This window comes from Gossypium hirsutum, chromosome A09 (assembly GCF_007990345.1).
Source record: "Gossypium hirsutum isolate 1008001.06 chromosome A09, Gossypium_hirsutum_v2.1, whole genome shotgun sequence".
In the NCBI taxonomy this organism is placed as follows: domain Eukaryota; kingdom Viridiplantae; phylum Streptophyta; class Magnoliopsida; order Malvales; family Malvaceae; genus Gossypium; species Gossypium hirsutum.
In genome coordinates, this window is record NC_053432.1 from 6117700 (window position 1) to 6180417 (window position 62718).

Genomic DNA, 62718 nt, shown 5'->3' on the forward strand with positions numbered 1-62718 from the left:
TAACCATATTTAAAGCATAAGAAACTAAATCAGCCTTAACGAACCTCTTTAGAGGTTTAATTTCTCTTCTAGGCCTGTTCTTACCAATAGAATATTATGGTGCTAGCTATGGTGAAGAAATAACTCTACTATGAGATTTTGTACTAATATGAGGAGTAGAATCTGTTGTAGATCCTAAATCAATCTAAAGCTCCACCTACTCCACATGTATGTTTGATCTCTACTGGTCTTTATCGGAAGAGTTTTTAAGAGGTAAGTTATGCAACATAGCAATCTCATAAAAAAATAACATCTTACTAATTACAATTTTCCTAGTTTTAGGAAACCATAACTTATACCCTTTAATTCCAACCTTATATCCAAGAAAAACACACCTAATAGATCTAAGCTCCAATTTACCGTTATCAACATGAGCATACATAGGATAGAAAAAAATCTTCAAATCAGAATAATTAGCAGGAATACCATACCACACCTCTTGTGGAGTCATTTTCTCAATAGTAATGGACAAAGACCGGTTAATCAGTAAACATGTTATAGAGGCCGCTTCAGCCCAAAATGACTTCGGTAAACGAGCATTCGACAACATGTATCAGACCTTGTCCATTATTGGTCTATTCATTTGTTCTACAATGTCGTTTTGCTGTGGAGGACGACTTAATTATCATGTAACACCTTATATCCGACCTGAATTATTAGATCCAGATATTGGATGTTACTGAACCTAAACACTTAGCAAAATTTTTATGACAGGTGTAAAGCCATTCTAAACATACTTCTTATTCCTTTATTTACTGTTCTTAAAACAAAGATTTATAAAAGAAAATGTTTAATAATTACACTAGATTTTCAAAAGCAGCATGTGACATTACAATTTAAAACTTTGTTAATGATAGACTTCAACATGGTGTAGAATACAATTTGCATATCTCTATAGTGTCCTCTGTATGCATAATAATGCCACTCGTGCAGCCTTCTTGGCGCATTTCTAGCTTGGTCTCTCCGGAACAACTGACCTATATCTTGAAAAAACTGATCTATATCTCTGAATCTTTAACCAAGATTACCTTGAAAATTTGTTGTTGAAACTTCTCAACTTGAAGAGTTTTGAATTTATTTTTTGATATTGGCGGATACTTTTCCTTTTTCTCGATGAATGCAAATACGCTCATTTAAAAACTTATCGATCATACATTTATTCCACTAGTATGACGGACTATAATATTCATTTCTCATTGCGGATCTATTTCACAACATCTTCGGAGATAGAAACTGATGCATTCCACAAAATATATTCTTATCTACACTTTTCTTCGATCTAATGATACTAGACTCAGCCTAGTCAGAGTTGGCTTGGCGTAGACATACATAGTCAATAAAGGATGATTCGTTTCTTCAATAATGTCTTTTTTTCTCTTGATTGTCTATGACAATTTGATGTTGGTCTTGCCTTACTTCTCTAACCTCTCTTCAATTTCTGCTAGCAGTTCTTTCAATTTCACTATAAAAAATTATTAGTTCCAATGAGTTGCCTGTAGTCATAAACCAAAAGAACCTGCCATAAACCAAATAAAAGAGGATCAATATCTCAAAATTAAATTAGAAACAAAATAACATAAAATAAAATTGGTTAAATTAACAAAAATAAGATTTTCCTAATATTTTAGTCCCTGGTAATAACACCAAAAACTTGATGTGTAACACCTCTAACCCATATCCGTTACCGAAATAGGGTTACGATGTATTACCAATCAATACACAACACAAATAACATTCATTCTTATACGTCATTCAATACAATCATATTGTCACTTATAAGGGTCTAGGTGGCCTTAAACATGCTTTAGAAATGATTCGGGACTAAACCGATGACATACAAAAATTTCAAAAAACTTAGATATATTTCAAACTTATAAGGTTCACACGCTCGTGTGAACAGGCCATGTGCCTCACACGGCTAGTAGACACACTCGTGCCTTAGGCTGTGTGGAAACAGGGTATACATACTGACTTGCATCACACGGCTAAGGACACGCCCATGTGCCAGGCCGTGTGAAAACTGAAGAGTATACTGATTTGGGTCACACGGCCAACCACATGCCCGTGTGTCTAGTCCGTGTGCCCTTCAAAATGGCCACACACGCTCGTGCACTAAGCCGTGTGACATTTAAGGGGTATACTGATGTCACACGGCCAGTCACATGCCCATGTGTGAAGCCGTATGGAGCATACTGACTTCAATTCAATTTTAACACCAAGCGGACACACGGCTGTGTAGCATGACCTTGTGTCGCACACGGTTGAGACACACACCCGTGCCTCTACCCATTTGGACAAAAATAGGCCATTTGCAAGACCAATTTGCCACCCCTTTCTCATCCGCATCTAACAACCAAAATGATACCATTTTATCATACAATAGGTAGCCAAAAATCATCATTCAAATGCATCATTTATACAATACCAGTTCAACCAAATTCAATACTCAAGTTAATGCCAAATACCTATTCAAAACTTATATCATCAAGCATCCATTCATAAGCACATGACTTCTCAAATTATCAACTTCAATCTCATCATATAGATCATTTACTAAACTCAAAATATAACCATTTGAACAACTATAATACCTTAGCCACATTTATACCAAAACATACCAAAATAAGCCATCATTCATGGCTATATATACAAAACAAAACATATATATTTACAAGCCAAATCTCATGGCTATACTCACAACCAAAGTATCATAATTAGCCTATACATGCCATATACAATACATATAATTCAAAAGTACAAACTTAGATGTTTGATAGTGTGATATGTTCCTGACGACTCCTGGATCCGAGCTAGCTTTGATACACTATAAGACATAGAAAAATAACACAAAGTAAGCTTCATAGCTCAGTAAGCTCGTAAGTGACTAATTCAATACATTGAATAAATGTAATCCAACCAATTACACATTACAAAATCATAATCACATTAACTACAAACCTATCTTAAGTCTCAAAACATGATTAAGTACCATCTCATTGAACTTTCTCTATTTAATACTCGAATGGTTTCTATACGTACCTGTGTCACCTCGTAGTAACCTCTTTCTCAACATCATTCGTTTACCGATTGAACTATTTGGAATAGAAATCAGATTCTCATATGCTAATATCATGTCCCGAAGCCAACTCATTTGATATGCATGGCTCGAAGACAAATCGATATATCAACTTATAACATTTCAAAAGTATCCAATTTTATTCCTAAGGTTCAACCGAGATTTCTAGCTTGTCGATTCTATCTTCGAATATATTCGTAGAATCATATTTACAATTCATACATTAATGAAAATCTCGTAATCACAGTTTATGCATTATCAAAGCATTTAACATACATTTATAATGAAATCGTCACATTACGAACTTACCTCGGGTATGAAAACGATGAAATGAGTCAATTACTCGATTATCTTGCCTTTCCCCCAATCTAATTCTGGATTCCTCTTTTCTTGATCTATATGTATTCAAAATTAACTCATTTAATCATTCATTCATTCAATTTAATCCTTAAACACCTATTTGGACATTTTTACACATTAGCCCCTAAAGTTTCACATTTATTCAATTTAGTCCCTATTTCACAAATACACAAAATTCACAATTTTTTCATTAAACCCAAGCTCAGCCAAATTTCACATAGGTCCCTAGTAGCCCAAAAATTTCATTTATTACACATTTCAACCACTCAATTTGCATATTTCACAATTTAATCCCTATTTGACATTTTTGTCAAAAATCACTTTTCAAAACATGTAAATCTATCATCAAAAATTCATATTTCATATTTAAACATCAAAGAACACATAAACTCATCAATGGAAACCCTCAAAATCTTTAACAATTTTGAAATTAAAGGTAGGGCTAGCTAGTACTAGATGCAACGATCACAAAAACATAAAAATCATTAAAAATCGAGCTAAAATCGTACCTTAATCAAGCTTAGAGTTGGCCAAATATCACAAGCCCTAAATAGCTTTCTTCTTCCTCTTATTTTCGGCTCAAAGTGATGATAATATGAACAAATTTTCTTTTTTTATTAATATATCATTTAATAACTAAATACCAATTTTAACCTTGGTTTAAAACATTAATGAACACATAATGAATGGTCATAATCATCCACTTATACTACCAATGGTCTAATATCATCATGAGGACCTTTGATTTAATAAATCATAGCAATTAAACACCATTAACAAATAAAATGCAACTTTTTCATTTTACGCGATTAAGTCCTTTTTCTCTAATTGAGCAATTAAACGGTAAAATTAGCTCACTAAATTTTCACACATATCAAATAACATGTTGTAAACACCAAAAATAATATTAAAATAATTTTCCTACATCGGATTTGTGGTTCTGAAACCACTATTCCGATTTAGCTAAAACCGAGCTGTTACATGATGTCCACTAAACTAACTAATAAATTGACTAAAGCAAGTGCACCTATCAATTAATAGTATAGCTATGGTGAGCACATATATCATTCTCTAGAGGACTACAATTATTAGTAATTATCACATTTCTATTATTTAACTTAATAATTCAATATCTTAATTAAAATTAAAAATAAACTATCTAAATTAACTAATGAATGCACCAAAGAATAAACAGTCAAATATCAACCAAGTAACAAAACAATACCTAGATAAGAATCCACCTAGATTTCATCTATAATTCTCAATCTAATTTATGCAACTTATTCTCTTAGTTCTTTGATCCGTAGAAATCTCTAATTTATACTAATATCTCTTCCGAGCATAAGAGCAATTAACTCTAGGTTTATTAATTGAAATTTCCTTCTAATTAAAACCTCTGTTATTGCATTAATTCGCTCTATGGATCCCCCTATTAAATTTGACTCTAATCTAGTAGATTTATGTTGTCCTATTTCTAAGATTGCATGCAACACGATTCAATTATGCAAGACTTAATCACAAGAAGGGTCTATTTAATCTCAAACTTATGCACATCAAACATTGACCAACACTCTAAAATTATTAACCTAAGAACAATTAAGCATTCATAAATGAAAGCAAAGAAACTAAGGTTTTATTACATAAAACTAGAAATCAAACAATAGAATCCATCCTAGGATTCATCTCCTATAGGTATTAAGAGAATTAGTTCATAATTGTAAGAATAAACACAAAAATATACAATATAACCACTAAAATAAAAGAAATCCATGATAACTCCCTTGGAAATCAGCCTGGAATCTTGAATCTTGAATCTTGATGGAGAATTGCTTGGAAATCAGTTTCAATGATGTCCTTTGGGTAATTTTTGTGTTATCTCTTGATGCTACTTCTTCCATCCTTTATTTCCTTATTTATGCCTTCTTAAAGTGCCAAAAAAAACCCTAAAAATCGTAACTTTTAGCTGTTAGCATATGATGCGGTCGTTGAGAGCACCAAAAATTTCCTATCCCTGTAAAATAGTAAAAATAACAGTAAATGGGAAGTAGGATCGAATCCTCAGGGACCGGATTGTACGAATTCTCGTTTCTTGAAATCCTGGACAATTTCTTGGCCAAGAAAACCTGCGTTCCTGAAAAATAAAAAAATAAAATTAAGAATCTGGAAAAATAAAAACAAAATTTAAAGTGAATTGAAATTGCGAAATTAAATAAATTGTAGAAATTAAAATGAGGAAAAATAAATAGAGTTGGGAAAAAAGAAAGTTTCTTATGTGGCGAGATTCCAACCTCCGGTTGTCTCATTCCGCCTTGGGTTCAATCCTTGGCTTTTAAGTAACCCTTCTCAAGCAGGATAAGCCAATTATAATGGAAGAGGACGCCTACGACCACCAGCTCCAAGGATTTAGACTTAAAATTTGGTGGAGCCTGACTCTAGCCAATAATCGCTTTTGTGGGACTATCTTCTGCTAAATCACCTCTTCCTAATGGTGAATACCACGCCGTTTTGTCTCTTGGATTCGCCAGACTTTGACGCAGAAAACCAACAAACCAACTGTGCAACCTTCCCAAAATGTACAAAGCGGCCGTTCCTTGCACAAGTTGAAAAGATCACCCATTAAGGGACATGGACGGAAGCGTCAGTCCCGTAATGCGGAGAAGCGATGAATACCCTATTTAGAAGGCTAAGCGCGGATTCTAAGCCTCATGAACCTTTTTGAGGAATTTTGACAACCTTTGGCTAGATTGGTTTAGTGGCTCATGATTTTGGGGGAAGAAATAAATAAAATAGATATGTGATTTTTATTGAAGAAAATATGGAGAGAACAAAAAAAAAGAGTTTTGGGGAGAGGGAGTGTTTACAGGAAAAAAGAGATGTCAAATATATGTCACTCCATCCCCTATTTATAGTACTAGAAAACCTAGTCTATTCTAATGAAATTCTAAAAGATAAATACAAATAAATAAAGATAATTAAAGATAAATAAAGATAAATGAAAATAAATTCTTAATAATTATCCTAATATAATTGAAATTAAAATAGAGTCTTGTGCTATAAAATCTCTTGTTTTGCATTTTAGCCATTAGGTCTTCCATGTTTGCATTTTTGGCACCACTTCTCTCTTTCTTTGCATGTTGGCCCATTATATCTTCAAATTTTCACTTTTTTGCCCTTGAATTTCCTCTTGCCTCCATTTTAGTCCCTAAAAGATAAAAGACCACAAAATAATCCAAATTAGTAGGATCATACTCAAAATAATCATGCAATTAGCACATAAAATATGTCGTTCTAGAGTATTATCAGCACATATGACTCCCAAGATCGACATACCCTATTAAGCATCAAAATATGAATTTAAAAGGACCAGGAGTATATAATTCACAATTAATGTCATATAATCACCTAAAAATGCACTAAGAATGAGGCTAAAATATGTTACTTTTGACACTTATCAAATTCTATATTATGTCTAGATTTAGAGGCAAATTCAAATAATTTTTGAGGACCGAAATTGAATTATAAACTTTTGAGAAGTTAAAATATATAATTTTATCATATATCATACTTTTAAATTTCATAAATTTTAAGAGATTAATAAAATATTTTTTATTTGTAAGGTCAAAGTATCATTCCATTATATATTAAAATATAATTTTATATTTTAAAAAGATTGAATCGCAGTTCTTCCTATATTATATAGCATGTACATATCTATAAAGAATTTAAACAATATGCCCATCTATCTTAATTATGACGTGAATTATTCTTTAAAAAGATTGGTTAGTTTTAAAAAGATGATTTTTTCTTCCCTTTAGTGACAAAACAACATTATCATGTAACGTGAAACTAAGGATCAATTTTGCTTGTAGAATAGTAAAGTGAAGTGGATTTATCTTTCCATTTTTCCATGGAAAATACAAACTCAAGATTTCTAAACAAATATTAGCTAGGCTAATTACTTAAATATTCTTACATTTTCTCATATTAGTATTGCATTGCACTTAATGTTTGGTGAGAAGAATATTCTAGGGATAATGGTGTAAATATCAGGGGTTTATCTATACAAATATAGATTAAAATTTGGTGATTTTTTGGCTTAGTATTTCGTCTTTTATGTTTTAATTTTGGGTGGTTTGTTTGTATTCAACGTGTCTCTTGCTTGGGGTTTTTGCTCCTTGTTGGTGTGGCTTTTATTTGGTCTGTTATTGTAGGATGATTTGTGTTGGTTGAGGTTATCCTATGATACGGATTAAGGTGCTTGTAGGAGTATTGGGTTTTGTGATTGGGGGTTGTTATGGGATCGTGTGTAGGTGCTCCTTGTTAGACGCTTCTTTGTATTTAGGCAATGCTGCTTATATTTAGCAATATAATAATTATGTTAATTCAACCTTAGTTCAATTGATACCTCTAATATTATAATAATTAAAAATATGTAAGTTTGAATGTACTTGAATATGTTTTTCTTTCGATTTAAAAATTATAATAAAATTAATATAATAACTACCCTCAACGAAGAAGTAACATTTTGCATCTATTCAATAATTGGGTACATGTATGCCCCAAGTTAAATGGGTCCAATAATTTGCCTACATGTGCGACCCAAGTTAATTGGGTCAAAAAAAAAAGTAATAAGGGAAGACTGGAAATCACCATTGCTATTCGGTTCCCTATACTTTATAGTCTTACTCTTACATTTAGCCACAAATTTTGTAGACAAAATTAGCAATATGAATGGACTTTTCCTATCATTGTCATTTTGTAGTCCTACACATCCACATCTTTCATGACAAAATTTTCCCATTCAATCCCTTTTGGGAAGAGGTGGAGATTTTAATTTAATTTGTTTTACTTCAATATTTTCCAAATTAAGTTTCAACATGGATTGATTTGAAACATCAACCATTCAAGAAATATGGATTTGCATGTATGCATCCAGAAAACGAAATTTGATTCCAACTAAGCTATTACTATTCTTGTTGAATACTAAAAACATTACAATTATAGGATTAGTAATAAAATATAAAACATCTACTATAGCTTCCAGTTTACTCTTAAATGAAGAAAAAGCCATGCCTTTTATTTAATTTTTTTTTACTAATGCCACCATGCAAACTTTCTACTTGTAATGTCCTAAAATTTTAGTTTTTAAATTGTTAAAATTTGTTAAAATGAATTGATTTGGTTTAGTGGTTAAATATTATATTTGTGTGTAAGAGATTTTGTGTTCAAATCCTTTTCTTTTAAATTTTGTTATTTTTTGCCCAATCCTTAATTTTAGATATTAGAATTATATATTATTTTCACTTAACTAATAATAGAATGAGCCTGTTGGTTTAATGATAAAGTTTTACCTTATCTAGAGATTTTACGTTTGAATGTGCAAAATAGAATTATTTTTGTTATTGTTAGTCAGTGCTGCCCATGTGGCCATGTGGTGGAAGTTGGGTGGAATTCAACTTCTAAGGGAGAAATTTGATAGCGTTAATGTATCTGATTTAGTGGGGAAAGTAGGTGGTTTTTAATTTTTTTTTTAAATTCCTAAATTTTTTTCCCCAAAATTCTCATTCTACCGTCCACTATCCCCCTCTTCTCATGTCTATTTTCTTTTCTTTTCTTTCTCATTTTTCTCTCACGTTGTTTTTCTTTTTCCCTTGCCTTCCTCCTTTTGTTTTGCTACAGTAAAGAGAAGAAACTAACCTTTTGTTGATTATTCCTTGCTCTTCCTCAAGATTTTTCTTATTCGTCTATGTTCCTTTGATTCTTCATTGATACTTTTATTCTGTGGTGTTGTTCGTAACTTTTATTGTGGTGTCATTGGTGCATTTTGTGGAGGTTCGATAAGGTTTCGTTTCGTTGTGGTAAATCACTGGTTGTGTTTAGGAAGTAATTTTTGGGTTGACTGTTTTGGAACTGTTGGGAGAATATCGTGAAATGAGCATTTTGCCGTCGAAAAACTAAGGGTTTTGGAACTGCAGTTATTGTTTGGGTATGTAAAGGAATGCCAAGGGGCTGATTATTTTCGGCTTGTTAAGGCTTTGTGTTAACTATTGTGACCATATTGGGGTTTTAGAGTTTAGTTATTCGTTTCTAAAATGATTCGTTTTCAATTTAGGTACTAGAATACTCACTGTAGTGTTAGCATCAAAAACTGACTAGGTATGTAATGAAAAACCCGAAAAAACAGCCAAAAACATGACGTAGAAAAGTGGAATGTCGATGTCACATGACAGTGTGCCAATCTGTGTGAGCCATACAACTGCGTGACAAGCTGTGTGCCAAATCGTGTGGATCACATGAGTTGGGTCAATTAGGCTGTATGGGTCACACGGGCATGTGAGCCCATTTTCTGAAAAATTTACCTATGGTCTTATTGGTGTGCGATTCGTATTTAGTCACTCTATAGGATCTTCATTGTATAAATAAGACTTGAAAACATGAAATATGATATTATGCTACTGTATGTAATGTGGATAATGTATGTGAAATATGTATATGATCTGTCATCAGATAATTCTGTTAACATGTTTTGACGGGGAAAACATGTATGACATATATGCATTTGATATCTATTATTATGCGCATATGCATTGGGGTGAGATAGTGATGTGATAGAGAAAGTGTTGGTAGTTTAATAACCTATCTTATCTGGTGGTTATACCACATGATTGTACTAGTGGCTCAGCCACACTTATCTGTTTCTAGTAGATTACCGTATATTATATTTACGCTATTCTGAAAAGTGACATATGCTCACTTATAGGCGTGCAAGGTTGGATGGGTGTTTAATACCCTAACTAGTGTCTAGGAATGAATGGAAATGGTGTGTAGCAGATGGGAGTAAGACCTGAATATGTATCTAATTATGCATATGTATTTGATTGTGAAAATGCATCTGATTCTATAATTGAGTTGCAATTATATGCTTATCAAATATTTTTTATGCATCTGATCTGTGGTTGGGTTGAGTTATACACTGAGCTTGTTAGCTCATCCTTTGTCTGTTTCTTCTTAGGTAAATAGTAAACTGAGAATCATACTACGCACGTGAACTTGAAATTGGTTTCTCGTTTAAAACGGTTAAATTAAGGACTTTTTTTGTTAAATTTGGTCTGTTCGAGACTTTTGGATTGTATTTTTATTTTGGACTTTATTTTCGTTTTGTGGACTATTTTTATGGATTTGGTGTTTTTATATTCCTATCTACAAAACTATTTGTTTACAAGTCAAACCATAGTTTTCAAAACTTCTTCATTTAGAAAATTTCGTTGTAAAGTGAGACATTCAAATAAATGGTTTTAACGAGAATTTTCCATATAAACTGAAAGATGAATTATCGAGGTTAACATCGTTTTCTATGCAAATTTAATTTAATTTCTAGGTTTTTAAGTAAGTTAACGTAATTTCTTAGGATTCGGTCATAACATCTAGGTCAGGTATGGGGTGTTACACTACTAATTACGTAATTCTTAATAGTGATATTTACACCAAATGTAAAAATAATTTTTCATTTTCTTTTTTAAAATTATCCACTTTTATTTTAATTACATAACTGTTTGAGTGATACATGCAGTAGATGTAAATATCAATAACATTCTTTTTCAAGTTACCATCTTTTATTCATTCATTTTATAGCTAATGAGAACTGTATTTTTTACATCAAAGAATGATGTCTATAGCTTTGGGGTGGTTCTACTTGAGATATTGGTAGGCTGAAGATCCATGGACAAAACCCAACCATATGGGGAGCATAACCTAGTGGAATGGGCTCATCCTTTTCTTTGGATAGAGATTTTATCGGCTTATAGATCCTCAACTTATAGACCTATGATGAGTGAAGTTGTTGAGACAAAAAATAACAAAGTTGAACCGTAATAATGACATTTAGATCATACCTCATTATGCTATTTCTTTCTCGATTTACAGTTGAGGATGAAGGGCAAGGAATGAAGCCTTGAATGGAACCACTTAACTCCTTGTTGCCTGTAAATGTCTCAGGTGCAAAATGCAACAACCCATCTAGAATTAAACCTCTTAGGGAATTAAATGATACATTGAGGTTTCTCACATAAACTAGAAATCCGGGAATCATGATCGTTAGATTATTTGGACAAAGATTTACAATATTTAATTTAAAATCTCAAATTGGGAAGGTATCAAACGAAAATTGTAACACCCCTAACTCGTATCCATCACCGAATTGGGGTTTCAGAGTATTATGTTAACATTTTAAACATTTAACATTACTAACTCACAAATATTCAACTATAATTACAAATAATCAATTCACATTCCATTTATAATAAACATACACTTACGAGCCTTAAACCAAGCTTACAGGGCCCTAAAAATAGTTTGGAACATTCTAGGGTCAATCCAAAACAAAACCAAAAAAAAAAACTAGAAAAAAGTTGAAAATATTAAAAATAGAGGACACATGGCAGTGTGTAGCGTGTTTAACCCATAAATCAAGCCATTACATACACCATTCCTTAAGCAAAAAGACATACCATATCTAGATAATTTCCTAGGTTCAAAATCACATTCAAATCATGAATCACATGCCAAAATTTCATCTATCCTATAGCTAACCAATATGCCATTCAAAGGCAAAGGCACCTCAAACAAAGATTAATCATTCAAATAAACAAGTTAAAAGAACATATGACATTAACCACATTTTCCTATTCAAACATCCACCAAAATAGCCAAATATAATCATTCTCACCAAGTTCCATTGAACATAATATTTACCTGTTCACATCAACAATTATATACATTCAAAAGAGTCAAGCTCATGAAACATACTTATTTCATTCACAAACTATATACAAGCATTTGTTCCAAGGCAAAACATAATTCAAAAGTTTACATGACATTCAATATAATTAACCTTCACTCAATTTAACTATAGACCAAAAGACTCTTAACTCAAACATTATCATCCTAGGTACATGTCAAGACACAAAAAGAAATACGTCACCAACGTTGAGTTCGGTGTTGGAAAATATGGACATCATATATATAATAAAGGTAATTACATGCTATTATTTACTATCATGATAGGTTAGCCCAAATTAAAAGTGATCTAATTTGGTTAGAATTTTATTGGGCTTTAATTGTTAAATAAAGTATGGGTCAAATATGTGTAGATACTCTAGTAATTGAGTTCTAATCAAATTCTAATTAATGATAGGCTAATTAGGAATTAGAACTAATATGCTAAGGTTATAAATATTAGGGTTATGGTCCCAAATTATACACAAAATATCTTTTCTAATATCCCATTCTTAGGAAAGAGAGAGTAAAAATTCTTTGAATTTCTTGTGTGCTAATTTGGAAGATCAAATCCCCAAGATCGGGAAAACCTCCAAAAGGAATTCATGGATTCAGGTACGCTTCTGCTTTTAGTTTCATTCTTGATTTATTCTTGATTATTTGACATGATAAATCCTCGTTTATTAAGTTTTATTTTAGATTTATTTTACAAATCTAACATTCGAGATTGTCGTTGAATGCTGAGTCAATAGTTAAAATATAGATACCTAACCTGCACACAAAAGAATAATCAAATATTAAATAATTTCAAAACACAGAGAACTACATTTGTGTTTAATAATCCATTAATTCAAATATCTAACTTGTAATGGTTATTACCATATAATGTACCATAGGTTCTTCATGAACATTTCATATACAGTTGAAGCTACCTCTTATTTACCCACCAACTTCAAGGGATCAATTAAACAATATTAATATTGACCAACCTATTATTGGCACCCTGTGCCTGACAGATAAACCATAACAAAGTTTTACGCTCAGTACTAGTTGGATAAACCGACATTACACGTGCCTTGCAAAGTCGAATAAATCAACAAAAATTTGTGCCCAATGCTAGTCAGAGTAATTGCCAATATTAATTGTGTGGCCAGCACCAGTCAAATAAATAGATAAAGATTTACACCCAGTGCTAGTTGGATAAATCGACGATATTAATTGTGTGCCCAGCACTAGTCGAATAAATCGATAAAGATTTGCCCCCAGTGCTAGTCAGATAAACTGACGATATTAAGTGTGTGACCATCACTAGTCGAATAAATCGACAAAGATTTGAGCTCAGCGCTAGTTGGATAAACCGACGATCGCATATGTAATTACAAAATAAAAAATTCCCTTATTTTATAATTCAATCATTTGCAACAAATAACTATACGACAATCTTTGATACATTCCATGATCATATATACATACATAATTTAACAATTCTTCATTCAATCCGGAATAACCAAATTACGTATAAGAATATAATTAAAAACTATGTAACAGTTAAATTAATTAGACTACATAAAAAAATAGAGTTTGAGTTCAAGGACAACGAACTTACCATATTGTGGAGGCTATAAAGGTTGAAGATGATTACTCGACAACCTTCTCCTTTCCATGATTACCAATTGGTCATTTCGTTTCTTGATCTAAAATTAACAAAATAATTAAATTAATTTATTTACTCACCAAGAAATATATACTCAAACCATTAACCTTTAACCACATTTCATATATATGCACTCAATAGTAACCTTCAATAAAATTGAATCCTCAATTCCAAAACATGCTATTTAGTTACAATCAAGCAAATCCCATGCTAACCGATTTTCCACAAAGTCCAAAACAATTCATACTTTCAATTAATTCATAATATAATCCTAGAATTTATCATTTTCATAAATAAGTCCTTAAACCTTAAAATCATCAAAAGTCACTTAATAGATATGTTTATTTAACTCCCAAACTTAAAATCTATCAAAATAACACCAAAAAGTTAAAATTCTCTACAATGGAAACTTCCACAAACATCATAAATTCTAAAAATTCCAATATGAGTAAGCTAGTTCATAATCTTAAAGGTTTCGAAAATATAAAATTTAAGTAAAAAGGATCAAAATCTACTAACCAATTTAACTTTGAAACTTTCAGCCCTAGGCCGTGCGTTTGTCTTCTCCTTCCAAGCTTTTCTTGTTTCGAAATTGAAGCAAATTGAAAAAGGAATTTTTAAGCTTCTCTTCCTATCCACTATCTAATATTCATCTTTATTGTATTTTATTTATAATAGTTTAATATAACATATATTATAGATAACATAATATATATTACATACATATAAATATGATATGACCGTCCACTTAATTAACCAACAAGGGTATGATTGCTTTTCAAGTCCTTTAATTATAAATTAGTTTATAATTTAATAACCATGACACTTTTATCACTTCAACAATTAAGTCCCTATACCTTAATTTAAGTTCTAGTTCAATGAAATTACCTAACCGAAATTTAATTTACTTCTAACGTAATTTCATACATATTTAATAAAAATATTTATAAGTCTGGTTTATGAAAATAAGGTCTCAAAACCATATTTTCTAGCATCACTGACTTTCGGGTTGTTACAGAAATAAATACTAAAAATAGTAATGAAAATGCCTTTATAAATAAATTAGGTAAAAGTACGATATTACATTTATGAATGATTGATATTTAGGCATACTCCAACAGATATTTAAGAGAATATGATAATCACATCCACTTAAAAATGCTTCACCTGATCAACTACTATTTAGTAATTTGTAACTTTCACCGCTCATAAACATCTCATAATTCATAATTCTTAAGCTGGATAAGAGATATTTCATGAAGAGGCATTGAAATTGGAGACTTGATGCGTAGGAATTCTTGAGACACTAATTTCATTGTTGGTCGAGATTTGGGTTTGGCCTGTAAGCATGCCAAAGCAATCATAACAATGAAAGAGATGTCTCCTATCATTTTCCGACCTCTTGGGGGTGGTAATCGAGGGTCCAAAATTTCATTTAGCGTGACATTTTGGACACTAGATGGTGATGATGATGATGATGATGATAGTGTTGACAACAATTCGCCAGGATGCTTTCCCATCAATATTTCCAATGCCAATACTCCAAAACTATATACGTCACATTTTTCAGTCACAACCAATGAATAAGCAAGTTCTGTAATTAAAACAAAAAATAATTAAAAATAGATTTTAATTTTTATTGTACATTCAATTGTAGGTGCATGTATAGTTGCATTTGAGTTCTCTGATCTCCAGTTAAAACAAAAATTTTATTTATATTTGATGTTTGTTAATTTTGCTTTTCCCATTTATTTCCCTCATATTATTCTAATATGTAATTCAAAACAAATAATCAGTACAAGCTAAGAATGAATGGAGCTAAATAAAAAGGGAAAAAGAGAGTGAAGGTACAAAACCTGGGGCAATATATCCATACGTTCCAACAGGTACAGTTCGATTAGATGAATCAGGATCAAGAAATCTTGCAGTCCCAAAATCAGCAATAAAAGCTTCCCATTCTAAGTTCAACAAAACATTATTGCTTGAGATGTCTCGATGAACAATTGGATGATTCCAATCATGATGCATGTAAGATAGAGCATGTGCGACACCTTTGACAATGTTCGCTCTTTTGGTCCAATCCAATTCCACAGCTTCCTCATCAATGCTCAAGGCATAAAACAAGCTTCCGTTTTCCATATATTCATAAATCAAGAACATGCAACGATTGTGCAGACAAAATCCATGGAGCTTGACAATGTTCTTGTGTCGTATTTCTGTTAAAAACTTGATCTCATTTCGGAAACTTGTATCATAAGTCGGCTGCTCAGCTTCCAATCGGTGGAGTTTTTTTAAAGCAACAACTCTGCCGCTTGGTAAGACTGCTCTGTAGACACTGCCATAACCCCCAGTTCCAATGCAATATTTCATATCAAAATCCTCTGTGGCTTTGATGATGTCTTCGAACGCAATCTTTCCATCAAAGTTCCAAATAGAGAACAAATCTCCATTTTCGGTTGGACTTGGATCAGGTTTCAAAGCTTTAGCTTTATATCGTCGGAATAGGATGAACATCACCAACACAAAAGTCGAGACAAAAAATAATAAAGTTGGAACCAGAATAACAACAGGTAGATTGTGCTTCACTACTTTGCTATTTCTTTCCTTGTTTACAGTTGGAGATGAAGGGCAAGGACGAAAGCCTTGAACGGAACCACATAAATACTTGTTGCCTGTAAATGTGTCGGGTGCAAAATGCAATAATCCATCTGGAATTGGACCCCATAGTGAATTCATTGACAAATTTAGGCTCTCCGGATAAATTGGAAATTCGGGAATCATGCCCGTTAGAATATTCTGACTGAGATCTAAGCTGCTTAAATGAGTTAAATTCCCAAATTGAGGAATCCTTCCACTCAAGTTATTGTTTGCCAAATTTAAGTATGTTAAATTTGACAAATTACCAATCTGAGTTGGAATGGGTCCAGTCAATTTGTTGCATGAGAGATCTAGGTGCTTTAACTTGAAACTCTCAATTTCATGGGATATGGGACCTTCCAAAAGATTCCAAGCCATGGATAGATACCTTAAATTGGGTAAATGAAGTAGAGATGAAGGGATAGAATGGGAAATGTGATTGGAATCAAGATGTAACTCTATTAGGTTGGTCATATTTCCAATTTCAGAAGGGATGGGACCATGTAAAAGATTTCTGTCAAGGAACAACCACTGCAAATTGGTCAAATAACACAGAGATGAAGGGATTGAGCCAATGAGTTTGTTATCGGAGAGAAACAATAGAGTCAGATTCTTTAATTTTCCAATATCTAATGGGATGAAACCTTCAAAAAGATTTGAGTCAAGCCACAAAACACTCAAGCTAGGTAAAAGACCTAGAAATGGAGGGATTTCACCACTCAAGTTATTGGCACCAAGATCCAAGTTAGTCAACCTCTTAAGATTTCTTATTTCTATTGGGATGGAACCATTTATTTTATTTATATAAAGATCTAAATATTCCAGACTGGATAAATTACCCAAATTTGGTGGGAGTGGGCCCAAAAGCTTATTGGAGGATAGATCCAGTGTAACCAAATTCGTTAGCCTACCAATGTCTTGTGGAATGGATCCATTAAGTTGGTTGTGCTGAAGGAGCAACGACCCTAGATTGGTTACATTGCTGATAGAAGATGGGATTGGACCAACAAGCATATTAAACGATAGAGCCAATGTAATCAAATTTCTTAGTCTCCCAATTTCTTGTGGAATGGGTCCATTAAGTTGGTTGCCTTGAAGGAGCAACGATTGTAGATTAGTTAGGTTGGTAATAGAAGATGGGATTGGACCAACAAGCATATTAGACGATAGAGCCAATGTAATCAAATTTGTCAATCTCCCAATTTCTCGTGGAATGGATCCATTAAGTTGGTTGCCTTGAAGGAGCAACGACTGTAGATTAGTTAGGTTGGTGATAGAAGATGGGATTGGACCAACAAGCATGTTGCTTGAGAGATGTAGATTAACCAAACTCTTCAACTTTCCTATATATGGAGGAATGGAACTATTGAGCTGGCAGTTTCGGAGGTGGAGAGTCCTTAGCTTTTTCAGTTTCCATATCTGGGGAGGGATGATGCTCCGTAATGGATTAGAGTTCATAATCAAGTGAGTGAGATTGGTCAAAAGACCTATAGCTGAAGGCATATCAACAATGAGGTTCCTCGTCAAATTTAGAGCAACAAGATTCTCGATCTTCTCAATTTCAAAAGGAATGGAATCAACTTCATTATAAGAAACATCAAGCACTGCCAATTGAGTAAGGTTTCCAAGTGAAGAAGGTAACTCACCTCTAAGATTATTTGAGGACAGATTGAGGGACTTGAGTTTCGAAAGTGCACCTATTTGAGGTGTTATACTCCCATTTAGACCATGGCCACTAAGATCAATCTCGAGGACACTTCCAGCAACACTACATCTGACACCAGGCCATGTACAATGGTGAACACCTATGTTGCTGTAGTTACTCCACCACCCAGTTTCCATCAATGCTTTTTCCTCAGCTAAAAGAGATTCTGAATCATTATTTGTTGCACTAGTAATCTCACTGCTCCTCACTGTTATAGAGAGTGAAAAAAGTAAAATAACAAAACAAGTGTAAAAAGAGAATGCCATAGCTATTACGATCAGGATTGAAGCTTTACTCTCAATTCTCTAGCTAATTTTAAAGAGCCGGTGAAAACATATACATATATATAAAGACTTGATCCAACATTTGCCTTTTTATCACTGTTCTATTATTAATTCCTTGGAATAATGATAACGATTTTTCCCATTCCGTTTTGTATGATAATATGCTCATATAAATATTAAAAAGGGATAATGATTTATTTGATCCTCCAATTTTATAAAAAAATTATTTTATCTCTCTATTCAATTTTTCGTCTCTATTAATCTTTAAACTTGTGTGTTTTTATTAAATCATCCTAAAATGGATAGAAAAATTAACATTTTTAAATTTTGATACGTGGATGATATATCAACATTTAATTAATTTTTTAAAGAAATTCGAAATCATTAAAATTATTTAAAGAGTGTAAAACTATAAAAAAATTTAATATTTTTTAAATCTTAAAAAATTAATTAATATTGACATGTCATCCACGTGGCAATCCATGTGTATGCCAGGTTAACAAATGTTAACTTTTTTCATCCAATTTGAGGTGATTTGATAAAAAAAAATACAAATTCAAGAGTTAAAAGAGACAAAAAAATAAATTGAGGACTAAAATATTTCTTTTTATAAAATTGGATTTACTAAAAGATTATTTTGCCTACTAAAAATAATTACCTTTTTGTAAAGTTATTATGAAAATTATTGGCCACGTACATGAACAATGTTTTGAACGTTTCATTTGTAGGAAATGAAGACCAAAATTGATTTTAGAGACTAAGCAGCTCAACGTTTCATTTTGATGTATGACATCTATTATTTTACTGTTAAAGAAAAATGTATTATTATTTTTAATTGTCTTAAATTTTATTTTAGAAAAAAAATTAAATTGATTAAAATAATAAAAATAAAAGGTAAATTGATTCAATGTTTAAAATTATTACGTAATTTAAGATAATGTAAGAGATGAATTAATGTAATGAAATTATCCTGTTATTACGACATCTTAATATTATTTGAGAATGTATGATTATAATAAGAATTTAATAAAATAATACTATTTTAAAATGTAACGAATGGTAATATTAAATTTGACTAACCAAACTTACTTTAAAGTAAATTAAGCAGGCGTGCTAGGTTACTTTTTATATTTAAATGTAGAAAATGTAGTGCAATTGATTGTGTAAATATGAAAATGTTATAGTCTTCGTTTCTGTAATTAATTTTTATTTGAATATGAGCTCTCACAAAGTTTGTTTTTCTCCATGGAAATTGTAGCCAAACTATTATAACTTCTTATCAGTGATTTCAGATATGTTTGATAAGTTTTAAGACAGGAGCTGAACATATATATATATATATATGTATATCTCTATGAGGTAATCCTATAGAAATTATTTATTTATTTTGTACCCTTAAGAAAATAAAAGATTGGTAAATTAAAACATTTCTTTTTAGATAAATATATCACAGTAAGAGTTAAGCTAGAAATTTTGTTTAAGGAGTCGAGATAAGATTATAAAATTTGAAGGTTTAAAATTAAAAAAATTATATTAAAAATATTTAAATTAAATTAAATTACTAAATTTAATCAAAGGTTAAAAAATATTAAATTAATTTTTTTTTTATTTCAGAACATGGTTGGTAGCCTCCGATGAACTTTTTGTAAGAGTACTGATTAATAAGACATGGTTTCTAAATCACTAGAATTATTGCAGAGGCTATTGTTGCAGCAAAAACAATATCCTTTGCAACTCTTCGATCGCTTGGAAGCGATAAGCGTGGATCTAAAATTTCACTTAACATTATATTCTTGGAAGATAATGCCGATAGTGATACCAAGAGTTCACAAGGATGATTTCCCATGAGCGTTTCAAGTGTAATATTTCAAAGCTATAAACATCACATTTTTCGATTACAACTATAATATAATATAAGCAAGTTCTGAATTTAACAAATAAGAAACGCAATTAATATATAGTTGTTAAAATAACAAAAGAACTTTAGTACTTGATAATCATGACATAATATCCTTAAACTCTTGCTAATCTTTAACCATTATGGTTTAAGAATCGGGGTCTAATTTTCAATACCTATAAGGCATACTTACAACCCAATGAAGATAAAATAGTAGAATAACCAAACGAAAACAAACTCAAAGTTGGGAAACTTAACCGTCAAAAGCTACCAGAACTAGTAAAGTTCATCTCGTCTCTCACTCGCTTCAGTCATCTCTCTTGAATGAAGGTCCTGAATAGTACATATGTTAGTAGAAAATTGGACAAAACAATTTACACTACAGGAAAATTGGGCTTTAGCGGCGTTTTAACAAAAAACGCCGCAAATATTTTACATTAGTGGCGTTTTCAATAAAACGCCGCTAAAAACAGAGCAATAGCGGCGTTTTTTATCCAAACGCTGCTAAAACTGAGCAATAGCGGCGTTTTTGGCCAAAACGCCGCTAAAAACTGAACAACAGCGGCGCTTTGGGAAAAATGCCGCTATAGGTCGAGGTTTTAGCGGCGCTTTTGAAAAAACGCTTAAAAAAGTAATTTAGTTTATGGGTTATGGTTTAGTGATTAGGGCCTAGAGTTTAGGATTTGGGATTTGGGGTTTGGAATTTAGAGGTAAATATGGTAAACTACTTAACTTGTGTATCTTGAATTTTTTTTATAATATAAATCTAAATAAGATAAATATAAATTATTATTTTAAAAAATAGGTATATATATATGTTTTAGGGCTATTAGGGATTAGAGGTTATGATTAATGATAAAAAAATTAATTTATTTTAGAGTTTTGGTAAGCATTAAGATTCTATTTGAATTACTTTTGTCCATTGTTATATATATATATATTAAACTTCTAATATATATTAAGATTATAATATATATTTAGGGTGTAAGTTTAGGTTAAGGGTTTAAGGAAATGATGATACTATTAGCTAGCTAGAAATTAACTGAAGAACATTTGGATTTTACTAAGATTCAAGCTATTTTGTATATACTCATATTATTTAATATAAGAATATAAACATATATATGTGTTTTAATTTGTACTACACTAACATTGGCCACACGAATTCCAAAAAATATGTCTACGATTATGGTTTAGGGTTAACAGTTTTTAAAGTACACTTTATAGTTTGGGCTTTATGGTACTCTAGGAGTTATGGTTGGTTTAGGGGTTACCGAATGGTTTTGAGGTTTAATGTTTGGGGTTAGGGGTTTTGTGTTTGTGGTCTAAGGTTTAGGGTTTAGAGTCTGAAGTTTAGGGTTTTAAATTTAGAGTATAATTTTGGATTTTAATGTAGAAGATAAATGTATATAAGATAAATATATATAAATTATTATTTTAAAAAATATATAAATATATATATGAAAAGTGGTTTAGTGTGCAATTGTGTACGTGAACTATAATTTGATCTAGATCTTGTAAAATATTTACACGTTATTGATATAATAAATAGCATCATGTTTTTATTTAATTAATTTATATGCATACATAATATGTATTTTAAAATGTGTATTAAATCAAAATTAAAATTTTAACTATAGTTAGGGTTTAGAGTGTAAGTTTATAGTTTGACGTTTGAATTAGTTTAAGGTACTATATTATATTATTATTGAAGACTGAACCAATATTTAGAATTTTATGATATTCTTGCGAATTTGTACTAAACCTAATATATTGAAGATTGAAATAATATATATTTTGTACATCACAGTAACATTATTTAGATATAATTTAAAAGAAATTCTAAATATATATAGTTTTAAATTTTGATAAATTTTTATAAAATATTCACGTATTAGCGGCGTTTATACATAAAACGCCGCAAAAGATAGGAAATAGCGGCGTTTTTTTAGAAAACGCCATAAAACTTCAATATACATTAGAGTAAAACGGCGTCGTTTCCTCTGAATAGTAGCGGCTTTAGCGGCGTTTCTAATATAAACGCCACAACTCGTATTAGAACGGCGTCATTTTGTAGTGTAGATAAAAGGGCGTTAATGGCGCTTTACTGAAAACGCCGCAAAAGGGCTCATTACCGGCGCGTTTCTGAAAACGCCAGAAAATTTCCTTATTTGAAACAGCGTCGTTTTTTCTCTCCTGTGGTTTATGCCCTTTATCCGAAATCAGTTTTGATTTTTGCTAAGTAATTTTCCCCCATTTCGTCTCTTCCTTCCCTAAATCCCTAAAACAGAAAACCCCTCTTTCTTTTTCCCCAAATTATCCCCTAATTCCCCAAACCCGAAATCCCTAACATTTTTCCCAAGTCCCCTTTTTTTCCCTTAATCTGTTCCCCCATCCCCGAAATCCCAGCTTCTATATTCTACTGTTTACAGGTATACCTATTCATTTCCTCCCAACGGATTGCTGGGTGTCTAGTTGCAGAACCAATAAATGAAGCGTTTGAAGTTCTTTCATATCCAGTTGGTGAAAGATAGAATGGTGCCATAGCAAAGCGAAGGTCAAACCCAATCAAACTTCAGTTTGGGGAAATTGTTTTAGAGAGGGAAGTCATAAAAAGAGCTCCTTCAGAGGTATTGCATGAAAATCACATTGGAGCAATTCTCTGTAAAAATGAAGCAGTACACGCTGTTTGTCGCATTAGAGCAATCTGGGTCACTCCCTCCAACAGGAGAAAAGGCATTGCCACTCAATTGTTGGAAGCAGTGAGGTAAATCCTTGACCATTTTAGTTAACTCAAACTGTTGTTTCAAAATGGCTTTGGTTTTTGGTGATGTTTGAGTGTCTTACACAGTATACTGACTCATTTTGAATGCCTGCTCATTTTAGCCTTGTACTTATTTCTGTTGACAATATATATCACAATGAGAATCAGTTAAAGCATAACCTAAGATATTATTATTAGAAATCAATGAGATAGTTAATATATATAAATAGCAAAAACAAATAATTAGGTTAGCATAATCTCAAAAGAGATGAGAGCATGGCATTCTGTTGTTTTTTATGTGTAAATCAGCTGATTTGACTAAGAAAATAATGCTTTTATGTAGCCTTATTTCGATGTACACTTCCTTTTTTGTGCTCTGGCGGTCAAGCAGGGCACTACCTAAAATTGAGCCAAAATTCATAATTCAAGCAGGCAAAAGTTATCTTAACCCAACAATGCCTGGTATTTCTTATGTCATTGTTGGTTGGTTAACTCTGTAGTATCCCTGTTGTTGCGCGGAAGCGTGTGAAAGAGTAAAATTATTGTACTGAAAAATCACACTAAGTTCAATTCCCAGGAAAGAGAGGTAGATCACGAAGATCACTTAAATACCAAGTCTTTCCTAGCCAGAATATCCCTCTATCGTAATTTAATAGCACAATAAATCACTACAATCACATTCACAAAATATGCAAAACAAATAATAAAGAACACCAGAATTTTAACGAGGTTCAGCAAATTTTGCCTACGTCCTCGGGCACTACCAAATATATTTCACTCCAAAAATTACAAGTGAAATTTACAAATAAAGAGAGAGAATAATGCCTTAAGTAGAGAATGGAAATTATGGGATGAAGAAAGTAAGCAATGGTTAGGCCTATTTATAGTTGAGGTTCAAGGATCAACTTGCAATGTCCCTATACAATTAGGGACCAAAATTGCAATTATCCCATGCCAACTTTTAACCCAACTTGCCAACCAATATTACTTTCTACTTTCGGTGCCCACCCCATTTGACTTTTCAAACAATGGTGGGTTCCAATAATCTCCACCTTGAAGATTTGATTACGATAATCTTATCTTCACACAATTCTTTCTGCTTTTGACAACAATACTTGATAGTGCCTTCTTCAACTGTTAAACTTGCAGGATATTAATCAAGTTCAAACAATGTTCGAACTTGGTTGCTGTTACCACCTTGGTCATCATATCTGCGGGATTATCTGCAGTCTTGATCTTCTGAAGACAAATTTTCCCCTCTTCAATAATTTCCCGCACAAAATGGAATCGTACGTCGATATGTTTTGTACGTGCATGATAGACTTGATTCTTTGCTAAATGAATAGCACTTTGACTATCACAATACACGTTAATATGCTCCTGAACCAACCCCAAGGTTTTAGCCATACCTTGTAACCAAATAGCCTCCTTTACAGCCTCTGTTACAGCCATGTACTCGGCTTCTGTGGTTGACAATGCAACTGTAGACTGTAGTGTAGACTTCCAACTTATTGGTCCTCCAGCAAGTGTAAACACATAACCGGTGGTTGATCTTCGCTTGTCCAAATCACCGGCATAGTTAGAACCAACGTACCCAATAACACCTTTACCAAGTGTATTATCCTGCTTGAACAGTAATCCAACATCCACGGTCTTCTGAATATACTGTAGAATCCATTTCACAGCTTGCCAATGTCATTTTCCAGGATTATGCATATACCTGCTCACTATACTAACTGCCTGTGAAATGTCGGGTCTTGTACACACCATTGCATACATCAAGCTACCCACTGCATTAGAATACAGAACTTGCAACATGTATTCTCGTTCCGTATTCTTCGAAGGAGATAGTTGTGCAGAAAGCTTGAAATGAGAAGCCAACGGGGTACTTACAGGTTTTGTCTGCTCGTTCATGCCAAACTGCTGTAGTACCTTTTTCAAATACTGCTTCTGAGACAAGCTAACTCTATCATGAGCTCTATCTCTCCATATTTCCATGCCGAGAATCTTTTTAGCTTCTCCTAGATCTTTCATCTCAAACTCGAGATCGAGTTGAGTCTTCAATCTTTCAATCTCAACTTTGCTCTTAGATGCTATTAGCATATCATCAACATATAAGAGCAAGTATATGAAAGTTCCTTCTTGTAGCTTCTGAAAATACACGCAATGATCAAATTTACTTCTTGTGTACCTTTGCCCTTTCATGAACTGATCAAATCGCTTGTACCACTGCCTCGGAGATTGCTTCAATCCATAAAGCGACTTTGTCAGTTTGCAAACCCAATTTTCTTTTCCAGCAACCTTGAATCCATCTAGCTGAGTCATATAGATTTCCTCTTCCAAATCACCGTGTAAAAACGCGGTCTTCACATCAAGCTGAACTAGTTCAAGATCATATTGCGCAACCAAGGCTAGCAAAATCCGAATAGACGAATGCTTCACAACTAGAGAAAACACTTCATTGTAGTCTATTCCTTCTTTCTGAACGTAACCCTTTGCTACTAATCTAGCCTTGTATCGAATTTCATTTTTATCAGGAAATCCTTCCTTCTTTGCATATACCCATTTGCATCCAATTGCCTTCTTTCCCTTGGGTTGTGTCACCAACTCCCAGGTCTTATTTTTATGAAGAGACTGCATTTCTTCATTCATTGCTTGCTTCCACTTTACACCATCAGGGTTACTTATTACTTCTGTGTAAGTAGAAGGAACATCATCATCTGTAATTGGAAATGCATAGGCCACTATATCATCAAAGCGAGCAGGCTTACGAATCTCTCTTCTTGGCCTTCTATATGCAATTGAATCTTGTTGCTGTAGAGGTTCTTGGGTAGGAACCTCTTCATCATTTGTCCCTTCAATATTAGCTGGATCATCGTTAACCTTTTCAAGCTCCACCTGCTGCAAAGTACTACTGGTTTTGTCATCCTTTTGTGAATCCTTGTATTTCAACATGGTTGATTCATCAAAAGTCACATCTCTACTGAAAACAATCTTCCTTGTATCAGGACACCAGAGACGATATCCTTTTACTCCATCAGTTATACCCAATAATAATGCTTTCTTTGCTCTTGGGTCTAACTTAGATTCTTTTACATGATAATATGCAGTGGAACCAAATACATGCAAAGAATCATAATCAGTAGCAGATTTACCAGTCCACATCTCCATAGGAGTTTTTCCATTTATTGCAACTGATGGCAAACGGTTAATTAGATGGCACGCATATGTAACTGCCTCAGCCCAAAATTCTTTGCCCAATCTAGCATTGGACAACATACATCGAACTTTCTCCATATAGTTCGATTCATTCGTTCTGCCACCCATTTTGCTGTGGTGTATCCCGAACAGTGAAGTGTCGCACAATGCCCTCATCTTGGCATACTTGTAGAAATGGATCATTTTTGTACTCAGTACCATTATCTGATCGAAGTCGTTTGACCTTTCGACCAGTCTGAGTCTCCACCATCTTCTTCCATTTCAGAAATGCATCCAAAATTTCACTTTTTCTTTTCATTAGATACACCCATACTTTTCTTGAATAATCATCAACAAAAGTAACAAAATAGTGCATACCTCCCAAAGAAGCTACTTTGGTAGGTCCCCACACATCACTGTGAACGTAGTCCAGAATTCCTTTCGTATTGTGAATTGCTGGACCAAATTTTACCCTCTTCTGCTTGCCCAGAACACAATGTTCACAGAATTCCATTTTGCAAGAATTTGCACCTTTCAATAAGCCTTGCTTCACCAATGTCTGCAAAGCTTTTTCACCAGCATGTCCCAATCGCATATGCCATAATCTGGTAGCCTCTGAATCTACATCTTTTGTAGAAACTGTTGATGTTGATCCAATAACTGTACTTCCATTTAAAAAATACAAGTTATTTCTTTTTGTGCCTTTCATCACCGTCAGTTGCCCAGCTACTACTTTTAGTAATCCATCTCTCAAAGTGATTGTGAGCCCTTTAGATTCTAGGGCACCTAATGAGATGAGATTTTTCTTCAGGCTAGGTACGTAGCGAACATCTGTCAAGACTTGGATTGAGCCGTCGTGATTCTTCAATTGGACTGTACCCACTCCCATTGTCTTACAAGCACTATCATTGCCCATAAGAACAATTCCACCTTCTAGCTCTTTAAGACTAGAAAACCAGTCCTTATTAGGACACATATGGTAAGTACATCCTGAATCCAAAATCCACTCATCCGTTTGACATGCCATTGCCATGCCAACCAAGCTAAAGTCTGACTCCTCATCATGCTCCGCTACACATGCATTAGAAATAGCCTTGCCCTTTTGTAGCTTAGGACAATTCTTTTTCCAATGCCCTTTTTCACGGCAAAAGGCACATTCATATTTGGCGGGTCTGCCTTTGGACTTTCCCCTTCTACCAGATTTGCTGCTGTGTGAACGACCTCTTACTGTTAAGACTTCTGCGGTTGTATCTCTGTGATCTCTTTTATCTTTCTTTCGAGTCTCAGATCTATACAACGCACTACAGACTGCATCAAATGTGATCGTGTCCTTCCCATGAAGCAATATGGTGGTAAGATGATCATATTCATCAGGAAGGGAATTCAACAACAATAATGCCTTGTCTTCATCTTCAAATTTCTCATCCAAATTTAGCAAGTCTGCTAAAATTTTATTGAATGAGTTCACATGGTCATTCATCGACATACCGGGTGCATACGTGAACCGATAAAGTTTCTTTTTCATATAAAGCCTATTTTCAAGACTTTTCGTTAGAAACTTTTCTTCCAGTGTATCCCATAACTTCTTCGCTGATGTCTCCCTCATGACAGAGTACTTCTGCTCTTTGGCCAAACATAGGCGGATTGTACCACACGCCTGTCTATTGATCTTGGCCCACTCCTTGTCATCCATCTTGTCAGGTTTTTCTTCAAGGGCTATATCTAGCTCTTGCTGACATAAGACATCCAGGATCTCACATTGCCACATACCAAAATTATTGGTACCGTCAAATTTCTCTACTTCAAATTTTGCATTTGTCACAGTAGTCCTTGCTGATGACGATGCTGCTGCCATTTTTCTCCTCAATCCCAACTACTGTATACGTGAACAGTACCGTATACGTGAATAGTGCCGTATACATGAATAGTACCGTAAACGGTCGTATTCCCCAAGTACGAACCTGGCTCTGGTACCAATTGTTGCGCGGAAACGTGTGAAAGAGTAAAATTATTGTACTGAAAAATCACACTAAGTTCAATTCCCAGGAAAGAGAGGTAGATCACGAAGATCACTTAAATACCAAGTCTTTCCTAGCCAGAATATCCCTCTATCGTAATTTAATAGCACAATAAATCACTACAATCACATTCAGAAAATATGCAAAACAAATAATAAAGAACACCAGAATTTTAACGAGGTTCAGCAAATTTTCCCTACGTCCTCGGGCACTACCAAATATATTTTACTCCAAAAATTACAAGTGAAATTTACAAATAGAGAGAGAGAATAATGCCTTAAGTAGAGAATGTCAATTATGGGATGAAGAAAGTAAGCAATGGTTAGGCCTATTTATAGTTGAGGTTCAAGGATCAACTTGCAATGTCCCTATACAATTAGGGACCAAAATTGCAATTATCCCATGCCAACTTTTAACCCAACTTGCCAACCAATATTACTTTCTACTTTCGGTGCCCACCCCATTTGACTTTTCAAACAATGGTGGGTTCCAATACCTGTCAACATGGCTGATTTGATGCTTATGTGATCCCTTTGATGCTTATATGATCCCCTGCAAGATCAAACAAATTCCCCAGAGTAGAGAAGTTAAAAGTGTTGAAAATAACAATTGCAATGAAACAGTCTTGCATGCTTAGTCATATCTCCGAAAGTAGCTACTTTTGTTTTATGCTTTTGGGAAGCAGTACATGAAATTTTGAGTCGGAATTTGGTGATTGAACTGCAAGGCCTATTTCTAGCTCCAATTCAGTCTTGTATGTATGTATGTATGTATATGTGTGAATTGGGTCAATGATCTTTGGTCAACATTGCAGCCCCATTTCTCTTTGTTGGTTGATAAATTTGGAAATTTTATCTTTGTGATATGTTTATATAGAGATATGTTTTAATAATGGAAATGTATTGAAAATTGTCAAAATATTGATTGAATTAATTGATTGTAGTTCTATATTTTGTGGGATATTAGCATCAATAGTTAAAATAGAGGAAAGTAAATTATTTATATTTGTCCTATCAAAATGTTGGAAAAACAATTCCAATGATTAAAATTTTATATTAAATTGATTTTATTTTAAACAATTCCTATCAGGTAGCTGTTGCATTCATAATAGGAGATATTTATACCAAATTGTAATGATAATATGTATACAATGTAACTTACTGTCTTTTAATGGTATTGAGCTTGGTCATATTTCTCCTCGCAATGGTCTTCATTAGGGTGACTGTTACTTACTGTCTTTCCCTAGAATTTTAACTATGATTTTTAGTGGAAAATCCGGCAACTTCGGTTATTCCAACAAAACCAGCCCTTTGTCCCCTTCTTTGTCTCTCTTTTATATTTTTCTCTGTTTTTTTACTTAATTCGGATTTTTAATTTTCGTTCTCATGATACCATTGTTGGCGTAGCTTTATTTTTAGTAATTCTTGTAGCTTCTATTTTTTTTTATCATTTTATTTGTTTATTCCCACCTGTTATTAGCAAATATAATTAATATTATACCAATTATTAAATATTGTTTATTTTTAGAACTCATTTGATTGTTTTGTCAACCAGAAACAGACTTCTGTTCTTCAAATGCAATGAGTAGGGAAGTCTCTCGACATTATTAGAGATCAATCCCAAGCATCTCCAAATAAATCCTCAAGAAAACATTTCCAATTCAATCAAGGTAAACATTGTCTTCCCTAACATTTATGTTTCTTTCAACATGTTTTTCCTTTTATGTTTTTTATGTTTATGATGAAAGATTCAACATCTCTAGAAACTGAATCATACATTTTTTCTGCTAGGATTAGCAATCTAGTATGAATCATGTAGAAGCTTACTTATCTTTTATTTGCAAGAAACAGATTTAGGTAATGGAAGATGTATGCCTGTGTGTTTGTGTCTCTATATATGTATGTATTTGGTACTAGATGAAAGCTTTACTCCAGTTTTGAAATATAGACCAGGTTTTGCATACATTGATCATTTTCTGGCTCTTTTCTTTCGAATACATGGTTCTCTTGAAACTAAATGCTCAGGTATTTTCTGCATATTCTGTGATTCTTATTAGATAAGTTATAAATCAACAGTTATGTTAGTTTTGATCAAGGCCTCTGTAAACATAAAGTTGGTATTCTGGTTAGGAGAAGTTAATGTTTATGAGTTTTGTGGAGTATGATTCTGCACATGCAAAGTTGGTTTGTTTAAAGCTGTGCATTTTCATGTTTACATACTAATGGTGATTCCATTTTTGTTTTTTAGATGTTCTTTTGGTCTGTTTTCATGTTTCTATCCAACTTATGTGTTTACTGTGCAGTTTTGCCATATTTTGCTAAGGTGTACAGCTTCATTGGCAGTGTCTTTGATCCTGGTACAAGTGGGCACTTGCAAAACTGATATAGGTAAAGTATTTATATTTGCTTAAACTAAAATATATTTGGTGCTACTCGTATAACCTTACATCTGTTCTAGTTACTATCGAGCACCTGAATTAATATTTGGTGCAACTAAATATAGCACAGCCATTGGCATTTGTTCTAGGTACGTACAAGTTTCGTTGCTAAAATTTTTCCTTATTTCTATGCATTTTCACTTTAAATTATTTAACAAATATTACTTTTTTGACTCCAGCCTCTGTTTGCTGGTGAGAGTGGAGTAGACCAGGTACGTTTTATTAAGGTAGGCTTTATTTCAAAATTCTAATCAATAATAGTTTTATCATGATGATTTTGGAAAAATTAATATTTTGGGGTTGCGATTTTGTAAAGATTTAATTGCTAGTTCTGTTTGGAGTAGAACTATTTTGTTTCCAAATTAATTTTAAATATTTGGTTCAACTTAATTATTATTTGATTCAACTTAAGTATGAATAGGTATGAATTAATTTTATTACCGTGTAGCTTGCTTGTCCATTAAAATTACAACAATAGCTGACTTTCTCTCCAACCTTATTTTAAATATTTTAAAGATTCAAAGTATATATGCTGGAAACCTGACGGGTTGCCTTATATCGAGCTGCAAGATATAATGGATCCTCCCTAGGTGTAACAACGCCACGTATGATGAATCTTAAAAAATTCAAAAAGACTTGAAAAAAGTTCTATCGAGCTCATTTACTATTGAATATTTATATAACCTTAATTTATTTCCAATTTACTTATAAAAATTAAACTACGATTCTTTTTTGATGTTATTATATTCAAATTACTATTTTTTATATTAATAATGTTTTATTTAATATTTAGTATTTTAAATGTCTTTAAAAGTTATAACTAATTTTTATCAAAATTACAACAATAGCTGACCTTCTCTCCAACCTTATTTTAAATATTTTAAAGATTCAAAGTATATAGGCTGGAAACCTGATGGGTTGCCTTATATCGAGCTGCAAGATATAATGGATCCTCCCTAGGTGTAACAACGCCACGTATGATGAATCTTAAAAAATTCAAGAAGACTTGAAAAAAGTTCTATCGAGCTCATTTACTATTGAATATTTATTACCATGTAGCTTGCTTGTCTATTAAAATTACAACAATAGCTGACCTTCTCTCCAACCTTATTTTAAATATTTTAAAGATTCAAAGTATATAGGCTGGAAACCTGACGGGTTGCCTTATATCGAGCTGTAAGATATAATGGATCCTCCCTAGGTGTAACAACGCCACGTATGATGAATCTTAAAAAATGACTATATTCAAATTCCTATTTTTTTATATTAATAATGTTTGATTTTAATATTTAATAATTTTAAATGTCTTTAAAAGTTATAACTAATTTTTATCAAAATAGTATTCATATTGATCATTACTTAAATAAATTACATAACTTACATAACTCATATAACTTACATAATTTACATAACCACTTACATAACTCACATAACTTACATAATTTACATAACTCACATAACGTCCATAACAACTTACATAACTTAACTAATACATGTAGTGTAATCTAATAATTTCCTTAAAAGCATATAGTTTAAAGTTTAAATTTCATAACTTACATAATCTACATAACTTACATAAAACATAAAGATATATCATATCAAGACTTACATAATAAACAGCTTACCTGTGTAATTTATTATCAACTTTAGAATTCAAGAACTACGAAATGGATAGAAGTTGGATGAAATTGTCAAGGGTAAGCAACGCCTATCGAAATGGAGTACAAACTTTTATGAATTTTGCATTTCAAAATGCAAGCCAAGAGAATATGATTCTTTGCACGTGTAAGAAGTGTGGCAACATCAATTGGCATACTCGTGAAGTTGTCTACGAACATCTAATTGTTGATGGCTTTATTCGGGGGTATAAAAAATGGATTTTCCATGGAGAGTGTACATCTAGTGGAACTTCTTCAACGATTAATCCGACTTATCCTGATACTGATTACCATCAGTATGTTAGACAAGATGACATGGAAGGTATGTTGCGGGATGCATTTAATATGCACAGTCATGGTGAGCAATCGTTTCCACCTGACTTTATTGCATCCGATGATTGTAATATTGGTGGAAATGTTTTTGGCAAAACGAGAACAAGTGCACCTTATGAGGAGCCAAATGAAGAAGCGGCGAAGTTCTACAATTTACTTAATGAAATGAATGAAGAACTTTATGAGGGATCAAAATATTCGAAATTGTCCTTCTGCATTCGTTTATTTCACTTAAAATGTTTGGGAGGGTGAACTGGAAATTCTTTTACGATGCTGCTACAGTTTCTGAGAGAGATGTTTCCTTTTGCAAAAATCCCCGAATCTTTTCAAGATATGAAGAGACTAATAAAAGATTTGGGCCTTGGGTACGATAAAATTCATAGTTGCCCAAATGACTACATGCTGTACTGGGGTGATCAGAAGAACCAACAGTGTTGTAATGTTTGCGGCAAGTCTCGTTGGATAAATGGGAATACAGAAGATGTGAATGCGGATGAAGGTGGGGCACAGTTAAGAAAGAAGCCAGTCAAGGTTTTGCGATACTTTCCCTTAATACCAAGACTTCAAAGGCTTTTCATGTCGTCAAAGACGGCCGAATCTATGAGGTGGCATAATGATCAACGGACCGATGATGGATTATTAAGACATCCTGCAGATTCTTTAGCTTGGAAATCATTTGACTTGAAATTTTCAAGCTTTGCAAGCGATCCTCGAAATGTGAGGCTTGGGCTAGCAGCTGACGGCTTTAATCCATTTAAAATCATGAGTACTTCGTACAGTACTTGGCCTGTGGTGCTTGTTCCTTACAATTTTTTTCCATGGATTTGCATGAAGCAATCTTCATATATTTTATCAATGATTATTCCTGGAGAGAAAGGTCCCGGAAATGATATTGACATCTATTTGCAGCCACTTATTGAAGAGTTAAAACAATTATGGTCGGGTGTTGAGACATATGATGTATTAAGAAAAGAGAACTTTTATTTACGTGCAGCTTTATTGTGGACAATTAATGATTTCCCAGCTTATGCTAATTTATCGGGTTGGAGTACTAAAGGACGTTATGCTTGTCCTTGTTGTGCTGCTCAAACTTGTTCGAAGTGGTTGTACAATGGGAAGAAGTTCTCTTACATGGGCCATCGTCGGTGGTTAGATGGAAATCATAAATTTAGATTTCATAGGACTCTATTTGACGGTACTGAAGAGTAAAAAGGAGCTCCTCAGCAGACCGTTGGATCTGAAATCTTGTTTATGTTAAAAGATATCAACTTTAGTTATGGGAAGATGAATCAACCACCTAACACGAGATCAAAGAGAATATCGAGGGATGAATCTGATGATGAATCTGACGAAAAGGATGATCCTAATGAGGCAGACTTGTGGAAAAAAAGAAGTATTTTTTTTGAGTTACCTTATTGGGAGCATAATATTTTACGTCACAATCTTGATGTCATGCATATTGAGAAGAATGTCTGTGAGAACATAATTGGGACAATTTTGAATGTCGATGGAAAATCAAAAGACAATCTTCAGAGTCGACTTGATTTAGTTGACATGAGAATTCGGCGTGATCTTCATCCTCAAGTACTTCTGAATGGGAAATATCGGTTGCCGCCTTCTATTTTTTCAATGTCAAAGGAAGAGAAAGAGGTGTTTTGTATGGTGTTGAAGGATATAAAGGTCTCAGATGCGTATGCGTCAAATATATCTCGATGTGTGAGTCTTAAAGATCGAAGATTATATTCATTAAAATCACATGATTACCACATCTTGATGCAAGATTTACTCCCAGTTGCTTTATGGTGCTGCATGTCAAAAAATGTGACGTCCTGTATAATTGAACTATCCAATATAATGAAAGCTATTTGTGGCAAAGTTTTGGATGTTGAAGAACTTAAGAAAGTACAGGATCGAGCTGCTTTGACTTTATGCAATTTGGAGAAGATCTTTCCACCTTCCTTCTTCACTATTATGGTGCACTTGGTAATCCATCTCCCTCACGAAGCAATACTTGGTGGACCGGTTTTTTATCGATGGATGTATCCAATAGAAAGGTGCTAATTTATTTGTCAAGTATTTATTTATTCGCGTCTATACATTTAGTTACAACTTTTGATAAATATTGTATATCGTGTTTAGGTTCCTAAGCAAATTGAAATCTTATTGTCGCAATAAGCGTTATCCAGAAGGATCAATTGCTGAAGGCTACTTGGCAGAGGAGTGCATGACATTCTGTTCTAGATATTTAGAAGATGTTGAAACACGATTGAATAGACCAAATAGAAATGCTAGGCTCAATGATCATAACTTGGCCGAAACTTATTTATTCCAAAGTTATGGAGAACCAATCGGCAAAGTTGAAATTGCAGAATTAGATGATATATCGTGGATACAAGCACATCGATATGTACTTTTTCACCACAATTTAGTTGAACCGTTACGCAAGTAAGTTCTAAAATTTCCTCACATATTTGTCGTTTTGATTTGTTTATCTTCTAACCAAATACACTTGTTTTTAACATAGTGAGTACAAACAAATTTTGAGATCTCGTGCACGCTCTCGAAGATTGCAACATCGAGAGATTAATAAGTTATTCACAGAATCTTTTCATGAATGGTTAAGTCAAACGGTATGTAACTAAAGTTAATAAGTTACATATAATCCCGAAATTTAGTTAATTATTCAATTTACTTTCGATTCAATAGGTTTGGAGTGGAAAGGACATCAATGACGAAGTTAAATGGCTTTCCCAAGGTCCGAACAGAATAATAAAAAGATATAGTGCCTTCCTCATCAATGGATACAGATTTCATACAAAGTATCGTGAGAGAATGAGGAGAACTCAAAATTGTGGAGTTGTTGTTAATTCTTCAATTACAAGTTATGCTAGTGCTAGGGACATTAATCGGTTGAGGGTAATGTCGAGTATTACGGACTTATTACCGACATTATTGAGTTGGATTACTATGGCAGATGGAAAGTTGTCTTATTTCGGTGTGATTGGGCTGATGTTAATACTGCTCGAGGAATTAAAGAAGATCAATTTGGTTTTACAATGTTGAATTTCTCTCGCTTGATTCACACTGGACAACAATTAATGGATGAGCCATATGTATTTTCCTCTCAAGTGAAACAAGTTTTTTATTCGAAAGATCCAACTGATGAGGGTTGGTATGTTGTACTCCGGAACACCCCTAGAGACTTGTTTGAAATGGGTAATGGAAGTAGAGATGACATCGTCGAAAGATCAGAAACATTACCTTTTCCAGAACAAAACTTAGATGAAAATATCCCTAGTACTAATACACAACATCAATGGGTTCGACATGATGTGGATGAAGATATTTACGAATAATGATGTAGTAAGATTTTACAATTTTTTAATTATATGTACTATTTTATATGTACTACTATTATTGTAATTTGTTACTAAAACTTTAATTATTTTATGTGTATTGCAGGAAAAATGCGTAGAAGAAGAGTACGAGATTTAAGTATTGTCCAGAATACTCCAAATTCGGAAGAAAGAAATAGTGAACAGCAGACAGTTGTTGGATCTTCGAATGTGCCGGAGACACTTGATGAGCCTGAAGAATTTCAAAGTAATATTATGTTCATTTTACATGTGTTGACTTTTATTATTGAATTATTTGTCAAATTTAATATAATAATAGTATATCATTTTTCAGCTGAAAGTGGTGGGATGCGCAGAGTTCGAGGACGTACGCTACTTAGAGATTTATACGACTTAGATCCTGTCGAGCGTGTTAAAGTAAGTATAAATACTCATGGTCAGCCTGTTGGATCTGAAGCTCGACTTTTAGCAGGCTATTTGGGCATTTTAGCACGAAATGCAAATATGTTGCCCATCAACTACAAATCATGGCATCATATGCCTGATAGCAACAAAAACCAAGCTCTCGCTAATATTAAGGTAACAAAATGTGAATGCAATTTATAATACTTTGGTTTAAGTTTCATTTATATTTACATTCTAAACTTATGTTTTTTTAGGAGAGATTTGCTTTAGAAGTCTCCGATGATTATATCAAGAAGGCATTAGGTAAAAGATGGAGAGACAATAAAAGCACTTTAAAGAAACAATATTTTAAGAAAGACATAAGCCTCGAGGAAAAACTAAGAAATGTTCCACCAGGAATGCTAAAGTATCAATGGGAAGATGCGGTTAGATTTTGGAATTCAAAGAAAGGAGAGGTATTGCGTATTTCCAAACTCTTATATATAGTGTTTACTATATACATAATAATAATTTTATTATGTAGGACCGTGAGCGAGTTGGAACAAGCAGCAGGCAAAAACAAAAATTCACGCACACGGCAGGGTCGAGAAGTTTTGCTTCTGTAGCTGAGGCCGAGGTATTATGAATTTATTATTTCTTTTAAATATTAATAACTTTCTATTATTAAATAATATTCTTACTACTATATTGTAGGAAGTCAAATCCGGACAAAAAGTTGGACGCCTTCAGCTTTTTGTGATTACGCATAGGAAGAAAGATGGATCTCCTATGACATCTGAAGCTGGAGAAATTATGGTATATTCACTTAATAATATTTGATTTATTCTAAATATTTATAATCTTTAATTATAATTGTTTAATTCAATTTATCATTAGTAGTTTTAAAAAATGTTAAGTTATGTTGCATTTCTTTTTATTATATATTTCGTTTCTAACTCTTTAATTGATTTTTTAGGAGAAACTAAAGGAGAAGAAGGCGGAATATGAAGCGATTGCTTCGAGTGATAGTTCTGTTAATCTTGAGAACATTGATAACAGAATTATCACTAAAGTTTTGGGTCCTGAAAGGTACGGTCGGGTTCGATTTCAAGGATCTGGTGTTACCCCGACCCAATATTTTGGATCCGGCTCCCAGCAATACATGCCTTCCGAAAGTCAAGCTCAAGCTGAAGTTCAGAGGTTAAGAGACCAGATAGCTCAGCTGCAAGCGAACACGATTGAGCAAATTGCCGAGGTTCAACGAAAATATGAAGAACTCCAGCAACAACTTAGAGCGGAGGCAGCAGAGAGGGAGGCAGCGGCTGCAGCGAGAGAGGCAGAGGCACGAGCGATGGTAGCAGAACAGAGCAAAAAGTACAATGACCTCCAGCTACAGCTTCAGCAGATGATGCATATGTTTCAACAATCGCAAAAGCCGCCGTCTTAGACATTAGTTTTCTCATTGTAAGAATGTTTTTAAGTTTTGTCACGTTTAACATTATTGTAAAAATATTTTAAATTATACTTTATTTATTAATTATATCATATATCTTTAGTTAATTTTGAAGTATCATTTAGAATTAATGTTTTTGGTTGTATTTTTTATGTTAAATTTGCTGTTTTTGGTTGCATTTTATATTATATTTGTTGTATTTGGTTGGATTTTAATGCAGGAAGGGCTGGATATTGGTGAAAAAAAATATTACAAATCTGCCAAATTTAGCGGCGTTTGTAAAAAAAAGCGCCGCTAAAAGGCTTGACCTTTAGCGGCGCTTTTCCCACAAACGCCGCTAAAAGGCTTGACCTTTAGCGGCGCTTTTCCCACAAATGCCGCTAAAAGGCTTGACCTTTAGCGGCGCTTTCACCACAAACGCCGCTAAAAACCTTGACCTTTAGCGGCGTTTTTTTCCAATAAACGCCACAAATTTTTGTGGCGTTACCTATAGCAGCGTTTTTTGCGACGTTTTAGAAAGCGCCGCTAAAAGTTTTAGTGGCGTCTAAAAGCGCCGCTAAAAGTCTGTTTTCCTGTAGTGTTATTTCATCATTCAATTGGGAAACCGAAATTAAATTGCAGTTTAATTTAGGAATGTAAACAACATGTTTTAAGTGAATTTTGTCCGTCAATTTAACCATTCCTACTTGGATAGCCACCACAATTTGGCCACCAAGGAGTCCTATGGAACATGCTACAACATCTCCCACATTCGTCAAACACATAAGTTCACCTGCAACATGATTTGAACACCCCGTATCAATAATCCAATTATTGTTGGACTTATCATTCAACTGAGTGGAAGTTTATTGTTTATTACCGAACACCACAGAAAGAGACTGATATTGTTCAACGGTAAAACCAGGAAGTTTCGCCCCCTGGTGGTGGTGGAGGAGGAGAAGACTTATCACTAGCCATTTAAAATGATGAAAGAAAAAATTTCAAAAACCTTGCTCTTATACCATGACAAGAATATGTTAATCTCTTGAATTTTTTGATAGACCCCAAGCGTATATACATCTATAGAATAGTAGTTACGTAATAATCAAATTGCTAAAATATAATATCCTATAATATCCCTTCAGGAATCAAATTGCTAAGAGATAGTATCCACAATAGTATCCTATAATATCTCATTAGGAATCAGATTGCTAAAAGATAATATCCCATAATAATATCCTAACAGACTTACTACAAATAGGAGCCAAATTTCATTTGCAGTATCTACAAAAAAAAATTGAGGAAAAAAAGGTTCTTTATTCTTCTCCATCTTTTTATATTTAAAGACTGTTCTATAAAAAATTACTACAAAAATTCATTTAGAATTTGGTACTCTTGTTATACTCCGCTCAATACTCAGTGAACTATTTTCTTCAGTCATTATGCTTCATTGAATCTTAAACAATTTGTAATAACTCTTTTGCACTCCAAAATATAGGTGGACAAATAGAATCTTAAACAAAGTGGTATGGTTACACGTCTTGAAGCATTCAATTAATTTTTTATGAGTTTATTTTATCTCTGCACGCCAATAATTTTAAGGTTCTATTTTTATAAATTTATTAGAAACTAAATAAGGCATATCTATGGATCGTATATTTACATGGCACTACAAGAATGATACTATGAGGAAGGCTATTGACAACAAAGCCACATTGAGGTCTATAATTTTATTAAATTTTGAATTCAAAGAATTTTCTTGCGAGAAAATGTATGTCATATTTATTGTTTTACCCATGTTTCATGTATTAGATTTCAATGGTTAATTTGTATTGAGATTAATCATATTATGAAAAAGTATAAATGTCTCACAAATTAATTTTTTTTTTAAATCAAGTGCTAGTTTTCTCTCTCTCTCTCTCTCTCTCTATATATATATATGATATTTTATCATGCATAATTGTTATTGGTATAAAGTTATATAACCTTAAGCTAAAAGCATATGTTTTCTTTCCTGATAATTTCAAATATGAGGTCTATTTGGTAAACTTTCAAACATAGAAAGTTATGACTTTTAAAAAAAGCATTTATGTACTTATAGGTACATTATACATACATGTTTGGTTAAAATTGAATAAATTAATTCATTCCATCCAAATTATGAGTGAAATGTTTCACTATAAAAGTATTTTTTCTTTCTCATTAACTCAAGATATGTAATGGTTTGTTTTATTCAAACCACGATATTAGTAATTGGCATTTGGATGTTATTAATAAAACATTATTTTAAATGTCTTCATTGCAAAATGATACATTAAATGAATGTTTATAAAAGATTATATAATATGAAAACTATCTTTGTTGACTTAAAATAATCATAAGCTAAATAAGTGAACTAGGTTAGGTGCGGTACCCTAGCCAAAACGGAGCAGTACCTAAGAGGCAATATGTTTGTTGCCTTAAGGGTATCAAACCCTTTTGGAAAAGAGTGTGGTACCTAAGAGTCAGTGAGCTTATTGACAGAGGGGTACTAAACCCTTTTATATTTTTACTGCATACAAGCCTCCCTTTTGATGGTCTTAAAAAATCTAGGTACCAAACCCCAAAATTTGAGCTACCGTACCCTCCCAATTAAGGTGGCCCAAAGGTCACATTTTGAATCTAAGGAACTCGACCTCAAAGGCTTGGTATCAATACCTCTAGCTCTGCAAGTGCATTGAATGTCCAAATTAATGACTCCAACAGCTCAATTTCATTTCTATCAACACCAAACAACTATTATTCCATGAGAGGATATAAATTGAGCACAAGGACACTCAAAACAAGATAAGAAACATGCTTACAAAGATCAAGAGTAAAACTTCAATCATTTCTCTTTGTTATTCATATTTTCACTTGTATACACTTGTGGGTTCATTTGTAATTCATCCTTTCAAGTGTTGTCTTGTATTGTGAGAGAGTTTAATTGTTGTATATCTACCTTCTAAAGGTAATAATTCTTTCTCAATTTTATTTCTCTAGTTTGTGATGATTTACTTAAGGTTTTGGGTAGAAAACCTTAAGGGGAAGTGGCTATCTTGCTTATTGAAAAAATAGTTATTGTAGAAGTTAAACCATGTCTTTGAAAGGTTCAAAATTAGTGAATTTGGGAAATCTTTAGTTGTGGTAAGTTAATGTAGTGGAGGTAGGCAATTTGGGCCAAACCACTATAAATTATTGTGTTATCTTTGATTGTCATATTTTTTTAATTAAAAAAAACACCAATTGACCTCCCTCTTAGTGTATATTGAGGTTAACAATCAAAATATAGACTATTTTGAAAATAGGAGGTGATTATTGGAACATTTTCAAAATACAAACAATGTTCCAATTGTTGCAAATGAAAAGTTACAAGCAACAAAAAATTGTATCACTTGGTTATTAACCAAAAGTCATCATTATTCATAGTGATGAGCTTATTTGTGTGATAGAATTTCTAGTATCTATTGAATAATTAAGTTTGTTGAAAATAGATGCGACTATCCAAATAGATATCTATTGGATAGCAATGTATCAATGAAGAGATGTGAGAACTCTTATAAATATGAGTCAAATTTTATTTGTAATTTGTGATGTGATCCGGCTCGGTTGATTGAGTCGATTCACTTGATTGCCCGATCGTCGACGAGAAGTTCGTTCGAAATTGTTTTAAGATGAAGATTGTTTTCAGTTTAAGCGGAAGACTTTTAAAAGGGTTCAAAAGATAGGCTAAATTCGGATATTTTGTAGGTTCGGTTTAATAAGAAAAGAAATAAAGTTTATATTTAATAAATAGGATGGAGATGGAAAATGAACTTAAGTATTAAGAACGATTCAATACTATATGAAGTATTGCCCCGGGACTTATATTGCTTAAGGTGGGTTTAATGGAAGTCGAAGATGGACCTTGACTCGTTACCTATAGAGAGGTAGGAACCAAAGGTATAAAAAGGTGGATGAACGCCACACCAGGATGGTGATAAGTTCAAAAGAGAACGATAGACGCCACTAGCACGCTAGATAAGTCAGATCGAAACTCGTACGAATTTTAGAGAGGAGAAAACTCACTCTTTGAACAAAGTTCATTCAAATGATCAAAAGTCAAAAGTCAAAAGTCCTTTTACAAGAAATTCAACAACTATTTATAGCCTTCCTACTAGTAGCCGAATGGACAAATTCAAGACTTAGTTTCTAAGTAAACAATGAACTAAAATTCAGCATGAATGCAAAATTATTAGCCCATGTAGATTCGGCTGAATGAGAGCTCCAATGGTCATCTTCTAGATGGGCAAATGCACCTTGAACATCTTGGATGTGCATGAATAGGCTAGGTTCGGTCAATGAACATAATGGGGTCATTCATGAAGCAACTATTGCTGAAAAATTACCATCATTAATTGGCAATTTGAAGAGCCATTTAGAAGTGTGAACGGACGGTTTTGAAGGGCCATGAGGTGTGAACATGGTTGAACCGAACGGCCATAGTGTGAACAGCCTTTATACTTCCTTGAGAAGAGAATCGGCCAATTTTGAAAGGATGAAAAGCTTGGTCACTTTGGCCGAATAGTTGCCTTAAAAAAACTCCAAAGATTAATCAGCTTTAATGCATTAAATCAGCTGCACATGCATCTTCAAATTCATTGAATCTCCATGCATGAATCTGCCCAATTCATCTTCAAATTTGGCTGCACCTAAAAACACACATGAACTTAATTAATTTCAAGCAAATTCAGCTGAACTAAATTAAAGTATAATGTGAACATCCTAAATAACATTGAGACAACTTAAATATTAACAAATCATAACACATAAATTCGGCTGGACAAATTTAAAACATGTAATAATTTAGACAAATTAAATGACATCTAGACACCTTTAATTCAGCCAAATCAAGACATATTAAACACTTGTAATAAATTAAGACATATTTAAAAGCTGTAATGAAACTTATTTACATGCTTATTTAAATGGTCTAAAACTCCAGCAAATAAAGTTAATTTAGTTAAAGAGCTAATAATGAGCTGAATTGAATTTAAACCAAGCTCAAACGAGCTGAATTAAGCTCATGTGAGCTAAAATAAAATTCGGTGAGCTGAACCAAGCTAAATGGAGCTTGAGGAGCTGAATTCAAGCTGAAATCAAGGGCATCCTTGACCAGGGTCATATCAATTTGCACACAAAAAAAAGTGTAACCTCTCCAACCTGGCCTAGACATTAGACCCGAATTTGGGAGATTACATCAGCCACCGAAATGGCCAGGTAGAATTATTTAAGTTTTAAAAGCAATTAACTATAAACATTTGTTTATTTTAGAATGAAGTTTTAGTCTCTTTTCAGAAAAACTCAGGAGTTAAAAAATGATTAAGTTTAACATCTTTATTATAACAATATTTACTATTAAAAACTTAGTTGAAAATCTAAATTACTTTCTTAACAAAACATACAATTTAGCAGCAAAAACTCTCGTTCATAATCAACCACAGGCATTTCACCTTGTTTAATATCAAAAACTCTTGTCTTCTATCTTTGATATATAGTTCGCTCAGATATTTCTTTTGAAATTCCTTTTGAAAGAATTCCCAATCAGCCTGATCTGCGGATACATGGTGTGTCACTGACTGCCACTAGGTATATGCTTCTCCTTACAGTAAAGAAACAACACAAATAACACTTTCACACGGGTTGCATTCAAGTTGTTGTAAGACGTGTTTGCTGGATTCAATCCAAACCTCAGATGCGGAAGGATCAACTCCTTTCAACCCTATAAATTCGGTCGCATCGTATCTACTAATTCTTTTATCTGAGCCCGACGAATAGTAGGTGTATGTGTCGTAGTGGATGTAGTTCCCACAACACGCTGAAGAGCATCAGCGATAGCTCGAAGTAAATGTAAATCACCTCCTCCCTCAGTATTACATCGCTCAACGTTAGGTTTTTGAGCACTAACTAGATTAACACTCAGTGCTATTGATTCGGTTCCATCTAACTCATTGGAGACATCGTCTCCAGTATACATCTCTTGATCAACATTGTTATTATAATCATTCGACATTTACAACTATAAAACAAAATATATATATATCAGCATCCAAATCCTAACTCAATTCGACTCAACTATGGCATGTACCTCTAGACTCAATTCTGAGCTCGATTCAATCCAAGAATCTGCTAAACCTGTAGGCTCTGATACGACTAAATGTAATACCATTAACCCGTATCTGTCACTAGAATAGGATTTCAGAGCATTACCAAATAAACATAATCTAATTCATTCATTTCAAAACATTGCGATAATCATAATATAATTCAACATCAAACATGCATAACGTCCCTTATTCAAGCCTTCGAGGCCTGAAAAACACTTTAGAAATGATTTAAGACTAAATCGAAAACATTTGAACAATTTAGGAAAAAGTTAGAAAATTTTTAACTGCAGGGGTCACATGGCCGTGTGGGCATTTGAAGTAAGGACACACGACTGTGTCCTAGCCCGTGTCCATGTCTGTGTTACTCACTGACTTGGGTCACACGGCCAAGCCACACGCCCGTGTGCCAGACCGTGTAACCTTTGAAGATGGCCTCGCAGGCCCGTGTGCTAGCTGTGTGTCTTACATGGCCAAGTCACACGCCCGTCTATTTGGCCGTGTAGACCTAAAATGTGCCTTAAACAACAAGTTTACCATTTCCTACTTGCTTAGGCATTAAACAACTCAAGAACCATTCATTTAACCTATTCAAAATACGATTAAGCACACTTAAAATGTGCCAAAATAATCATCCTAGTTGCCTAACTAATGTACCCTCATTGGTACCACATTTATATTATCAAAACATATTATCAATCCATCAGTCAAATCAAAGTTTAAAACATACCCAAAACCACTCCATTTAGCCTAATTTATAACTACCTAAACATCATTAGTAAATTCAAAAACACCTAACAATCTTAGGTTCAAAATAACATACCCAAATTATGGCATCAATGATAACATATGTTTATATACATACCAAACCAACATTATACTCAAACTCAACTACATAACATATACCAAATTCATTAAGAACCTAAATACATCCTAGGTACATGCAATTACAAAAGATAAACATCACCACATTTGAGATTGGGATTGTTGCTAGATGCTGAATCAACGATCAAAAGAGAAGTACCTAACCTACACACGGGAAATAAAACCACATACTGAGTAAAACTCAGTGATATTTCTACAATCTGAACAATTACAGACATAATGATACAAGAATGCATAATTTGAATTATACGAACATACTATTGTCTAAGTTTATAATTGTCATATACCATTATTTCAATTTCATGCATATTACCATATCATTTCATACCATATTCAATTTTCACATGCTATCATATTTGATTTGTTTAACATATATCTCAATACACATCACTTGCTATATAAATAGCTTTTCACATATCAATCCACATTTCATTTAAACAATGGCATTATCCATTCCATATTCAATTCATGAGTACATAACTCATATATTCCATCTGTTCACAACATATTTCACATTTCAATTTCAATCCATTATCTCATTTCCATTTCACATATCATGTCATTTCAATATCAATTATAAAACTTTATTATTTATTTACCCCTATTAACACGACTTGAACTAGGACAAATACACGGATCCAACCAACACACCAGTTTGGCACCCAATGCCTCGTCGGGTAAATCCAAAATAATAACTGCGCCTAGCGCTATAAATTGACACCCAATGTCTCATCGGTTAAACTGCAGCAAATTGGCACCCAATGCCTCATCGACTCGAAGTCGAAGAAATCCCTGAACTCTTCCTATCCTATAGCATGCCATCTATATACTACTCAGCTCGATACAGTTAATAGGATTTAATTTCACTTTTCAAATATAACCAATATCCAATTCTCATATTTGCACATATATTCATGTTAATTCAAATAATCAATACATTCATAATGTATATACCAATTCAATCCATTTCAATCAACTATCAAAATGCCAATACTCACCTCAATCACTTACTATATGCATTAAATCAAATTACAATAATTAACAACTAGGTTCAGATTTATAGAAATACAAACTGTGGATTCCGAGCTATTCGACGTTGATTTTATTCTTCCCCTTTTTAGTCAAGGATTCAGGTACGACGTTAGCTACGGAATTAAAACAATTAAATTGCATCAATACAATAAAATTCAATTTCACATTGAATATTTCAATTTTTACACAACATTTGCTTAAATTCCAAGTTAGCCCCTAAATCGAGACTAATTTTTATTATTCACATTCATTCTCATATTTTTATACTAATTTCCCTTTAAGCTAAATTTAGCTCCTTATTTTCAACTAAACCCTTAAATTTTAAAATTTTCACAATTTAGTCCCTATTACTCAAAATTTACAATTTGTTCTACAATTTAATCTTTTTCCACTTCTAGCTTAAAAATTCATCAATTTAATCCCTAATACTAAAACTATTCAACATTAACAACATTTAAAATTTTAATCAATGCTAAAAATTTTATATGAGTCAGGTAATACTTAATACAGAGATTCCAAAAATATAAAAATTACAAGAAAAGGGATTAAATTGAGTAACTGATTGAAGTTTGAATTTTTAACAACCCTTGACCGTGCATTGACATTCTTTTCTTTCTTTCTTTATTTTCTTTCTTTTCTTTTGATTAATGTTGCATACATCCACTTTTAGTTCCTTTTTTTTTTTACTTTCATTTTATTATAATTATATAATACATATATATACATTCATTTTGTTTTTAAGTTACTTAATATAATAACATATATATATTAATGTCGTCCAACATATTTAGGTAATTAAATATTTATAACCTTAGTCCTTCTATTAATTTTTTATCTATAATTCAACTTCTAATACTTATGCAATTTGATCCCTACACCTTCACAACTTATAAATCATGCAAATTCACTTAACCAAAATCTAATTAACTACTCAACTAACTTCGTAAATATTTTTATTAAAATATTTACGAGTCCATTTTATGGGAACGGAGTCTCGGGAATGCACTCTCCGACTGTAACACTCCAGATTTTGGGGTTGAAAGTTTTGAGTTTTTTGTGGTTAGGGTCAGTGAGGAGACTACGCTATTGTGTTAATGGTGCATTTAAGTGTCAGAATGGGCCTGTTGGTCTAGTGGTTGAGCGAGTGTTAGTGAACCTTTGGGTTTTGGATTCGAGTCTTTGAGTGTGCGTTTTAAGTAATATATTTTTATTTTGTACCAAAAACCCTTTTTGGACGTTCCTCTTCTTCTTTCTTTTTATTCTTCTTTATTATTTTTCTCTTTAAAAAAAGGGTTTTTGCTTGGGGGACTTTGAAGAGACTCGCTTCCTTGTCGTCGAGTCAGTGTTTAGGCATCTCTGATTGTGCATCAGGTATGGGTTTCATACCTTCTTTCATTTTATTTGTGAATTTTTATTCGATTCTATGAAAAGTCGACAATGTGTGTGCGAGTGCTCGCAAATTTATTATTTTCGATGCGGTATCGCTATTTTATGCTTAAAATTTGTATGATTTGGTAAATTTCAAACTATCGAAGGCCGAGAGGAGCTTCGTGGCTGGAAGTACGTTTTTCGAAGCTATTTTAGGGTGGTTTTGTGACCACATGGGTGGTTACATGAGCGTGCTGATTTACACGGCCGTGTGCTTTTGAAAATTAGGGTTTTCAGGCTGCTTTGGGCATCACACGGCCTTATGGCCGATTTAGGGATTTTTTTTATTTTCACACAGCCATGTCCCTTGGGTACACGGGCATGTGTCATTGGGAATTAGGGATTTAGCATTATGGTGCCACATGGGGTGCGTTTTGGATACACGGTCGTGTTTAGTGGGTACATGGACATGTGAAACCTCACACAGCTGTGTCTTCCATGTACCCTATTTTAGCATAATTGGATAGTGAGTTACACGGCCTATTCTCACAACCATGTTCCGGGTCCACACGGGCGTGTGCCTCAGTCACACAACCATGTGTCTCTCTTCACACCAACGTGTGCCTCAGTCACACAGCTATGTGCCCCTCTTCACTCAGGCGTTTGACCTCCCACACGACCTAAGTAGTTTCACACGGCCAGAGCACACAGGCGTGTGGTCCTAAGTGTCTAAAATTTTTGTTTGTGTATGTTTTTTTATCTGAAATTTATATGTGTATTCTGACCCTTTGCTAGGCTTAGGTGAGGGTATTTAAGTTTCTGTATATGTGGCCTTGTGCTCAGCTTATGTGTTGTTGTGACTGAGGTATAAGATGTTTGATTCTGAGTCCGGTCTGTTGGGTGTGCGCGTGTCTACTTCCATTTGATTGTCCGTTGATGTGTACAATATTTCTGTGGATTTGTATTCCATTTGATTATCCATTGACATGTACAATATTTCTGTGGATTTGTATGCATACATACATTTGCATAAAATAAATTTTAGGGTTGATTGCGAAGAGAAGGGAGGCTGATTCTGATCTGATCTGGCAGTTTCACTGCAACTTATTCGTACAGTGATTTATCGCACTATACTACACGTGCGTCAGCTTTGCTGCGTACTATTATCTGATATGGCAGTTTAAACTGCATCATATTTGTACAGCGGGTTATCACATTGCACTGTACAGCACATACACCAGCTCTGCTGCGTATTAATATCTGAGTGGCTTAGCCCACATACATAGTGTGTAGGGTTGGATGGGCCCTTGAGGTCCTTTGTGGTGTCTTTTGGTTGGATAAGCTTAAAAAGCTCTTATGGGATGTGATCGGGGGACGGAGAGGTATGTTGGCTGGATGGGTGGGTTTTGTTACTTGACTGCATTTCATACGCATTTATTTGTGTGATCTAAGTGCTAGACTATCTGACTATATTCTGTCTATCTGTGTGTAATTTGTTGTGCTTGAGTGTTATGTTCTATTGGGACGTCAGTTCCAAGTTTACTTTCTGACTCAGTGAATATCTTTAAATCTATTTTTAGTCTCGATTCGAACTCACACTGAGCTCGTGTAGCTCACCTCCTTAGTCTTTCCCCTTTCAGATATGTTTCTGATTTCTAACGCTGGACTTAGTACGTGGAGGTCTTGAACAGTCTCGGTTGAAAATAATTTATTAGTTATCTTTTTTGTTGGTTACTATTTTACTTCGAAGGGTTTTATAAAACTGTGGTACAAGTTCTATTTTTAATTTCCATTATTTCATTTTATCTTGTACAGTTATTAAACTTAATTATAACTTCTCTCATCTGAAAGTTAACATGCAAATATTTTTGGTTTGTTAAACTTTAAAATGTTGTGGTGGAATTTGAGACAATTTGTTTTAGGTAAAATTTCCCTACAGTCACTTTGGTGATCAATGTAGCATCCGAAATTCGGTCTAAACTTCTAGGTCGGGTTCAGGGTGTTACATTTAATGGTATCAAAGCTAGGTTTGCAAAAACCCAGCCTATGTTTCTACGTAACTGTGTTCATGTAATTGTTTTTGAAATTTTTTTTTGAAGAACTTGACCATAGTAAGCTGAAACGATTTGTGTTTTGGGAAATGTTTTATGGAAATGAACTTTCTGAGACTCTGATGCTGGTCCAGGTAGAAATTCAAAACTGTAAGACTGGGAATGTAGAATTTTGCATTTATTTTGTATCTGTTCTCTGAAAATGTAGATATTCTAAGTTAAGGACAAGACTGATATGGATTCTAAAGGTAAGCAAAATTGCGATGAGTCGTCTACTTCTCTGGGACGTGAGTTTGTTTAAGAGTCAGAAGTCAATACTATTCTTCCAGCTTCAAGTAGCAATAACCCGGAGGTTGGTACCGAGGTGTTGACTCGGGTGGTGAGAGAGTTGTTAGAGAAAGTCTTCGAGGCTAGTTTAGAGAGGAATAGAGAGTTAGTTCAAGGTGGGTGTATGGATTGTGGAAAGAAAAGGGATCATAGTCCTTTGAGGTTAGAGCCTCAGTCTGTGAAGCGTATAAGGACGCAGTTGGGTGTTAGTAAAGGCCATGCGAATGGTTTTGGTAATGAGGCGAGCGTATCAGTTTGTGGGCACTGGAAGAAGCGTCATTCGGGTGACTGTTGGAAGAAGTTGGTAGCGTGTCTCAGATGCAGGTCCATAGAGCATCGGATCCGAGAGTGTCCTCGATGATTTTGAGATAGGTATAGTGGTGAATGTTTTGTTGTGTTGATTAGAGCATAGTAATTGTGTGTTAAGTGTTTTGGGTGTGTGTATGAGGTCTTAAGTTTGATTTGGTCCTACTCGGGCTAAAGTGCGTAACGGGAGCGTGGTGGTGTAGCTTGTATTATACCACTGTTCTGTTAGTTGGAAATTTCGGGGATGAAATTTCTTTAAAGGGGTAAGTTGTTACACCCTAGATTTTAGGGTTAGAAGTTTTGAGTTTTTTGTGGTTAGAGTCAGTGAGGAGATTGTGCTATTATGTTTAGTGGCACATTTAAGTGTCAGAATGGGCCTGCTGGTCTGGTGGTTGAGTGAGTGTTAGTGACCCTCTAGGTTCTAGGTTCGAGTCTTTAAGTGTACATTTTAAGTAATATATTTTTATTTTGTTAAATAGAAAAATGTTGTTAAGTTTCAATTAATAATTGTTTTTATAAATTATTTTTATTTTTCCTAGACATTCCTCTTTTTCTTTCTTTTTGTTCTTCTTTATTATTTTTCTCTTTGGAAAAATGATTTTTGCTTGGGGGACTTTGAAGAGCCTCGCTTCCTTGTCGTCGAGTCAGTGTTTGGGCATCTCCGATTACGAATCAGGTGTAGGTTTCATACCTTCTTTTATTTTATTTGCGAATTTTTATTCGACTCTATGAAAAGTCAACAATGTGTGTGTGAGTGCTCGTAAATCTATTATTTTCGATGTGGTATCGTTGTTTTATGCTTAAAATTTGTATGATTTGGTATAATTTCAAACTATTGAAGGCCGAGAGGTGCTTCGTGGCTGGAAGCAGGTTTTTCAGGGCTATTTTAGGGTGGTTTTGTGACCACACGGGTGTATGTCGATTCACATGGCTGTGTGCTTTTGGGAATTAGGGTTTTCGAACTGATTTGGATGCTACACAGTCGTGTGGCCGATTTGGGGATTTTTGTTGATTTTCACATAGTCGTGTCCTTTGCGTACACGAGTGTGTGTGATTGAGATTTAGGGATTTAGCGTTATGGTGCCACACAGCCTGGCCACACGGTCGTGTAGCTAATTTGGGGATTTAGGGATTCCACACGGGCATGTGTTTTGGACACACGGGCGTGTGAAATCCTTACATGATCGTGTCTTCCCTGTACCCTATTTTAGCACAATTGGACAAAGAGTTACACGGTCTATTCCCACGGCCATGTTTCGGGTCCATACAGGCGAGTGTCTCAGTCATACGGCCGTGTGCCCCTTTTCACTCGGGCGTTAGGCGGTTCCATACGGCCAAAACACACAGGCGTGTGGTCCTAAGTTTCCAAAATTTTAGTTTGTGTATGTTTTTTACCTAAAATGTGTCTGTGTATTTTGTCCCTTTTCTAGGCTTAGGTGAAGGTATTTAAGTTTCTATTTATGTGGCCTTGTGCTCTGCTTATGTGTTGTTGTGACTATGGTGTAAGATGTTTGATTCTGAGTTTGGTCTGTTGGGTGTGCATGTGTCTGCTTCCATCTGATTGTTTGTTGACGTGTACAATATTTCTGTGGGTTTGTATGCATACATACATTTACATAAAGTGAAATTGTGGGGTTGGTTGCAAAGAGAAAGGAGTCTGATTCTAGTCTGATCTGGCAGTTTCATTGCAACTTATTCATACAGCGATTTATCACACTGTACTGTATGTGCGTCAACTTTGTTGCGTACTAATATCAGATCTGACAGTTTAAACTGCAACATATTTGTACAGCGGGTTACCGCATTGCACTGTACAGGACATACGCCAGCTTTGCTGCGTATTAATATCTGAGTGGCTTGGTCCACACAAATGGTGTGTAGGGTTGGATGGGCTCTCGAGGTCTTTTGTGGTGTGTTTCAGTTGGTGAGCTTAAATAGCTCTTATGGGGTGTGATCGGGGGATAGAGAGGTGTGTTGGCTGGATGGGTGGGTTTTGTTACTTAACTGCATTTCATACGCATCTATATATATGATCTGGGTGCTAGACTATCTGATTGTATTCCGTCTATCTATGTGTGATTTGGTGTGCTTGAGTGTTATGTTCTGTTAGGACGTCAGTTCCAAGTTTACTTTCTGACTCAGTGAATATCTGTAAATCTATCGCGCTATTGAATTGAAGTCTGTGATTCTGTTTTTAGTCTCGATTCGAACTCACACTGAGCTCGTCTAGCTCACCCCCCTTAGTGTTTCCCTTTACAGGTACTTTTCTGATTTTTTACGCTAGACTTGGTACGTGGAGGCTTCAGACAGTCTCGATTGAAAATAATTTATCAGTTGTCTTTCCTGTTTTGGTTACTATTTTACTTCAAAGGGTTTTATGAAATTGTGGTACAAGTTCTATTTTTAATTTCCATTATTTTATTTTATCTTGTACATTTATTAAACTTAACTATAGTTTCTCTCATCTGAGAGTTAACATTTAAATATTTTCAGTTTGTTAAACTTTAAAATGTTGTGGTGGAATTGAGAGAATTTGTTTTGGGTAAAATTTTCCTACGGTCACTTCAGTGATCAATGTAACATCGGAATTCAGTCTAAACTTCTAGGCCGAGTTTAAGGTGTTACAGCGACACCCCTAACTATTGGGTCGTTACAAAACTACTTAAATTATTTAAATGTCATACATGCCTAAGTAAAAACTGTAAACTAAGTCCCATGACACAATAATAATTCAAATAACCAGAATTATAAAAATAACTAGTCTAAAATACTTTTATATAGAAATCAATATTTTGAGTCAAGCCTCCAAATGTCAAGTCTGTGTCCTAACCTTGTGGGTTATTTGAAAAGATGAAAAAATAAAATAGGGTAAGCTTTGGAGCTCAATGTGAGATCCTTTACAAGAAAATTGAAGCAACTGATAACATATAAAGGCACAGTTCATAGCATAATTTACATCACACATTCGGTATATTAGAAATATAGAGCAATTTAATATTATATAAAAATGAACATAATACATCATACCGGTGATTTCAGAATCCCAAACACATGCTTTACAAATACAAAAAGGTTTAGTTTAACAGATAAGATCCTACCCTACAGCTACACACCATAAGAGCTCCCCAAAATTCATTCATCCCTACACACCGATTTATGGATAAACCACCAAAAGATGCAGGTTAATACGCTGGTAGACAGTTCTGAATACACAACATATTTGTAGATAAAAGTTGCTAGAAAAATGTAGATGAACTGCCTGATTTGTAAGTTTATAGTCTGTCGAAACTTCCTCATTTACGAAACGTCCCAACCCATGCACCAAGATAAGACATGCTTAAAACATATCATAACAGAAAAAAAAACATTATGATTAAAAATAATTAAATATTGCAGCAATAAATATGTTTTCAATCAATTAATTCAGTGGAAAAACCACATGTAAAAGGTTCAATTTAGCGGTGTCTTAAGATATGTTATATTAAAAATCGTAAGTAAAGATACAATAAACATGATTACTCACAGTTAATGCAATTGAGTATATATTTAATATTAATACAGTCAATTAAATCAAGGATTCAAGCATTATTCATACTATCATGGACTTAATTGCATAAATTAAACACTAAAATTAGTTCGGGAACCATTTTGGGCAAAACTATAAAATTTAAGAAACTGGGGCAAATGGCCATATGGGAAGGTCCAAGTCGTGTTGTTCACACAGGCAGCCCACACTCCTGTGGGCAAGCTGTGTGGTTTAGGCTGGGTTCGATTTTGCCTCGATTTTCTCATAAAAGAACACACACTTAACTTCCGAGGTCTTGTAGACAATCCTCATGTCCAAATTTGAGTCGAGTCATCTACACGAGTCTTTCAATTGACAAAAACATGAGAATTAATATCTACCTTCGAGATTTAACGAGTTTTAACAAGATTCAGGAAAACTCGTTAAAGATTTGAAATTGATTTTAGAAAAATTATCAAGAATGATGCCTGAATAGATTCCTAGGATTCTACAAAATTAGGAATGAGATTGCTTACTGACCTTGGCACAGTAGAATGGATTTGACGCTAAACCGACACGAAAATAGATTGAACGAGATTGATCTTAATCTAGGGACCAAACTAAACCAACAATTAAGAGAAAAATTTTGCAAAAGAAAGGATGAAGAAAGAATAGGAAATAAATTCTAATTAGGGTTGTTTAAAGAAACAAAAATCTTAATATGACTAGGAAAAGAGTTAAATGTAACACCCTAAACCCAACTTAGACGTCCAGATCAAGTCCAGAGAGTTACATTATCGTTATTAGGAAAACCACATTTATAACGCAGTCAAAATGAAATCATTCAACATAATATATCCATCACAACAATTAACTAACTACATAATCTTTCCAACATCATAATAGCAAAGAATACTGAAATTACTAATAGTAGAATTTAAAGGAAAGATAAAAGGGTTTGACCGAGCTCTCACAGCGTTAACCCGTTCAAGTCTGAGAGCTACTTGAAATCCAATCAACAGCGAAATGAGTTGTGAACTTAGTGCGTAAAAGACGTTCCTTCAATTAAAACACATATATAAGATAGTTCCCGAATCTCAAGATTCGGTTAGATAAGAGAAGCAATTTTAACACAGATACAAAATAAATTAGTTACATATGTAGAAGCAATTTTAGTTTCATATACAGAACAGATTAGATTCATATGCAGTTATTCCTACCCCCATCCGCTACATACCATCTTCGGCCATCCCAACACACCGTTAAGAGCGTTCAATGCCCAACTAACCCTACTCACCATGGAGTGTCTGTCTAACACGTTTACAGAGACGCAACCTAGCTGTTAGATCAAAATGCGACAAAACGCCAAATTCGTATTTATATACATCGTGGCTTAACCACTGATTCAAAATAGATTACTTCCTTCTTCACAATATCCCAACCCATGCAAATGCATATTACAAATATCCACAAAATGTGTTCAGTCATTCCAATTCATTTCACAAATAGATAATGCAGATCAGTGTCAGAAATAGCCATCACAGTACACATACATATATATCATCCATACATCAGTCTTAGAGCATTAAAGAGTCCTCATACGATCAAATTCAGGTCATACATATATTGTGGAGGTTAGTGCTCGTGTTGGACAACACTCACGGCCTCAGAAACAAGATTCAGATTCTTTTTATATGCCACATGACCTTAACATCATGCCGATGTCCTTACTTGTGTGGCTCACTCGGCCTGGAGACACACCCATGTCCTCTGCCCGTGTGGTTCTAAATTGCAAACAGTGAGTTACACGGCCTAGATACACGCTCATGTCCTTGCCTGTGTGGTTCACACGGCCTAGGTACAAGCCCGTGTCCCTGGCCGTGTGGTCCTAGATCATAAACAATGAGTTACACAACCTAGACACATGCCCGTGTCCATTGCCCGTGTGAACCCTGCACTAATATGGCCACACACGTCCTATATACACACCCGTGTCCTTTGCCCGTATGGCTCAAATTGGATGAATAGTGAGTTACATGGCCTGGCACATAGCCTTGTGACTCACACGACCTGGGAACACGCCCATGTCCCTGGCCGTGCGGTGTTGATAACCACATTTTTTGGCGTCCGAAATTCACAAAATTAAGGGTTTTCGGTACGTACTTAAAGAGATTTTGAAGCGATAAGAACATACAGAGTCTCCGAAGCCTAAAACAACCATCTAATCATTCAATTAACTGAATTTAGCAACAATGAAGCACAATAATACATAGAAACTTATGCCAAAAACTTCGACATAAAACCTTCAACGGAATCGACACTTACCAAAATATTAACTGCGATTACTCGAATTATCCTGCAGAGATTCATTACTTCCAACACCTATTCCCAGCCCGTACAACAAATCAGAATGAGAAGTTCAATGATCCACAATAGCACGTTCAAACGATATAAAAAAAGAAAAAAAAAAGGAAAAAGTTAGAGGAAAGAAAAGGAAGAAAACAAAAAGAAACGTTTAAAATCTTTTGTCTTAACCACCAACGAATTTTTGACAACAAGGAAATATGTCCTAACACATACGATGGGACTCGAACACGAGACCAAATAGAATACATAGACTTAACTAGTGAACCAACAGGGTCATTCTTAACACAAGTTTACATAGAATTACACTTAACTATGTAATAAATGGATAGGGGTTGTTTCAAAATAATAAAACTTTTAACGATACGACTCGAACTCCAAACCTTAAACACAATGGCAGAACGCAGAGCCACAAATATAGAAATTAATTACTGTAGAATATCACAATTAGCTTCTCAAAATTTTGGGGCCTCACATTAAAAGGCTAAGTTATGTCAATTTTAGGGGTTGTTTTAGGAAATAAACCCTCCTGCCGAAATTTAAAACAAATAAAAAAGAATTAGCTTGGATAGAACTTAAGACTTTAAAGAGAATAGAGTAATGCTTGGCCATTACGCTATTGCCAATTTCTTAATTATTTTTTACCACAATTATTTGTTATATTAACTTGGTTTTCATCCTTCATTGCTGAAGAAAAAGAGGAAAATGCAAAAAAGTAGAAAAAGTGCAAAAAAGTGGGATTTCAACCTTAGTTTTCTAAGAGTATTCCTAAACTCTTAACCATTAATACTAGATTTCAATTTATAATAATTTTATAATTTTTGACCCTATAATTTGTGAGGTGTTACAAAAAAAAAACAAAAGAAATTCTCTATTCTCCTCCATCTTCTTATATTAAAAGTCTTAGTCTTTTAGAAGCAAACTGGATGCTGTAGCAAATGTGATTAATGTAATGTGTACTTTCTGTTAATTCTTAAAGTGATATTTACAGCTGATGTAAATATCAAATTTCATCTTCTTTTTCAAATATTGCTTGTTATATTAATTATTTAAGAGTCAATGATGTGTGTAATTTAACTATATTAATTAATATGGTAATATCATGAAATATAGCCGCTCTGAATTATTAATTCTTTCAAAAATCTCTTTCTCTCTTACCTTTGTTTTTTATAATTAATAAAAATTAAATCTGTGAGATTAACATTATGTATAATATTAGTAATCTAATTTAAAATGTATAAATTTATTTATTTATTTTTATTTTATATTAAAAAATAAAAAAGACAATGAATATATTTTTACAATTAAATTAAATATCACGTCTAATCAAATTAGTTCAATCCAACACCTCTTTTTTTTTTTTGAGAAATTAAGATAAAAATATTGATAAATTAAGAAGTTGTTTTTGAATTATCTATGTTTCTCATATTTTTTTAAATCTATAAAATCAATAAAATAAAATAATATTTTATAATAATTTTATTAGTAATATTTCTATTAAATCTTAAATATTAAATTACATTCGTAACACATTATTAATATAAATTTATTATAATTATAATTAATATTTTTTTATTATCAATGTAATAGTTGTTATCACTTAATTAGACTTTGGATGCATCTTAAAAAATACTTATTATTTTAGATTAATTATCACTTAATTAGTGTTATAGTTATATACCAATTAAAAACTAATATTTAGCACTATATATATATATGAATTAGCTATGCATTTTCATTCAAAATAATATCTAAAGAATTACTAGAAAAATCACATTTTAGCATTATTTAATAAGTATTGTTTCCATCACGAATAACTATATGATTTTCATTATTATTTGATATGTTTAGTTATGATTACTTGATATTCGATAGTTTTACTATTATTTCGTTTTAACAATATTTATATAATTGTGAATGTTGTTTATCATTTTTTTATGAAATATTATGTCAAACGCAATTAAGTATTAAAGTAATGGCTCTTTGTAGATAAAATTTTGATTCATATTTGAATGACAAATTATTTTATCTAATTACTTAATATTTTACTATCGGTTGGTTCATATTCTTTTTATTTTCATTACTTTCAAAATTAATAGGCTTTTATTTTAAATTAGACTAATTATCATTTAATTATCAAATATATATTTAAAAATTATAAAAATAAATTATTTAGTAAACTTAAAAAATAAACAAGTAAAATATACAAGCACGAGTTTGGAGAAAGTTTTGAACTAACAGTAATACCCTTTATTGTTAATTATATTACTAAACTAACATTAGAATAATATTTTATTAGTATTATTATGTGATAATAATAAAAGTAATATTAATTAAATATTAATTAATATGATAATATATTAATGTGAAACTAATTAATTTAGTCATATTTTTAAAGTTCTACTTAAAAAAACAACATAATATATTATTAATTAATTAAATTATTAATCTATAATATCGTTAATATAATTGGATAAATTAAAAATAATAAACATCAAAGTATTTTTAATTAAATAAGTATAATTTATAAATATATAAATGTGATTTTATTATAAATATGATAATAATTAATAATTTAAAAGTAATTTTTTATAATTAATAACAATTAAATGTATGAAATTAACATTATATATATAAAAAAGATAATATAAAGATATTGGTAATCTAATATAAATTTATTTATTTTTAATTTTTATGTCAAAACTAAAAAAAATGTATTTATCATTTATTAATATATTTTTTATTATTAATGTAATAGTTAATATCATATTAAATTAAACTTATTTTTTAGATTAATTATTACTTAATTAGTGTTAGTGTTATAGTTACATACCAAATAAAAAAAATATTTAGCGTTATAAATATACCCATTAGCAGTACATTTTCATTAAAAAAATTATGATTATGATTATTTTTTATGTTTAATTATTATTGTTGTTATTATTATTATTTGATATTATTTGTGGTATTCAGTAGTTTTTCTATTTGTTAATTTAATAATATTAATGTTTTTGAAAAGTAGAACCGGTAATAGAATACAATAGAGAAAGGGTTGTATGAAACTGTAATAAATTAATTTCTAGTAGGAGAATGATAAATCAAACTTTTCCTCCTGATTTTTAGTATTTTTAGTTGGATTTGAATTTTGTAAAGAGAAAAAAGCTGAAAATCAGAAGGAAAAATATGATTTGTCATTCTCCTATTAGAAAGAAATAAAGATGACGTGAAATCACAATTTTATACGATCCCTCCTCCTATGCAATAAAAGTGGAAATTTTTAAGACTTAAAAAGGTTACATTAAACAATCTTATTGCTGTGGAATTGGAAGTCAAGGTCTTCCTTATAATTTGGTTTGATTCCAATTTCAACCTAATCATTATGGCTGGTTTGATCTCAATTTCTCCACTACAAGGGGAATGTTAAATATTAGTGGAGAAATTGAGATCAAACCAGAAAAGTGGTGTGAACATGAACAATTTCATTGGTAGAAAAAGAAGAGCAGAATTGATTTGTCTTTTGATCACTTTTAGAAAACAAAGAGCTCAATGTTCTATTATTCTTTCTTGAAGCTTTTCATGAAGCAATAATGATAATGTTAAAACCTAATTTTTTCTAATATCAGTTTTACCTGAAAATATGCTCAGTTAGATATTAAAAATCATGATTCACTTTCTTTGTTCAATGAAAATATGCTCTTCGTGGAAACTGACCGATAAGTTTTGAATACGTTTTCTCAAAGAAAAAGGGAAAAAAAAAAGTTTAAGGCCATACTGAATAATACAATTACATTGAACCATCTTATAATTTATATTTACATTAGAAAATTCTAATTTTTTTTAGATTAAAGATATTAAAGTCTGCCTCATTCATCTTCTAAACTAAAGTGGACACACTATAGGTTGCTTTTTGTATTTAAATGTAAAAAGCTAATTATAAACCGTGTTGGACGTGCTTTAGTAGAAAATGATCAATTCAATGCATGGAAATATCGTAGAAGTTGCATACTTCCACTTTCTTCCTCGTGGAGTCTAATTTTCAATACCTGTAAGGCATACTTACAACCCAAAGTAGATGAAATAGTAGAATAACAGAACAAGAAGAAAGTTTGGAAACTTGAACTGGTGCAATATATCCGTAGGTTCCAACAAGCATTGTTTGATTAGATGAGTCAGGGTCAATGAGTCTATAGCTGTGGCAAAATCTGAGACACAAGCCTCGAGATTGGAGTTTAATAAAATGTTATTGCTTGATGAACTATTGGTGGGTGGCAATCATGATGCAGATAAGATAAAGCACATGTTGTATCTTTGATTTTCTTGACTCTTTTGATCCAATCCAACTCCATTGCTTCTATACATGTTTGCTAAGACACAAAATAAGCTCCCTTGAACCACGTATTCGGTAAATAAAAAAAATGCATCATTTATGAAGACAAAATTCATGAAGTTTTATGATGTTCTTGTGTCGTATTTCAGATAACATTTTTGCCTCATTCTTGAAACTCTTGTCAAAAGCTAGGACCTCTACTTCTCTACGATGAAGTTTCTTTAAGTCGACAATCTTTCCACTTGATAATTGCGCTCTATAAACACTACTATAAAACCACCAATCCAATACAGTATCGGATGTCAAAGTCCTCCGTCACTTCAATCATATCTTTGAATGCAAATCTTCCATCAAAGTTCTAGATTGAGAATAAATATCCATCTAGCACGGACACGAACACGCAATAGGCGTACGAGGGGATATGAATACGATAACACAATAATTTTTAAAAAGTGAGGATACGGATATAACATCACACACCAATAAAAATATTTTTTTATATTAATATTTAATAAATATATTGATATTTTTATCATTATCATTAAATTAGTTTTCTTATTTGTGCGAAGCATAAACATAATTAAATTAGCTATAATCCTAAGACTTACGAAAATATGACAAAATTTGGATCTAATAATAAGTTATTAATAAGAAAATTAAAATAATTTAATATGTGCAGATTGTAATATTGATTATAATTATAAAACAATACTGGGGTGCGAGGTCGAAGCTCCAATGATATGGACATTGCCGCACAAGTTGAATCTGTATAGAACTATACTTCTTCTATTAGACGGGTTGTTTAACTCTTGAAAATTGCACATAGCCGCAAACCTTTTTATTGTTGTTTTTACAACTTTAGTGCTAGTGAGTTTTCTCGATAAAGATTTTTCATGTAAAATCTGCATGTTTTTTTTTTGGCTCATTAATGCCTTTACCTCTTGTAAAAGCAAATAAGATTAATACACCCAAGACCAACATTTCCTGCCTACTGTGACCACTCATCAACACTAACAAACCGTACAGTCCTAGGACCAAGTTTTTCAAACATCACAGCAGCAATAACCACCAAAAATACTACAAGAAGTACCCCAACACCACAAACCATACACAAGAAATCTAACATTACAAACAAACTCACCACCAAGCCTTAAACATACAAGTTCTACTCATCCCTGCTATTGCTAGTGAATCTGTCATTTCATTCCCATTCGCCTCAGCAATTGAAAAAGATAACTCCCCCACTCTGCTCCACCTCCTTTCCAGATCAACAAATATAACTTGATGCGACCAATGTCTCCTTGATTTCTCCATAATCCAACTAAAAACCTCCCTTGAACCTAATTCAATAATCAAAGAACCAGACCCCTTCCAGCCGATTTTCAGTAAAAATATCTAGAGTAGTGATAATAGCTCCCAATACAGCTGACTCAGAATCTCCTGCATCAATTGGACCCGAAAATAAGGCTCTAACAATTCCTTCCTCATTTCTCATCACTCCTCCACCACCCCGAGCACCCTCAAAAGCAATACCACTAACGTTAAATTTAAGCCAACCATGAGGTGGAAAACACCAACCCCTAGGATCAGACTTAGAAAAACAACACTTATTCGGACAAAACCACCATAATCTCTCATTAAACCTACACTCATCAAAAACAGCCCTGCCCCATAATAATCAATATTACAATCTGCACATACTAAATTATTACTTTATGATCATTTCTACTACCATTATCGATGTATAATATAATATATACATTTAAATAATTTTGTATATAATCAAATATTTAAAACTACTCATTACATGTAGCAATAAAATAACTGTGTTCAACATACATGTAAAGTTTTGCATCTGTTCAGTAGTTTATCATATCGATAAAAATGTTATTTTTTTTACTATATATGTTGAATAGTTTTTTTTTTATTTTGAAATAATAAAATTTATCCGGGTTCAAGCTCATAGGAAAATAAGTAAAAGACTTTTATTTGGGTAGCTCCTTTTGGTCGTAGTTTGATGTAAAATTAATTCGTTAATTATATGATACTCAAAATATAATTTAATTTTATGGAATATATTACCAAATACAAGTTGATTAGTTAGCTTTGTGCATCTACTTGTCTTTATCATTTTAAGAGTAAATTGGAGAGTCCAACTGATGTTCTTCCTTGAACAAAGCGACTTTGATATAAAAGCAATACCATTCTATTTTACAAATATCATTACATGCAATTCCTAATTAATTACATAATTCCTTGAGTGATATTTACCGGAAAGTAAATATTGATTTTTATCACCAAATAATTGGATGAAAGTGTAATTATTGGAATATTAATTATTTCTTTTATAACTAAAAAGAACTCTAATTCCTTAAATGTGTTTAA

General features: G+C 33.0%; 1 protein-coding gene across 1 annotated transcript; it reads right to left on the reverse strand.

The window, feature by feature from the left end:
• Nucleotides 1-15121: 15121 nt before the first annotated feature.
• Nucleotides 15122-38038, reverse strand: LOC107889886 (MDIS1-interacting receptor like kinase 2). Its single transcript, XM_016814431.2, has 3 exons — nucleotides 37960-38038; nucleotides 15761-18454; nucleotides 15122-15498 (listed from the first exon to the last, which is right to left on the reverse strand). Exons 1-3 carry the CDS (start codon nucleotides 38036-38038, stop codon nucleotides 15122-15124), a joined length of 3150 nt encoding a protein of 1049 aa, XP_016669920.2.
• Between the last annotated feature and the right edge of the window lie 24680 nt (nucleotides 38039-62718).

What these genes read in the sequence shown, in the direction of transcription:
- LOC107889886 (XM_016814431.2), bottom strand. Translation starts at nt 38,038, where the DNA reads ATGAGAAAACTAATGTCTAAGACGGCGGCTTTTGCGATTGTTGAAACA. An exon ending in TGCTGAAGCTGTAGCTGGAG is followed by an intron (nt 18,455 to 37,959) that starts GTCATTGTACTT and finishes TCTCTATAACAG; the next exon opens with TGAGGAGCAGTGAGATTACT. An exon ending in GTATGGATATATTGCCCCAG is followed by an intron (nt 15,499 to 15,760) that starts GTTTTGTACCTT and finishes TTTTAATTACAG; the next exon opens with AACTTGCTTATTCATTGGTT.